General features: G+C 37.5%; 1 protein-coding gene across 2 annotated transcripts; it reads left to right on the top strand.

Moving 5' to 3' along the window:
• The first annotated feature begins 36,285 nt into the window (after window positions 1–36,285).
• Window positions 36,286–64,427, top strand: LOC149782057 (protein mono-ADP-ribosyltransferase PARP12-like). Of its 2 annotated transcripts, none has more exons than XM_089933483.1 (4): window positions 36,286–37,037; window positions 42,385–42,759; window positions 53,860–54,043; window positions 58,723–64,427. In XM_089933483.1, the coding sequence occupies exons 1-4, from the start codon at window positions 36,862–36,864 to the stop codon at window positions 58,915–58,917; spliced, it is 930 nt and encodes a 309-aa protein (XP_089789609.1). In that variant the 5' UTR covers window positions 36,286–36,861; the 3' UTR covers window positions 58,918–64,427. The 2 variants fall into 2 exon arrangements, with proteins under 2 accessions (XP_089789609.1, XP_089789608.1); XM_089933482.1 differs by having other exon boundaries at window positions 36,319–36,946.
• Window positions 64,428–72,089: the final 7,662 nt, after the last annotated feature.

Below are 72,089 nucleotides of genomic sequence, written 5' to 3'. Positions count from 1 at the left end.
TACACACTGACAGCATCTCCGCGTAAGCACTTGACAACTCTAATGATAGTCGCGCGAATGTCTCTGCCAAGACTTACTGTTTATCACGCAGAGAATACACTACATTGATTTCTGATTGGTGGTTATTGTTTAACCTGGACCGTAACAAGCAATAATCACAAATGAGAATTCAATGTAACATATTTCACTGTGCAACAAACCTGTAGCGTAGTTTTCAAATCGACCCAAGGAGTGAAGATACAGTTCAAAGTAGCAACTTTGCGTGAAAGTGGTATTAAATGATGAGTAAAGTACTTCATTATACACGTTGAACACATTTAAATGTATAGTATATGCTGAACATACTTACATAATTAGCATGGAATGGGGGGGGGGGCAGATTAGTTGTATAGTATGCTGCAAAATGATGCTAAACCCACAAAACCCTTCTCGTTAGCCACATTTTGGTATATTTAATCTATGGATCCTTTGTGATTTTATATCAATGGATCTCCTGAATGAACGTAAGCAACATAGTACTAAAACAGTTGACAAATTAATATAAATGTATTTGTTTCGGTGACCTCTTCCTCTCATTCCTCCACTATTTCATTGCCGTCGTTGCTGTATTTAACCAATCTGAAGTCCTCATTTTATCAAGAATACAGGGTATTTATCACTCTAGTTCCTCATTATTTATTGGTAATATAATCATCAAATACTGCTAGATTTTGGTTTTGGTGAAATTACTGCCGTATTTGATACATTTTCACGATTTTCTTGACTCTGTTAATTGATGTAATTGTATATTTAATTTCTAGGAAACTTAAGTTAAACCACTTTGAATAAGAAGTTCAATATCATAGTGATTTCTCTTTTGTAAAAAAAATTCCCAGGGATTCACCCTCTCCGCTCCCTCCGCCCATCCGGACATAGAACACAATTAATGTTACTATATGTTCTCTACATTTGTTTCTCAGTACTGACCTTTCCACTGTGTGAAAATCAATACAAATCATATGTTAATCTAAAATACCTTCAAAGATGACTTCACGGTGAAGTTCTCGTGAAAGGTTGACCTGCTCTTTTGTGAGATGCTGGACTGTCAACAGAGCAACATATCAACAGAACACATATTTCACTTCCGGATCATCGCCAAGGCCTTACTACTGTGTTCCGATTCCATCCCCATCCTCAAAAACGGTCCCTAATGTGGCAATGATGTTTGTTGCATATATGCTTTCGTGTGTGCATCTATATATATATATATATATATATATATATATATATATATATATATATATATATATATATATTGTTTTCTTATTCTTCAACTTATCACATAAAATGGAGTTATATGTTTGTGGGATTCACCCCTCCTATCTCCTTCACACACACACACAAACACACACACACACACAGAGCATGGTAGAGACTATTAGGGACTGTGAACCATCAGGAAGCAGACATAAGATAATACCGCTAAAAGTGGCAAACATGAATAAAATGTAGGTTTAGCAGGTTGAAATCTACCAATGAGAAAATTGACCCTCGCCATTCTTCTCACGTCACTGAAATAACAATAGTTTGTTCTGTCGAAATACCAGTCTAAGATGTTTGGTCTAGTATATTCGCGAGTCATATCGGATGTTCTTTGGGCATTAAATGTTTTGAGCAGACAATACACTAGTAACTTCTGGACTCGTATAATTTGAAGGAAAATGACGAAAGGTTGCTAGTACTACAAGTAGGGTACACTATGATAGTCAAAGCCGGACAAAAGGCGGAGCTAGTGGATGCCTGCAATGAATCCAGCACAGTTTATGCATTCAGTAATAATCGCTTCCGAGAAATATTCAGCTTGAATTCTACTTCTTCTGCCACATCCAATACTGCATCGATGGTGAATGCGATGGAAAATAAAATATTTAGGTGGAAACATTCTGAGCAGCTACATACAAATTCATGTGTATGATGCTTCCATAAACTCAGCAGACCTAACCTAGTCAACTATATAATAACGCCTAGGAATTTCCAGTGGCAGTGCAGTTTGAAAAAATTATCCTGTTTCGGACAAATGGTCTGTTGATTAGAAGGACAGTTGCTCTTGTAATGGTTATTTTGTTAAGAAAATATGCTTCTAAATATTATTTGTTATACCACTGTTTAATATTGCTGTAACTCTCATCTGGGACTATTTTTTTATAAGATGCAAAATGGCCTGATTAATATGAATACATTTCATTCAATATCAGACCCATTCAAGATCTTAATGCACTAAATCCACATTTCAAACCTGGTCAAATTTGGAAGAGATGTGTTGCTTCCAGAGGAGTAATACAGTCAATCAATCAGATGTGTGGAATTTGTTTTCTATTTGAACACAACCGAGATCTTGATAACGTAAGCATACATTCGATGTTTAATCAGAAATATGGCCTACAGAGTGATAACAAATCATAACAAAGTTAGCCAGTCAGGTGCAAGATCACCTCATTGCTATGCATCCTACTCATTGTCGAATTATCAGAGTTTGATGTATCCAAAAATCTCATAACCACCACTAGTATAGTCCAAGTTCCCTTTTAAATCTACTATTGCTGGAATTCTAGTATGATGTTTGTATCTGTTCCAGAACGTTGCTATCTGAAAATTAGAAGCTCCTTTATCATTTAAACAGTCTGATACTATCAAAATAGAGCGTGAAATAATCTGTACAAAGCAAAATACAGATGGCATTTAAACTTAAAATACTTGCATCGGTCAGACCATTATTATCCTGCAGATAAAAACAAACGTTGACACTTTCTTTCTTGCAATATAATTTAATCCATGAACTAACAACATTCTTCTGTGTTTAACAATGCCAGATCTATAGTTATATTTACTTCAATAATTAGAATAATAAAACAAAATAGAGACAAGCAGTCATATAAATAATTATATTGTTATAAAGAATATACAATTTAATTCTACATAGCGCCTTGGTATTGAGGCTATTATGATACAAAGTACCGGTATCTAACTTATGAATCCAATAAGTTTCTTTTATGAGTCTATGCAAGTCACCATGCACGTTATCTATTGGCATGAAAGAAAAATCGAATAGAGAGTGATTATTAAAAAAAAGACGTCATCCGTTTCTTTCAAAACATGTTGTGCCTGAAGAAGCATACATTAAATGCGAAACTAGCTGCACATAATTTTCGGCGTTTGTGTTGGTTTTTAAATTCAAATTCCCACTTATATAAGCAGCTAACACAACAGCAGGTATAGCCTACCTGAAATCCTGATCCTCAAAGTTTTAAGTGTAATATTCAAAAATTGTCAATGCTTTTATGTGAACAAGATTTGTTCACCATAGTAAATTTATATTTGGTTCAAGTAATTCCAAATGTTACCTTGGTTAATGTGATTTGTCCAATTAAATACATTAAACTGATTTGCAGTATATGGATAACATGCAGTACTAGTTAGTCTTGTCAGTGTTGAATCCGTTAGTTAGAACTTTATAAAACAGTGAATTAGTTTTTCTTGTGCCAATAAATTGATCTTCTATTTACTGTTTTCCCACATTCATATTCAATTCTCTATTGATTTTGCACTCTAATCTTTCCATTTCCTCCTTTGTAATACCAGATAATCTTGTTTCTTTCATGGAATATTGTAATCTCTGGTATTTTCTAGTTCAGTTATCTAATTCCCCATAAAAGTTTAATTAATATAGATGAATGTAAAAACAGAATCTTTATAATCCTTCTATCCAGATACTAGTACAGTTGTATTGATATTCACTTCATCCAGATAGTGCAACGTTTCTTCCTGTATCAGCTAATTTGTGCTTAATTTTAAAGTATTTTTTGAGACAAGATGTTTTATGAACGCTTTAAAGTTCATTATGGTAAAAAAAAAATTGTCCAGGAGAAATGCTTTGTTGCTCAAGTATTTATCCTAATAGCTGGTTTGACTTTTTAGGGTATTTTTTAAAGCAAACTTTGTTCAGTGGTCTACATCTTCTATTGATTGCATCAGCATCGACGTTATTCTCATTGCCCTTGATCTTTCTCGGTATCTCAAAGGTCACTTTGTAGTTTCTGACATATTAGTAAGTGAACTTCTTTAATGTAGTGAAAATCATCATTATATTTTTCAGCCTTACCTCTTTTAATTTGTTATCTGATTTCTTATTACCTTGTTAGAATATTGCCTATTCCATAATTTTCTAGTCATATTTTTCACTTGCACCATCTTGTTTGACTTTGATATTTTAGGACGCAGTTTTGGATTAACCCGTCTTCCATTTTTCCCAACCCAGCCGCACTTTGAGTTGCTATTCATCATCATATTGACATATTTGAATCCATTGAACATTTCATATGCTTGCATGTCTATAATGTCTACCTGTCCAATCTGACTTCCTAGTGGTTAGAGCATCCTCTTCGGATGCGGGAGGCTGTGGGTTCAATCCGCGGCCGAGTCATACCAAAGAGTTACAAAAATGGTACTAACTGCTACCTCACTTGGTACTCGGCATTAAGAGGTTAGTGTTAGGACTGGTAGGCCTGGTGTAAGGATAATGTGACTGGGTGGGACATAATACACGTCTTCGACATAATGCCCTAGCATCAGTGTAAACTGCCACATTGCAGACATCATAGTGATAAAAGTGTTAAAGCTACGTTAAAAATCCAAAATCACACACACACACACACACACACACACACAATCTGACTTACTGGTATCTTCTACATTGAAATAATTACCTTAATTGCTTTTGCAATTTGTAGGTAGATTGTTCAGCTAACCAATCCTTTAATTCTCAGTATTTTGTTTTCCTATCATTTCATGTAAATTATTCCCACATTTGATTGATATTTGTATAATGCAAATGTACTTCCAGGATCATAGTAAAGATGTCTTAAATACTGTTCTTTATCTGGTTCTGAAAAGTCCACCGACGTCAGTTATTTAAAGCAGATCAAACAGCCAGAGAATACTTTATGCCTGGCAAATGATCTTTAGGCATGATCAATTATCTTTAGGCATTATCAATAAGGCATCAAATAATCCAGTTATAACATATACCTCATTTTCAGCAATTTACAATATTTGTTTTTCAAATGACGAGTGATTTCAGATATATGTCAGATTTTGACAAGTTTTGATGATCCTATTTGTCTCCATGTTAAGACCACTTAAGACAATCTGTAGATCTGCATCTTTTCTGAAGTATTGCAAAACAAACTTTTCGATGATTGAAATCGACAAATCAAGATTTCCATTCTCTCAGAAGAATGTCATTTAGGAATTCAAGTCACATATTTATCCCATCCTGACTTGTAAACAAGTATATGATATCTGCTGACACTGAGATGGTTGCATTTATGTTGAATTCATAAAACAAAATTCTACCAAGTATCAGAAGTCTTTCGATTTATCACAATATAGCTTTGTGCCTTTATTTATGTTATTTAAAATATTTCCAATTGGGTTTTGTTGTCATAACACTTTTCCCTCAATTCCATGATTTCCATGTGATATTCCATACTGAATCATTGGTGTAAGAGTTGTTATGCCACAAATCCTCAGTACAATACATTATTGTGTATGCTCAAAAATCATATTGTTTTTAATTTCCACGAGGTTTAACTCTGCCATATCGTTTTGGTCTGGGGACTCAAGAGTATTATATGAAGTGTTGTGCTGATATGCCATTAATCTCTACTACTATTGCTCCTTAACAAGTGGTAGAGAAGCAGCATTTACTGTCTATTCAGGTTGTTTCAATCAGTCACCTCTATTGATGTTCAGAAGGCCACAGTGGTCCATACCAAACCCAGCAGGAGCAAAATTATTAGCTGGACATAAATTACACCAAAAAACATAGATCAAAGCCCAGAAGTGTTGGTGTGCAAGAGATTTTTATCCAAGGATCACAGCTAGTGCAAGTTTGATGTCAGTAGGTGAAATAGTATGCAAGTTTTAGCCCAAACAATGGATGGATATATGTGATTGCAGAGATGGACAGGTGTACAAATTAAATTTGAGTTCCTTAAAGAACTGAATCTCTAATGGGCAAGAAGACTTTCAGAATTCAAGATAAGATTTCTTCCTTTTAATTGTTGAGTGTTGAAACCAGCCTAATATTCTTCAATGATAACAATATTTTTAAAATAGCTGCTGTAGTGGACATTTCAGTAGTATGTCCATTTATATATCATAAGAAGTCTTACAACAGTATTAGTATAACAAGCCATTTAGAAGAAGTAGGAATAACAAGATTATGGTACCCATGTTGGAAGTCATATTATTAGCACCAATTTATTTATGGTCAACTAGACATTACAAGAAGTTTTTCAGTGAAAACCCCATGCTATGACCATTCATTCAGGAAAGGTAGTGATAACAAATTTCCAAGATGGCCACACTAATGGCCATATTGGATATCTGAGCAGCACCATTTTATTTTAAAACCATTAGACATATCATTTTGATATGGTCATCTACTCAGGAGGAGGGGCAAGAATACAGTTCAAAAAACGGTTGCTGTGACTGCTATAATAAAACTGTAAGTGGCACTATTTCCACCTAGGACCAATTAAATATTATAAGAGGTTTTCTGACGAAAACCTCAAGTCAGTATGACTACATTTTGATCAAGAGGAATAACAGTAACACAATTTTCATGAAGGCCGCCATAGTGGCCACACTGGATATCAGACTGACCCCATTTTTTATGTATGCCTAACTAGGCAAAATAGGAAGGTTTTTTTGGGGGGTTGGGGGGTAAAGACCCTATGTTGATATGACATACATTTAGGAGGAATAGTGATAATAAGTTTTCAAGATGACTGCCAATGTGGCCATACTGGACATCAGATTGGTACCATTTTCATTTAGGACCAACTAGAAATCATTTTAAGTCTTTTTGTGTAAACTCCATGTTAATCTGACCATGTGGTTATACTGGTTGATCACCATGCATATCGTTGGACGATGACCACAATATGCATGATGTTTTGCAACTATTCTGTAGAAATTGCAACAATAATTGCACTCACAAAATTATGTCATACACTGCATCAAGCTTTAAGTCAAGAAGGGCAACAACTCTTACAAAATTCATTGGAGTACAAGGACTTGACAATATGTGCATATTTAGATCATGACCATCATATGTACCAAATTTCACAGCAACCCTAAACAAAAAAACATAACACCATCTGTAAGACTAGTTGTGCTAATGAGATTGTGTCAAACACTGCATTAAGGTTGTACTCCACAGATTTGACTGGTCTGTACTTCTGAGACAGGTATACGGTGAAATTGTTTGCATTTGCAATATGCACATGGATATCATTTTGGCATACCATTACAATACTTTGAAGTATAATGGCTGAAATTTTGTTACAAGTTGTAGTCACGGAAATGGTGCATGACTTAAGCACACAGATGACTAAAATAACTGCTCCCATGTGCTTGAAAAATCAGCCTGAAGTAGTCCGAAGTACAGTAACTTTAGCAGTTATCAAAATATGGAGAAATCTTTATGCCAGATTAGACAAAGCCAGTTTCTGAAAGTGCAATGAAAAGTTACAAAACATATACAGAGAGTAAAATAACGTTATCAGCTCATTTTTGTTTTACAATTTACCTTTGAAGTCCAGGAAGTGAAAATGACCAAGTGGGGCTGGCAGTTTTTTGAGAGTTGTACATTTGAAGCAAGGTCATGCCATAGAATATATAACCAAAAATTACACTCATCAATCATTACAGCAAAATAAAGGAAATTAAAAACTTAAACACATTAATCCCTGGAGCTTTTGTCATTTTTGCCTAAAAATCGAGTAGGAAACACATTTTGAAAGCTATTTCTGAATAGTCTCGAAAATAGCAAATCCCCGGTCATCTTTCAAAAACATACTGCCTAGTTGTGTTAGAAACATCATTTTTCATTGGCTATTTGACTCGCGCATGACCAGAAGGGTTAATGTTTGCTTTTTAAAAATATTTATATATTTTTTTTTTGCTAAACGGAGCTATTATTTTTGTATGGAGACCACTCTTTATTCCAAATGCCCATCTTATCCTACCTTTTGCAAAGGCTCATCTCTCTGTTTGCAGTTCATACCGGTTTGCTTTAGATCTGAGACCAAAAAGTCTAAAATCTGGACACAAAATGGGATTCCGACCACGGGCGAATATTGCTTTAAAAAAAATTCGGGTCAAAAAGATGAGGTTTTTCTATCTGTATTTTGTAGTGCAGCTAGATATTCCATATTATTTGGTATCACTGTGCATGACCATGACGCTACAGCGCTCGACAGTAGGCTACTACCTCCTGCCCCGTAAAGTCGTAGCTAGGGGTTAATGTGTTAACAATACCAACGATATACAGGTCTTTTTACATAGTCAGGATAACCAGTGAGGAAAATCTGGAGGCAGATAACTGTGAGAAAAACTGCAGTGGAAAGTGATTTGTTGAAATGTGGATCCTCAGGTAATAATCATAATATTTACTAAGTTTCATGGCAATCCATCAATACCCAGGACTATTGGAACCAACAAGATTGTGTAATTCTCATAATTAAGCTACAGGAAAAAAAGACAATAACTCTAACAAAGATTGCAGAAGCAAAGTTCATATGCACATCTTCATGTGATGACCATAATACTGATGTTTAATGGTAATCAATCAACAAGAGAACTAAGTGGGCCTAATATTGCTCACCTCAGCAGTTGTTAGCTTGTAAATGGAAGCACATGTATTTAAACTGAAAACGGGGAAAAGAAACCCATAACTGTATAAGATAAGAATTCTTTATTTCAGACAGATAGTCCTTACAGCTAAATTAAAATATAGATGTAAAGTAAAAACATTGTAAACATAAAAGAACATGATTTTCATACATATAATTATACATATACATCTACAACAATTAACTGCGCCCTGCATTGTTAAGAATGAAATTAAGTGACCCATTTAGAGAGTAATTTGTTCCATAGTATAATTTGTATAGTGGTTAGTCTCTATTATTGTTTGAGTGAATTAATGATTGTTGTTGTTATAGGGTTTAACGCCATTTTTCAGCACAAGATAGGCTATACATGGCAGCCAGTATAACTGGTGGAGGCCGAAACCCTGGAAAACCCTGGGAAGAACCACCAAACCCACGAGAAGCTATTAGCAAGCTTTCTCACATACGTACGTTATCCGAGCCTAAGACTCGAACCCATGCAGACAGAGGTGAGATGGCAGTAATCTGGAACAGCGAGCACTCTAGACCACTTTTCTGGATAACTGAATCATGCATATTTTTATTTTACAATGTCATCATACTGTACATATACATATATTTGCAAGCTGTACATGCACTGTCTATTCAATAATGGTTGAAATAAATTAATGAATGCCTCTACTGACTTGTGTTTATTTCACTTTATTATAACAAAGTCACTCAGTTGAACGTGTACATAAATATAAGTTCAAACAACACATTACACTATATATCTACACACCATGTTAATTTCCTGAAGAAATCTGTGACCTTTGTTTGGTTGGATTGTTTGGGGGATCGATCTGCAGTGATTCTTCATATTGCTCATATATTTTCAAGGGCTTCACCGCTTTGTTAATTACATTATCACTAGTGAATATTGCTGATGTCTGCTCAAAGTAAAATGCAGTCAATTTTATAAGTTGTATTTTACAACTGTTATTGCAGCTAATGAGCCAATAATTGACATTACTTTTTATTCAGAAATTAAGCCCTATACTGTCCATAGCTTGAATCTATCAACTTTATTTGTACAGCCATCAAGAAGCTGTCATTACTACATACAATTGGTAAACAACAATGAGGGTTTATGACACACTTAATGTATTAATCATGGTATGCCAAAAGAGTGGACAATATGATCCCAGAGTATTTAATTATTAACACCCCATCAATGAGTAGCAAGAACACATTTTTATACAACTGCTGGTTACAATACAGTCATTACAACAATGATATCAAATACAACTGGTACCCATGAAAATTTCATACATGTGAAGAAGTTATAGACTGCAAACCACATTCACCCGGATCTACTGTTGCATCATGCCACTTCAAGCATTGGCAAATCAGATCTATGCTGCTTGCTTTACTGATTACTCCAAACACATTGCATAGACCCAGATCTGCCAGCTCATTATGCAATGGTAGATCTGGGTCTATGCAGTTTGAAGTTGGATCAATATATACAGTATTTAACATGTTCACTTTTTCTTTTATATATGGTTCAGAGCACTTTATAACCATCAAGAATGGGAGAAATTGTATGTCCACAGAGAGGTGTCCTTTATATAAAGGACAGTTATTAAGAACATTGTATTGGGAATTGCTAAAAGTGTATTTTATAGACATGTGTCACTTTTTTCAAGAGCAATTCTCACTGTATATTGTAAAGCAAATCTTACCCACTAGTAGGTGCCCTACATGGCTGGGAAAACATGTATTTAAAATTACCGACAAACACAATGGACTTAGAATTGGTCAGATATATATGACAATTTCAGATGTGAAATTATTTCACAAGATTGGTCATTGTGACCTACTTTTGGCCACTGTGAGTATTGCTAATCAAGATCAATACACCTATAATTAAAAAACAAAACAAATTATATACCTTGAAGAGATGATAATGCTAAATGCAAACATCAAGACCAGTCAGTGATTGGGGAGATGCATTATTATTAAAATGTGCTTGGTTCTTCTTTTTCAATGTAGCCCAACCCCCAAAATATATACTAACACTACTACCATTCACACTCCCCCACCTCTCATTTTAATCTGGCTAGCTGCAACAGACCCTTCAAGTGTTATACTGCATTGCACGTTAGTCTACCTACAGCTTACAGTTCTTTTTTTCTGTCCTATTCAGTTTGCTCCATTTAGAAAACATTCAGTTCCATATGGTTCCAGTTTAATGACTTTGTTGGTGACAAATACTCGTAACGTTTTAACCCTGCAGGAAGAGACCTACCCACACTGTGCGGTAGTACCCCTTCCCTCCCTTCCAGCCAACCGATAATGAACAAGGCTGATAACAGATACATGCTCTCCACTAATAAAATAAAATGTACATCTGTACACGTCATACAAGTTTTGCTGGCAAGTGAAAGAGCGACTGCTTTTTAGCTGAATACATTTTTATATAAATAAAATATTTAAAAAATACATATTTCAAATAGAGTATATTTATGAAAAGTAGTAAATATATAAATAACATAAGCAAGTGAAGTCATCAAAAACATTCGAAAATTTCTAATAAACAACAAAAAGAATCTTATTTATATGTTCAGAAGTTAACTGGAGATAGCAGATTTATTTACTATTGAAAATTGTGTAGTCTCACTTAACTAAACTTCACATGCATTTTGAAGAAGAAAAAAAAAAACATCAGCCATGATGAGAACGTACCAGGAAATCAACATTCTTTTAGCAGTGGTACTATGTAGTTTGATTATAAAGTTCATCATATGTAACATGCATTAAAACACATCAGTTACACACACACATACAGATACACAAGAAAACAACAAACATACATAATATAAATTTTTGAGTTGAAGTGACCTTAACCTTTTTGTGCCAAGGTTAACTCATCTGTGAGGTTTGTTGAAGGTATGTTATACAGAGCTCAAATTATTATTCAAAATTAGGTCACCTTGTTGGATTGCAGGGACCTTGGCTTTTGACCTTGTCAGGCCAAAATCAACAGACTTCTTCTTATCATCAAGGGCAACACAGCATTTAAAGGTAGCATGTTTAACTGAACCCTCTTGGTTTTGTGACAAAGTCTTTTACTTTATTTGGTCATTGTGACCTTCACCTTTGACCTTATGACCAAGAATCAATATGCTTCTTCCTATCCAATATGACATACCGTCTGCAAAGTCTGTTGAGGTATGTGAAGCAAAACTAAATTTACTACAAAAAATTATTCTGTTCTGACTGGCCAGCGACCTTGATACTGACCCAAATCAGTAAACATCTTTATATCCTATAAGGCCACCTACATGCAAAGTTTGGTAAAAGTGCAAGAAGCTGAACTCAAGCAACAGCGTGGAGATATAATAGTTAACTGACAGATGCACAGATAGTCATGACTAAACCATAATGTGCTCTGCATATGAAAACTCAACTACTAGCAGTACAGTCAGACTGCAAAAATTAGGTTTTGCCTTAGTGGTGAATATCTTGGTCATAACACATCTGGACATCACCTTACATGACCCTGTCAATAACAGTGTTAAAGAAACTGAGCTAAACAAACAATAAAAAGAAGCCATATCACAGAACCATGAAATATGTATTGTTTATGGGTGGGGAGTAAAACCAATTTCAGTAATGCAATACTTACCCATCGCTTTAGTATAGCTTATGCTTTTTTGTGCCGAAAAACAACTGTTCATTTGATGTGAATGTAACCTCCAACAAAGTGGAAATTGTCAGTATGATGCAATCCAATAATGCACCTGTTAATGGTGATTTAGTAGAAATCACTAGTATTGGTATCACAGGCGTAGTAACAGGGTTGTACTGCTTCGCTAGGTAGGTCTTTTTCTCTTGGGCTGTAATAAAAAAGTCTGATACATTTCTTTAAGACTTTTTAACTCTGCTAAAATGTCTAAGAATACCGTCACTGTTTGACTTTCACTGCCCCCCTTCTCTCCTAGACTATGTTTCTTCTCTGCTGCTTCTTCTTCCTGTAGTTTCCTTCTTGCTTCTTCTTCTTGCTGTTGCTGTTGAAGGAGAAAAGCTCGTTATGCTTCTTTCTGCTGCTGTAAAAATTTCTCCAATTCTTCTTTCTGTCTCCGTTTGAAATCAGACAGAACTAACATGAAAGAAAGAAAGAAAGAACGAAAGAAAGAAAGAAAGAAAGAAAGAAAGAAAGAAAGAAAGAAAAAAACAGCAACGTAGGACACCATTTTTGGTTCTGTTATTTTTGCGGTATTATAGGACAAAGATAATTAAGACAACCATACGTTCTATGTGAGAAATATTCATTGTTTTGATTCATTCATTCGTCATTTTCATAAAAAGGTAGTGTTATAAGTACTGAATAGGGATACTATAGCGTCAATGGGACTTAGCATTAAAAACACCCCCTGGGAACATATAGCGTCAAGGGAAATTTAACATGGAGAAAAATCATAGGAACATATAGCGTCAAGGGAAATTAACATGGAGAAAAATCGTGGGACTGTTGAGCGTCAAGGGGAATTGAACATGGGAATAGGGACTGTATAGCGTCAAAGGAATTTAAACAGGGTGGGACTTTATAGCGTCAAGGGAAATTGAACATGGGATTTTTTTTTTTTTAAATTTTTAAAAAAAAATGGATAGGCAATGGAAAGTCATTCTCTTTTCGAGAAATGTGGGTGGCCCTGAAAAGGGCCTTTGGGTTTATGTTAATATTAGTATTAACATAGATGGCATCTGTCACATCTTCTTCTTCTTCTTAAACTCCTTCTAACTGCAGGTCCATACACAAGTACCCTCTTGAGAAATCCTTGTCTTTCTATGTAAACTCTTCTCATCCATAGACTAGTATCTGTCCTATCAACAACAGTCCACTTGGACCGGACATACATGAGCATGCCCGTCCTAAACATCATTGAAGACACAATGGTGGATGATTCAACTGTGGTCCACATCGTGAGGCGACGATAACAGGTGAATCAATGCAGTGAACTGCGCTTATTTATAGGTAGAGGAAGGATTGAAACGGATTGAGTTCATTCACCAATCCGAACACGCGTTACAAAATTCAGTCAGCCCGCATCCAATCCGAAGAGAGCAGTCTGTGACGTCACGTGGTCTATATAGATTCGCTAGCGCCTGTGTGCAGTCAATCTATGCGACAGTGATTCAACATGACGGAAACTCAGAAAACGATCCATTGGGGTGCACCAGCAGTGGAGACCACCCAAGAGAACCCGGACTTACTTTCAGAAGAGGTGAATTGGGATTTTGTGGATTTTCTTACCTCGCAAGAATTTGTTCCGGAACCTTCGTTACCTTCTTCATTACCGCAAGTGGAGAATTTTAGACAGAGACAGAAAGAAGAATTGGAGAAATTTATACAACGACAAAAGGAAGCGGAACAAGCTTTTCTCCTACAGCAACAGCAGCAAGAAGAAGAGGTAAGAAAAAAAAACAACAACAAGAAGAAGAAGTAGCAGCAAAGAAACAAGAGGGTGAAAATCAAACGGTCACGGTACTGTTGGACATTTTAGCGGAGTTAAGGAGTCTGAAACAAATGTATCAGACTTCTTTATTACGACCGAAGAGAATACGACCTTCCCGAGCTAAACACGTCAACCCTGTGACTAAGCCTACCGTACCACCCTTAGTGATTTCAACCCAATCATCATCATCAACAGTCCAGAAGTAGGCCTTGGCCGTGGCAAAAGCTTAAGGCAGTTAAAGTTGATTGCTTAAACTCACCCCTACACCAAAAAAGGCCCTTTTCAGGGCCACCCACATTTCTCGAAAAGAAATAGCCTTTCAATTTGCCAATAACTAAAAAAAAAACATTTTACCCCTATAGTACGTGTCTGTGTATGAGTGCGTGAGTGTAGCTTCTTATTTAAAATCAAAACTCAAAGACACTTACCTTATATACTTAATTTATTCTTTTATCCATTGTTACAATCCAATTCACAATTCACAACAGAACACTTTAAAAAGTTCATTGACTTCTTCTGTCTCCTTGTTTAGTCTCTCTGTTTTTTAAATTTCTTCACCGTCACACTCTTTTCCTCTTCTTCCTCCTCGCTTTCTTCCCTTCTTCTTTTCTTCTCCTGTTTCTTTTTCTTCACCTGTCTGTTTTCTTCCTCTGAAGAATCTCTCTCTTCTTCCGAAGAATCCCTCTCTTCTTCTGAAGAATCCCTCTTTTCTTCTCACTCCTCTTGTTTCTTTTTTGGGCAATCTGGAGACCAATGCCCTTTTTCTTGACAGTAATAACAGGTATCTTGACTTCTGTCTTTTCTAGCCCTTTTTTTTCTTTTAAGACGGTCTGGACACTCTGAAGACCAATGCCCTTTCTTCTGACAGATATAGCAAGTATCTTCACTTTTATCTCGAAAGGAAGGAGAGTAGTCCGTCGGCTGGTCTGAAGAGAATTTTCTAATGACCCCTCGCAAAGCTCTGATGAAACGTTCGATTTGGCTAGTCTCTTCCATCGTTGTGCTCGGTTAGAGAGTGAAATGAATAGTGAAAGGACAAGACACACACCCTTTTATATACGCTGGTCTGCCATGACTATAAATTAGTCCATGGTGTTTAAACTTGAGTCATTTGACGTTTTGCACTCAAGATGAAACGATCCTATTCATTCGAGAAGAAAGAAGAAGAAAGTAAGAGGCAGAAACGTGATCTATCGCCTCGTACCAGAGCTGAAGTCTTGGCACAAATTCATGCCAGTGATTTTGAAGAGGACATGAGTGAACCAGAATCCGAACCCTCTAAACCAAGTTCGCAACCCTTAGTCAACCCTGAAAAATACTATTCCATTCGAGAGACTGAAAAGCGCTCCTCTAGAAAATTTAGAACCACGGCTTACAAATACACAGTGAAGTTTAAAGATTTCAAGGCTGAAGTACCGTTAGAGAAAGCAGAAGTGTTCATTACTGGGGTGTGGGATTCTTTGCTCACCGCTCAAGCGACAATGTCAACCCAAAGAAGACGATCGCTTGAGACTTTCCATACAACACGACGGTTTGAAATCCCCTGTTTGGATTGAGTTTAGCAAACCTGCAGAATTGACTGCTTCCAAAGTCATGGACAAGATTCAACACGTGCAACAATCTAATGACCAGTTTGACATCACCGATGGAAAAGCCACACTGGACATGACCCACGTCTCTCCTCCTCAAGGGACTGGACGCAAAAAGATGTTATTGGTGAACGAGCTTCGCAGCATTAAGCGTAGCCTCGTCCAAATTCACAATTCTCAAGACCAGATGTGTTTAGCTCGTGCCATCGTGGTGGGACGAACCTATGCCAACAAGAACGACACGGTAGAATGGAAAAGAACCTGGAAAACTATTCAACAATCCGACCGAGCCAAACAACGAAATGAAGCAGAACTTCTGTTACAACAAGCTGGACTGTCCAAAGACACACCCTGTGGCATTCCTGAGATGCAAAAATTGCAAGATGCCCTAGCTCCACGATACACCTTGAAAGTGCACCCTCAAGAAGTGCGCGGACCTCTCTTGTTTCGAGGCCAAGACTCTAAGGACGGAAAATACATTCATGTCTATTATCACGATGACCATTTCGATACCATTACCAGTATCACCGGATTCCTGGGATACGGTTATTACTGTGAGAAATGTGACCATGGTTATAATAATCGAGAGCAACACAAACATTGCGGATTGAAATGCTCAGGATGTTTGGCCTCTCCACCCTGTGTGAGCGAAGGACCAGTGCCTTGTTCAACTTGTCTGCGCACGTTTGTCAGCCCTACCTGTTATCATCAAAATCTGAAGACGCAAGGTTCACAGAAGAAATGTGCTTGTCAACTCCTGAGATTGTGCCCTACGTGTGGACAAGGCATACGTACCAATGCTGCCAAGGCACACGTATGTCGAGGAAAGAAAAAATGTCACATTTGTCACCACATCGTAGACTTGGAACACCAATGCTACGTGCAAAAATACCAACCTCCACCAGAGAAAGAGGACGGTCACAAGAAGAAAGGCAATTCCATCTTTTTTGATTTCGAATGCATGCAAGAGACCGGCATTCACATTCCTAATTTCTGCGTGGCTCATCGAGCGTGCGAGAAGTGCATTCAGGAACCTATATTCAGTCATTGCCCTCACTGCAGCAAGATTCCTGGAGGGCGTGAAAAAATCTTTCGAGGACCGAACACGTTAGCCGATTTTGCCCAATGGGTTTTAGACCCCGTCGACAAGACGTGGAGCAAAGAGGACATCGAACGTTACCGAGATTGTCATCGCCATGCCACAGTGATGGCTCACAATTTCTTCGGATACGATGGACAGTTTCTTCTCAGATACTATACGGAACATGGTACCGAGCGTCCTAAAGTGACTTTGAACGGAGCCAAAATCATTTTCATGCAAGTGGGACAAGTACAGTTTAAAGATTCGATGAGCTATTTGGCCATGCCTTTGAGTCGAATGCCTAAAACGTTTGGAATGACAGAAATGGCCAAAGGTTATTTTCCTCACTTTTTCAATACGGAAGCCAATCACCATGCCGTTCTACCCCATTTACCTGAGGCTCACTATTACGACCCCGACAACATGCGTACCGAACAACGAGAAGATTTCTACGCTTGGTACCAGGCTCATGCCTCTGACCCTTTCGACTTTCAGGAAGAAATGCTAAAGTATTGTCGTTCCGACGTGGACATTTTACGGCGTTGCTGTGGAAAATTTCGAGAACTGTTCATGGGACACGGAGGGGTCGATCCTTTGAAAGAAGCTTGCACCATTGCCAAAGCGTGTTCCTTAGTGTATCGACAACGATTCATGCCTGAAAACACCGTGGCTGTCATCAGCCCTCAAACGACCAACTATGTCAAGCGTCAATACTCGGTCAAAGCCCTACGTTGGTTACATTACTTGTGCGACAAGGAAGACAAATGGATTCAGCATGCCCGCAAAGGAGGGGGTGAAAAGACCATTGGAACGTATTCGGTAGATGGCTGGGACTTAGAAAACCCCAAGATCGTGTACGAGTTTAACGGTTGCTTATTTCACGGATGTCCCGTCTGTTACCCTGATCGTAGCACTAAAAATCAGTTTTTACAACGAACCATGGAAGACTTGTACCAGGACACTTGTCAGCGACGCCTAAAGTTAGAACAGGAAGGATACCAAGTGGTGGAAATGTGGGAACACGAATACGATCACCGTATGAAAACCGATCCCGAGTTTAAACGCCTCGTGGAAAGTTACCAGTTCATGGACCCCCTGAGCCCGAGGGATAGTTTGTACGGAGGAAGGACCAATGCCACCTGTTTGCTGTACCAAGCCGACGAAGAGAGAGGAGAAGAAATCAAATACTTGGACGTGTGTTCGTTGTATCCCTACGTGTGCAAATATTGTCGCTTTCCTGTAGGGCACCCGCAATTGCTGACGGAACACATCGACCTGAAAAACATTCGACAATACGAAGGTCTAATCAAGTGCAAAGTTTTGCCGCCCACGGACTTGTACCATCCCGTGTTACCTCACCATTGCCAAGGCAAACTGATGTTTCCTTTGTGCCGTACTTGTGCCGAAACGTGCAACCAAGTCCAGCCTTGCTATCACACCCAGGAAGAACGGGCCTTGACGGGGACGTGGGTCAGCGTGGAATTGTTCAAAGCTCTGGACATGGGATACCAACTGTTAGAAGTGTACGAAATTTGTCACTTTCCCCAGACACAACAATACCACAAGGGTGACCCCAGTCAGAAAGGCATTTTCGCCGACTACGTGGATGCTTTTTTGAAATTGAAATAAGAAGCCAGCGGCTATCCTTCCTGGTGCCACACTCCCGAAGACCAAATACAATTCAAAGAGAAATACAATGAACAAGAAGGCATCACTTTAGATCACATCGAGAAAAACGAAGGCAGGCGATCGTTTGCCAAAGTGATGTTAAATTGCTTGTGGGGTAAAATGGCACAACGACCGTGTTTACCCAAGACGGAATATTTGACAGAACCTTCCCGCTACTTCCAGATGATTCACGACAAAACCAAATACATGAAACACGTGGACGTCGTTCGCGAGGATTTGATCTTGGTCAATTACGAAGAAGATCTGGACTTTGTACAAGACGACCCTTTTGGAAATGTCATCATTGCGGCTTACGTGACAGCTCATGCTCGCTTAAAATTGTACGAAGCTTTAGAACTGTTAGGGGAACGCGTCCTGTACTTTGACACGGACAGTTGCATCTACGTTCATCACCCGAGTCAACAAAACCCTGACGTCGAAGGAGACCGTTTAGGAGCCTGGACAGACGAGCATCCCGACGACAAGATTCTAAGTTTCGTCAGTGGCGGTCCCAAAAATTACGGCTACGAATACCGGGACCCACAAGGAGAAGTGCACACGACGTGTAAAGTGAAAGGATTGACTCTGAATTATCGTACCAGTTGAGTGGTCAGCTTTGGGGTATTGAAAGAAGCCTTGCAATCGGGAGAGGATGGAAACTTTAAAGTGACCACCTATCAACCCAACAAGATTGTACGTTTACCCACTCACCACATCGTCAGTCGACCCTTGGAAAAAGTCTATCAAATCGTGTACCAGAAGCGAGTTCGACTTCCCAATCATTTCACCTTGCCGTATGGACACGTCGGTATTGGTCTGTATATAAAAAGGAACCCTAGGCAAGATCGATAGTTCATTGGGACTACCAAGACCGAGCGAACAAGATGAATACTTTCAGAGAAACACAAAACAAGTTTAGACAGGTACACTTCAAGTGTGGGACTTCTGAAGTGGAATGCGATTGTGAGCCTTGCGATGGGTACGATGCTGTACGTTGTGACCTTAGCGATGCCGTAAAGCATCATGGGAACTTTAGTGTCACTACCCCTATCATGGAAAGTGATGCTGTGCGTGTCAAACCTGAGGGATGCGAAAGCGATGCCACTCGTCCTCTTGGACATTTTACTGGGTTTCGTTTTAAAGGGGAATGTTCACCTTCACGTCTACCCCCCTACGGATGTCATCCAGCCCTGAGCAAACTCCTGTCCATGTCACTCAACCCTCATCGAAACGAGCCTGTGAAAGACGAATATTCATTTCCTGTGCGTTTGTCGGAATACTGCGAGTTTGAAAATCGTCTTCAATCGTTCAAAGGAAAATGGCCTAAGTATCTGGGAGGACCGACCCCCGAAGAATTAGCCAGAGCCGGATTTTTCTACTTGGGCGAAGGAGATAAAGTCAAGTTTCTTCAATTGCGGTGTGTCACTTCATTACTGGGAACCACAAGATTCGGCCTACGTAGAACATGCTCGATGGTCACCGAATTGTCATTACTTACCCTTAGTGGGACCGAGACATTAAAGTAACTTACCATGTCGTTGACGAAGAAGAAACCAGTTTGGCTAGGAGTCAAATGTTGGACATCACCGAGACCAGTATTTAAACTTCATTTCAAAAACGATATTGAATCATTACCTAAAGAACTGCAAGAGAAGATTTACAAGGAAGTTTGGCAGGGACTTGCCAGAGTGAAATCTCAGTGGGTGACTGTAGAACCTTTGTGCCAAGAAATTCACAAGAGGAAAGTGAAAAAAGTCAACCAGTGTGTTAGATTCCTTTGGGTCAAGTGTGCATTCGTCCTATTGTATTACTCTAGACCGTTTACATCAAAAGAGTTCAGTGACATTCTTGGACGTTACCCTGCATGGCAGTGGTCAGAAATTAATCACTATGTGGATTACTTTTGCTCTAGGAGAAGATTGTCAATTGTACGGACTGACCTATTCATGGATACTTTGCTAGAGAACATTCGTGTTTTGCCTGTGGAGTTGAGAGAACGCATTTACCGAGAACTGATCAAAATACAAGTGAAACGCAAACGCAAAGTTATTGAACCGTTTTTAAATTATGCTCTGTTCCAAAGTATAAGAAGACTGATTATGAGTGAATATTACATCAGGCACAAAGGTAAACGAGGCTATTGGCCACCACCCAAGGATTCCAAAAACAGTGTATATGCTTATGGATACTTTACAAGAGAATATTTTGGGCTTGCCTGTGGAGTTGAGAGAAAGGATTTACCGAGAGCTGGTGAAAATACAAGTCAAACGTAAAGAACAATTGCATCCGTTACGTCACCAGATCTTTAACCACTGGTACCTGAATGGTATAAAAGAACTGATTCGTCAGAAATTGTTTCAGTGGTCAGACCTTGTTAGTGAGTTAGTGAATGAACGAAATGTTCATCATTTTGGTTACTTCGAGATTCACCTAGAGCAACGTATTGAGGAAGACGAGTTAAAGGATTACCAACATATGTTACGTGGAATCTACTTAGTGGAAGAGAAAACTTCTAATCGAAGTTTGAACTGTAGGTTACAGTATTCTAGATTTCCTACTGGAGAACGAAGATGTCTGGGTAGAATGTACGTGTATTGCTTCCGAAAAAAAGAGAGTACAAAAACAGGAATCCATGCCACGGCTTATGTCACAAGTGATTGAACAGATTCCGTGGAAGGAACTCAATGACCATATTCAAACCGTGGATCATTACCATCGATTATTACAAGAACTGTATCCATTCAGTTTGGGTCGACAAGTGGTGTGTGTCTTAGTGACTTGTTTTCTGGGATTTCGTTTACCGGCCGATTCTTTGTGGACTCTTTACGATCAGTACTTACCACCCAATGGCCTTAAATGGTCACGAAAGACTCCTTTTGCTCAAAGCCTTGCGGTTTCATCTGGATACTTCTCGACCTCAACAGGAAAAAAAGATTCGTCAACTTTTAGCTACCGAAGACGTGTATGACGATGTGTGTGTAGCTTGTGACTTACACCCTCATTGGACAGATGTTCGTGACTGGAAAAAATGGGGTTTTGAGGCTTGGACCCAAGAAGTGGCCCAGTATGCACAAGAGTTGTTCAAGGAAAAAAGTTACTTTTCAACCTGTGTTAGTGACAGTGTCAGAAGAACCCGTCACCGAGAACAACCACTCTCTTCAGGACAGGACTGTCATGGACATTCCTGAAAAGTGATTCCGGGAGGACACTTGTGTGACAATACCTCATGTAGAGACTGTAAGAACATTACACACTGTCCCTAGGACATCTTGGTTACCCAAAACATGTTGTACAGAGACTTGGTTATATTCCACTTTGATCGTTTTGATGTGTTTTTTATTCCTGTACATCACTATTTTGGTTTTATGTATTTTTGTCTTTCGTGTTGTTCATATTTGAAACATTCAATAAACGTGTCCTGAAAAAAGTATATAAACTCTCGTCTTGTTTGTTTTCGTGTCACAAGTGACATTTCTCACACTATGGCTACCTCTGCTGTCTCTGCTCCCTCTTCCTCTACTGTCAAAGTCATCGACGAACACTTAGATCGTGCCAGTTGGGAAGCTTTGTATCTTCGCCATCCCTTTAACATGCTCATTGCTGGACCTAGCGGTTCAGGCAAAACCGAATTCGTCAAACGTTTGATCGAACATAAACATCATTTGATCGATCGGCCACCTCAGCGGATCGTGTGGTGTTACAAAGAGTGGCAATCGGCGTACAGCCTCTTGCGAGAAAGTCAAGGCGATTCCATCGTGTTTGTGGAAGGCATTCCTAAAGAAGACGACGGCATCGTCTCTGACTCCCGTCAAACCCATTTGGTCATTTTTGACGACATGTTAGGAGAAGACGAAGAATAAATAAAACTGTGGTTCACGCGCAAAGGGCATCATCGTAATGCCAATGTCGTTTACATCACCCAAAATTTGTTTCAACAAAGTAAAGCCCACCGCACCATCAGTCTCAATGCGCATTACGTGGTCTTGTTTAAAAGCCCTCGAGATAAATCGCAAGTGCAAGTCTTAGCCAAACAGTTAGGAACGCCTTGGCTGACTCAGGCGTACGACGATGCCACTCAAACGCCACACGCCTATTTGAAACCTACGACCCCCGATGATTTGCGATTTCGTACCCACTTGTTTCACCACTGGTGCCAAGACGGAGGGCCTGTCCTGTACACGTCTCTGTCCTCGACTTAATTTCACTCCACAAAAAAATCTATAAAAACCTCAGACCCTTTTCGTCTGTCTCACACACATTTTGGACATGACGTCCCTTCAGTCGCATCTTCCCGTCAAATTGATTCGTGCCTTGTATGGCATCAGTCGAGAAAAAAATCCACAAATACGAGCTCGTGTCTTAGAAGCTAGTCTCAAAGAAGTCTTACGATGGTTCACGGTGACGGCACGTCAATTACTCCAAGGAATCATTCAGATTCCTCATCAAACCAAACGCTTTTTCGATCGAAACAAAGTCGCTTTGGTCCAACTGGCCGATCCCCGCATCGACACTCAAACCAAAAAACAAAACATTTTGAAACCTGGAGGGAGCGGTACTCTAGGAGGGGTCATCATTCGCTCTCTCTTAAGATGGGATCCTAATGCCCCCAAACTTCTCCCTAAGAAAAATGTCAAACGAAGCCCCAAGAAGAAGAAGAAAAAGACCAGGTCCCCAAGAAGAACTTCTCCAGTGGCGGGACCCTCCTCTTACCAGACACCATCCCGGAAAAAGAAAAGAAGCCCCCAGAAAAAGAAACAGAGAAAAAGTCCCCAGAAAAAGAAAAGCCCACAGAAGAAAACTAGTCGCAAGAGAGGCACTTCTTCGGCCAGGACGCAACCTTACACTCGCAAACTACGACCTGCCACGGCGGTGACTGCGTCTCCGACAGCCTCACGTTCATCCACTTCTCCGTTGATGACACCAAGAACTGAAGAGTACTTGGAGACGTTGATCACACCAAGAACGTCTCCGTTGATGACCCCAAAAAGAACTTCCCCAGTGGCAGGACCCTCCAATTTAGTGGCAGTGGCTGCTGTTCACAAAGTACCTTCTCCCAAAATCAAAGTCCAAGAAAGATCGGGCATGTTACAAAGTTTACTGGATTTGTCCAAGCAAGAACTGGCTTGATTTAGTCCGTTACGTACCCCTGCACGACATGTCATGCCTGTCCTTAAATTGATACGACGTAAAGACAATCAGTGGCGACGCGTTCCAGTATAAAAAAGGCCTATGACCAAGTAGGGTATCAGTGTTTTTGGTGCTGAAGACTCAAAGATGTCACCCTCCAGAAAACATCCCTCTTCTAAACAACCCCAAGGAAAGAAAAGAAAAGGACTGCCTCCTCGTTTAGTCAAACATGGGGACATGTTATCTGTCCTGTCCAAAGCTTCTCCACCTCTACGAAAAAAACTCATTCAATCGGCCTCCAAAGAGGTCATCGATACCGTGTGCGAATGCTGTTTGAACGTCTTGAAAGGCACGATCCCTTTGTCCAAACACCAGAAACAATGCTTAGGCAAACATCGTCACGTTCTTCGCCAAATGGTTCAAAAGAAAATTCCCATTCGTCAAAAGAAGAAGATGTTCGTCCAACGTGGAGGCATTTTACCCCTCTTGTTAGGACCCATACTGAAAGGAGTCTTGGGAACCATGTTGGGAGGACTGGTGGGAGCAAGATAAAAAGGCCCTCTGAAGTCCCAAGATCTCAGAATCGACCCCTGACAACCCCATGGAAGGACGAAAACTAGCTTTAGTGCCTTACAAACGATGGATGGAATACTATCGTTGGCAAAAGAACAACGCACCACGCATTTACCTCCCAATCCCAATTTGAGCGAGATGTCCCAGTTACAACACGAATTGCAGTTCTTGTTGGATCGCCAAGATTTGTCCGAAACAGAAAAATCGCAAAAGTACGGTCAACTCTTGCAACGACTGCAACTCTTTCACCAGAAAGCTTTAGACGAAACAGCTCTACCCACTCTGAAAGATTTTAAGACCTTGATGAAAAGTCCAGCACCATCACCAGTACCAGTACCACCACTACCAGTGACCAAGACAGAAAAAGGAGAAGAAGAAGAAGAAGAAGAAGGGTTTCAAACTCCACCAGAAAAAGTACACAAGTTAACAACACCACCTACCTCCAGAATTGGATGGATTAAAAAGATGATGGCCACCCCTTCTTCCTCACAAGAGAAAAAGAAAGTGAAGACAGAAGTGAAGACAGAAGTGAAACAAGAACCGATACCCCCTGTTCACACATCCTCCTCCTCCTCCTCGACACCTATTGCCGGTCGCACACGCAAAGCATTGCAATCCAAGAAAGTACCCCAAGAGAAAAAGAGTAGCATCCTTCAAGAGTGGGTGTCTTATTAACACACCAACAAACACAAAAAATGGAAAAAGTGTTAGCCAGCATTTACTACAATCCCTCTCATCCTGCAGGTTACGCAGGAGTTCAAAAATTGTATCGTGCTGCCAAAACTCGACTGAAAAGTCTCCGTTTACCTCAAGTGCAACGATGGTTACAAGAACAAGCTACCTACACTTTACACAAACCCATTAGACGCAAGTTTGCCAGAAGTCGCACCCGAGTGGAAGGCATCGATCATCAATGGCAAGCCGATTTAGCCGATGTCTCTCATTTGGCCAGCTACAATCGTGGCTACAAATATCTGTTTTGTGTCATCGACGTCTTTTCCAAATTTGCCTGGGTCGTACCCTTGACTTCCAAATCGAGCAGCGAGTTAGTGCGAGCCCTGCAGCGGGTGTTGAAACAAAGCGGTCGTCACCCTCTTCGATGGCAAACGGACAAAGGCACCGAATTTCTGAACCAAGCTTTCCAAAAAGAATTAAAGAAACGTGACATTCATTTTTTTACCACCGAGAATCCCGAAACCAAAGCCAGCATCGTGGAACGTTTTCAACGCACTTTGAAAGAACGCATGTGGAAATATTTTATGCATCACCACACTCTGAAGTACATCGACATCTTACCGCACCTGGTGCAAGCGTACAACCAATCTTACCATCGAAGCATCGGACGTGCCCCGCAAGACGTGACTCAAGACAACGAAGTGCTGGTGTTTGAGCGTCTGTTTGGTACGTTTCCGACGACGAGGGCTGTCCCCAAGAAAAGTGGAGAGTTGGCCGTAGGAGATTGGGTGCGCATTGGCAAAACCAAACGCACTTTCGACAAAGGTTACTTACCTAACTGGACCACCGAATTGTTTCGTGTCACTGGACGAGTGCATGGTCGTCATCCTGCCGTCTATAAATTGGAAGACATGAACGGAGAAGTGCTCAAAGGAACGTTTTATTTGCCCGAGTTACAACGTGTCACCAAAAAAGAAGACGACGTGTACGACATCGAAAGCATTCTCGAATGCAGAACCCGTAAAGTGGGCAAACGACGTGTCAAAGAAGTGAAAGTACGTTGGAAAGGATATCCACCCAGTTTTGATTCTTAGATCGACGCTTCGCAAGTCATCGACTATAAAAAGAAGTGACCATCATGCCCTTTCACACAGACGCAGCTACGTCGACCACTCCTTCACCTAGTTCTTCTGTGCAAGATTTACAAAAACAACCCTTGTGGGTGTGGTGCGGAGAACGTATGCCTAAAACGCAAATCGTCTTTTTCTGCCAAATCTTCGTGGTGTATTGTGTCATCGGGGCAGCCATTGCCAATTTGAGTTTGCAACAAGGAGACAAACAATTGTGGACCATTTTATTGAGCAGTTGCATCGGTTACCTGCTTCCCAATCCCTCCCTGAAATTCTCCTCCAACGGGAACCACGGGAACCTTGTCCAGTGCCAGTGCCAGTCACCACTCCAATAACAACCACAACCAGAACCCCATTTTAGGCGGAGACACGCCTCTGACGTCCAGTAACCCCTCGGACAGCCACAGAACTCTGGAATTATGAGTTACCAAAACCAATTTTACTTAACCTTACCCAGTGACAGTTCCATGGAGGTGTTTCCCCACAACACGTTGTGCTGTTACGCGGCCAAATTACCTCAGGCCATCCCCTTAGATCACGAAGCCCATTGGGAAGTGGCTTTAGTGGAAATCATTCACCCAACCCAAGTCCTCAATGTCCTTGCCAATCAAATTAAATTTGATGTGGAAGTTTATGACGAGCAAGTGCAAGAGTACTTGGATAAGAATGTCAAATATGACAAGAAATCCCGTACACAAAATCAAAAGTCGACTATCTATCACTTGTTCGTTCCCCCAGGCTATTATTTTAGTGGTCAACATTTGGTTAGCACCATAGCCACCAAGTTTAATGTCGTGTTTCTGAGAGCTTTGGAGCATGTCAAAAAAAGTGTCACCCTGGAATACCACAAAACAGCTCGTCGCTTCCTGATGAAATTTCCTGAGGGGGGTAAAATCATGTCTTTCTTATTTTGTCCTGAATTGTTTGACATGTTGGGCGGAGACATGGACATGAGAATGGCCATGCTCAAGAAAAGCGAATTACCAATCGTTTACGACAACGAGTCTTTTAGCAAGTTATTTCGTACCCCGGTAGAACTGAATCAAGGACTGAATTTGATGTTCGTGTATTCCGATGTGGTGGAGTACAACGTGGTGGGACACACCTCCGTGCCGTTACTGCGTGTCATTCCTTTCAAAGTGGATTCTGCCACCAACGCTGACGAGGAAGGTGGAAACACTTATCACGTCCATTTGTACATCCTCACTATTTGCCTGTCAGCAAGTCGTATTTGGACACGGTCAACATTACTATAAAAGGAGATTTGGGACAAAATATTCCATTCACCAAAGGAAAAGTCACGGTGAAACTCCATTTTAGAAAACGGTTCTCTCACGATTCGTAAGTTATGTATCCAGTGTACCGAGGGGTTGCTCGACAGCGATGACACGGTTTAGGAGATATGTTAAAATCGGCCTTTCGTTCGGTGAACCCAGTGTTGAAACCGATGGTGACACGCGGATTGCACGCCTTGAAAGATGCGGCACTGACGCAAGGCAAAGAATTTGTCCAAAATGTCATCATCGACAAACAAAACCCTAAATAAGCCTTCATGAGGGCAGGCAAAAATGTCTTGCTGCAAACGGGCAAAGACCTTTTAGGCCGACGAGACACACCTATAAATGCCCTGCACGCTACCGAGTCAGGCATTCAGTAAGGACAAGGCAGAAAGAGACGACGAAGAAAATACCCTTTCACCAGACTTCACACGTCTAAAGCGAGAAAGGCAAAGAAAAGAAGAACCGTCCGAGACTTAGACGTTTTCGATTATTGAGAAAGAACAAAAAAAACAGAAACAAAATGATGCACCGAGAGTCTTGCGCTTGTTCCAAGTCGGAACTGGATCTGTTTGCCATGCCCCCCACGATGATGACCATGCAAGAATCCCAATGGGTGGAATTTCACCCCGTCTCCTCTTTGACGGATTCCGCTCCCATCGAGTTTGAAATCAAAGGACAGCCCGAAGATTACATCGATCTGAATAGCAGTTACTTGTACTTGAAAGTCAAAGTTCTAGATAAGGAGAATGGTGCAGTAGAAGACACTGAGAATATAGCTCCCGTCAACAATTTCATGCATTCCTTGTTCAGCTCAGTGGACTTGTACTTGAATAACAAACTGGTCAGCAGCAGCATGGATACTTACCCTTATCGTGCCTACCTGGAAAATCTCTTGACGTACGGAATAGATGCCAAGAACACTCATCTCAATGCTTGTGTGCTATGGGAACCTGACGAAGCGACCAAGTTTGACATTATAGATAAAGACAATGACGGCTTTGAGGAAAGACGAAACAAAATCACAGGTGGAAAGAGTTTAGAACTGATGGATCGCTTGCATTTGGACATGTGGTTGCAAGAGAAATATTTGCTGAACGGGGTCAATGTCCGCTTGAGACTGAATCGCAGCAGTGCCGCTTTCCATTTGATGGCTGATACTGCTAAAAGCAAAATCGAGGAGGCCAAACTCTACGTACGACGCGTGGAAGTGTTACCCAAAGTGGGAAACGACATCAGTCAGACGTTGAGCAGAACGACCGCCAAGTATCCGATACGTCGCGTGGAAGTGAAAACCTTCACCATTCCCAAGGGACAGCGATCCATGATCGAAGATCATCTGTTTCAAGGACAGTTACCCAAACGTTTTATCCTTGGTATGGTCGAGAATTCAGCCTTCAACGGAGCCTTCGCTGAAAATCCTTTCAACTTTCGACACTTTGACGTGTCCAAGATCGAAGTCAGTCGCGATGGCAAGACCTTGTGTACCCGACCTTTCGAACCTGACTTTACCAAGATGAATTACTTGAGATCGTACTTGTCCCTGTACGAAGCCACTGGACAATTAGGGACCAACACCAGTCACGGCATTACGTACGAAGATTACGCAGGAGGTTATGCTTTGTGGGCTTTCGATTTCACTCCAGACCAAGGCAGCGACGAGGGACATTTCCACCCTATAAAATCCGGCCAGATTCGTGTGGAACTTCAATTTACTAATGCTCTACCAGACACGGTGAACGTCATCCTGTATGCAGAATTCGATAATACCATAGAAATCAACAGTTTGAGAGAAGTCATTCTAGACTAATAGAAGCTATGGAAGACTGTTATGCCTCTTTACCTAGTGGAGAAACTTTGGAGATGGAATGTGAGGAGACCATGGAAAAAGAAGAAGTTATCATGATGAAGTCAAGATGGCCAGAACAAGAAGCCCATTTAGTCTCCTGTTTTGCCAAACACTTGGTCGAAAAAATGACGGAATTGATCAAGAAAGATTGCTATGGATGTCAAAATGATCATCCCAGTCAAATTCAACACGATAAATGCCTGATGCTGAGTCAAGAAGAAAAATTGGACGAGTATCTGGACGATGCTTGGAGTCTCATCTCGGACGAAGACGTGTTGCACCAGTGGTATAAAGACTTGCGTGAACATTCTTGTCCACCATTAACCACTCAAGAGATCGTTCGTATCGAAGCTCTCCTGAGTCAAAGTGAGGAGACGAAACGAAGAAACGGTTATTTGTCAGACATTTTCAAGCAAAATGTCAGGATCGAATTGATGACTTATTATTACCTGTGAAGAAGAAGAAAAAAACCACACAAAACATTGATACCTGGGAACTTTATTAACTTTTGAACCACAGTTCGTATACGGCTTCTTGGAATCCTGTCGTCTGTGCTAAAGATGAACTCCCTCATCGCAAACCTCAAGACCATCTAGCTTACGTGATCAACACGGACGACAGTCATCTCCCAGGAACCCACTGGGTAGCCGTCTACTTTCCTCAAGAAGGATGTGTGGAATATTTCGATTCGTAGGGATTGCCCCCTTTGGAAGACGATATCATTGTCTTAATGAGAAGAAATGCTCAGACCACCCGATTCAATAATGTGAAATTACAAGGCACAGATTCCTTGGTGTGTGGACAATATTGTGTGTATTTTCTGCATCATCGCAGCCTGGGCTATTCCTTAGAACATTTAGTGACTCATTTTGATCCTCGTTCTTCTTCTAGAAATGATGTGAAAGTAGATCAATGGTTTTGTGACCATTACGCTTATATTTTGTCTCAAGCTAGGAAACGTAGTGTCCATCAATGGTCTAATGACTTCCAACAGTGGAAATCACAATTTCATTCACAACGTTGTCAGCCCTGTTTAAAGTAGAGTGTGAATTGAAAAAAATGTTAGTGATTAGAAAAAAATGTTTGATGTTATAATGTTTTATTATTGTTAAAAAAATGTTAGTTGTTGGTTAGTGTTAAGTGATTTTTGAATAAAAAATGTTGTGTTTTGAAAAAATGCCTTTGTCGTTTGCTTGGCTATAAGAATGTTTGATTCATGCTCTTTGACTACTTACTATCCCTCTCATGTCACTCATTGAACGTATCGGCTCGAAAACCGTGGAGGGATGTTTTCCTTCACGTCCGCGCTTTGACTTTAAGAACCGGGGGGCAGTTTCCAGTCTAACCATCCATTGTCGACTCATCCTCCTACGAAGATGTGCTCCAAACTAGCTAAGCTAAACGAAGCCTACGTGAATTTGCATAGGGTCAGACACAGTCTGATACCGAAGCCAGAAGAGATAGAGAATGTGAGAATGTTAAAAGTCACTGAAGATCTGATAGAAGAGCTCTTCAGAGAAGAAGTAAACAGGGAGAAAGAAGAATGGACAGAGAAGTACAGACTTCAGAGACAGCAGCAACAGCAACAACAACAACAACAACAACAGCATCAGCAGCAGCAACATTAGCAACCTGAACCTGACAGAGGCTTTGTCGATTGTCGTATCGACACCAAAGAGTTCTTCTTCTCTTTCCGAAGAAGCAGACCTATCGCCAGAAAGTCTATCCTCAGAGGACATCGCATTCTTAGAAACTAAAAGATTGCCATAGCAAACAAAAAAAAAAAAAAACAGCCCTTTTCAGGGCTACCCCAATACTCTAGAAAAGAAATAACCATCGATTTGCCAATGTGTGTAGGTAGAGTAGTGTGAATATAAACACTGACTCTTTTGTGATGTGAGTGTAGGTGTTAGTAAGTGCTCACGTACGTTGGTGTGGATAGTAGATTAAGATCATGTTTTTTGGTGTTTGAGGTGTGGGGAGAGTAGATTTGGGGTTTGATTGGATTGCTTTGCGTATGTGAATAGTATATTGAATTGATTAATGAAATTTTTTTTTTAAGAATGGGAATGGGTAGTATAAAAAAGTGAGTGTTTCTTTTAGGTCCGCGCGTTGTGTTGGTCATGATCTAGGTAAGATCAATTTTATGTTTTTAAGGGGATGTTTTCCTTCATGTCCGCGCTTTTAGTATAAATTAAAAGTCACTCGTCAGTCCAGCTAACCTTGTTGATTGATCAACACCAGAATGAACACCAGACTAGCGAAACTGTTGGAACTTCATGTGCATCTGGAATATGCCAGGCGCCTGTTGAACGAACTGGCCGCGGAAGCCATTGTGGAAGAGGGAAGGATGAGAGAGGAGGAGGAGAGAAGAAACAAAGAAGTGGAGGAGAGAAGATACAAAGAAGAGGCGGAGAGAAGATACAAAGAAGAGGAAGAGGAGAGAAGAAACAAAGAAGAGGAGGAAAAGGAGAGAAGAAATTTCAGAATCCCAGAGACAGAAAATTGGGATTCTGAAGCTATTTATCCTGCCTCTGCTCTCTCCCCAAAAAAAGTAAAAAGCAACTGGAGGACAAGATGTGTATGTGGCGCCAGGCCTGGAAGGTGCCATCATTAACCAGGTGTCCATGAAGTTCACAAAAAACCCAGCCCTTTTCAGGGCTACCCAATACTCTAGAAAAGAAATAACCATCAATTTGCCAATGTGTGTAGGTAGAGTAGTGTGAATATAAACACTGACTCTTTTTTCATAGTGTATGTTCGTTCGTTAGTTGGATTATAGTGGTTTTCGTTCTTTTGAACATGTACCACTTTTTTATTCACGCACTGCGTGATTTTTAATTACTCCTGGGGGAAAGAAAAGGAGCCTCATCCCCCAGGCTTTTATGTACTCAAAGAGTACTTTTTAATTTAGCCACTCAGGTGTAGGACTAACTAGTCCTTAACAACCTGACTGAAAGGCTAATAGACATGAGTGGGAATAGTCACACCACACACTCGTGTTTCTTAGTTGGATTGAAATGCCCCAGGTGTCAAACCAAGCAGTATGTGACTCCCGCCACGATTGGTCGGCAGCGATGACGTCACATTAGGACACCCGGTCTTGTGGCATTGACGAAGTGGCCCGCTTTTTTGATATCATCAATTGCCTTTCCCAGTCCGATATTCCGGTAGACAGAGCCTTCCTTTTTTCCACTCTGTTTAGGTGGTGCAGGTTCATCAGCTTCATCGCCGCTGGATGATGATACTTCCAGGGCCGCTGCCAGCGTGGAAGTTTCAAATTCTTCAGTGTCGTCTGTCAACATTGCCTGGATTTGGCTGAGTATGTTAGTAGAAATAGCTGTGGAAGCTTGATTTAAAAGTTCAGCCAGATGTTGTTTAAGAGACAAGGAGACGGTTATGAGTATTTTTTTTTTTTTTTTTTTTTTTATTATTCATGAATTCCTTATTTATTTCGATTCCCTATCTTATTGGTTTGGAATGAAAACTTGTTTTATGGTTGTTTGTATATTATTATGGAGTCCTGTTTTAATTAATTCCTATTTTCCTATTTTAATTTTTTGTGGCCTTAATTGGTTTTTATTATTCGGGCTATGAACGGCTGTGTCAGTTTGTGAACCTACGAGACCTAGCAGGCCGTCATAATTCCCAAACAGTGATTTTGTAATATTCGTCCTTAACTGGTTTTTATTATTCGGGCTATGAACGGCTGTGTCAGTCTGTGAACCCACGAGACCGAGCCGGCCGTCATAATTCCCAAACAGTGATTTGTTATATTTTTAACTGGTCTTTGATTTACTTTCTTAGATTTTTTTGAGTAGATTGGATTCGTGTATAAAACTTATGATATTTTTGAATGTTAGATTAATATTGGGGTTTGTGTTCATCAAGAATTCTGGGTATGTTGTAGGGGATCCAATTTTATGCTGTTTAACTTTAAACTTAGCCCTTTCTTTTTCAAGTGTATGGCATTTGTTAAAAATATGCTCTATGTCTTCTGGGACCCTGCAGTGGTAGCAGTTAGGGTTATGTGGTTGTGGTCCTATGTACTGTCCGAAGCTGTTAGCCAGCTTGGTTTTGCCCGTGAGTATTCTATTTATAAATTTTTGTTCACTGCCTTTTGTTTTGGGTGGTTTCCTATTTCTACATACTTCTTTAATGATGGTTTTTAGTTTCCTGCCTTGAGTGCTTGTGTTCCATAATTCCTGCCATTTATTATCAATGAGGGTTTTAGATATGCTATTGAGTTCGCATATGCTATAATCTAGGTTGATGTGAGTGGTTTCGTTTAGTTTTTGTTTAGCTGTTATATCTGCCATATCGTTACCTGGTATGTTAATATGGGATGGTATCCACATAAATTCTACTTGTAAGTTATTATTGTTCAGTATTTTTAACAATAAATTGGTTTGCCTAAGATAGTTTTCTCTTGATTTGGTGTTGTTATTAAGTATTGAGTTTATGACGCTTAGCGAGTCACTTATTATTACCGCTTGGGGTATTTTGTTCTCTTTGATCCATTTGAGTGCTTCAAGTATGGCCCAGAATTCAGCTGTGTATATAGAGCAGAGGTTAGGTAGTCTTCGTCCTACTTTAATGTTAAGTTCGGGGATTACGTAAGCTGCTGCTGTTCTGGGTGGTTCTGTAATTTTGGACCCATCACTGTAAATCTTAATGTAGTTGCAATATTTTGAGTTGATTTCTTCTGTACAGATTGTGTTTAGTTTGAGTTCCTGTTCGTTTTTATTGCCATATTTCGTAATGAGGGTGTTAACTGTGGGGTTGATATTTATCCATGGTTCTTTGTCATAGTGATTTGCAATTTCTGCTTGGAGTTTGTCTATAGGAAGTTGTTCAACTAACTGATGGACTAATTTCCCTGCTGGTATGTTTTGTGATAATTTAGTTCTAAAAGGTATGTTGCATTTATTTATAGCTAGCCGGGTGGGGTGTGTGTCGGGGTGTGTTGTTAGCCTGGCTGCATATCTGAGGGTGAGTTCTTGTCTTCTAAGGTGGAGCGGCAGTTCTCCAGTTAAGATTTGAAGTTCCACTAGTGATGTGGATGGTAGTGCACCAGTGCAAATAATTAGGGCCTTTCTTTGTATGCTATCTAGTTTTTTGAGGTTATTTTGGGGTGCCGAGTTGTAAATTTGGCATCCGTAATCTAGTTTAGATCTAATTAACGATTTATATAATGCTAGTAAGGTTTCTTGATTGGATCCCCAGGTGGTTCCTTTAAGGGTTGTAAGGAGGTTAAGGTCTTTATTGCACCTTTTGACTAGTTCGTTTATGTGGTGTCCCCAGTTTAGCTTGGAGTCATAATGCATTTATAGTGTATGCGTTTGTGTGTTAGTGTTTGTGTTCGTAAAAGCTCACGTAAGTTTGTGTGAATAGTAGATTATGGGTTAGTTTATTGTTTCTTAGCGTATGTGGAGAGTATAGTTTGGGTTTTATTATATGAAATGAGGAAGTAGGAGGGATGTTTTCCTTCACGTCCGCGCTTTAACTATAAGAACCTACAAAGTTAGTCGTTCGCACCATTCTACAGAATGATCTAGACAAGATGACGCAAGTGACTGATTTATTTAATCAATTGAGGCATATCTATTTCTGGATGATAGATGCAGAATATGCTATAGAAAGGATACAAAAGGAATGGAAGTATGAAGATAAAGAACACTTGGTAACCAGTCAAGTCGAACGTCTAAAGGCCGCCAGACATATAATAGAAGGAATGATAGAAGATGAAGTCAACAAATCAAGAGGATTTATTGACCCACCTTATGTCAGAGTGGGGAGTTTGAAGGAAGCACTGGATTATGTCATCCAAGTCCGGTGCTTCCTAGAACCTTTAGTGTATTGGACGGAGTTGTCATATGTGAAGAGGGGGCTGGACAGGTTGAAGAAAGGAGAAGAAATAATGAAACAAGTGATGACTGAAGAGGTGAAAAAGATAAAAGAAAAATGGAGTCAAGAAAGACAGGATAAGGAAACAATAAAGAAGAAAGAGGCATTTGACAAAGTCAATCAAAATTGGATCAAGATACAAGAGAAGTTCATGGCTATGGGTCACCCAGACTGGTTACTAGAAAAAGAAAAGAGGAAGAACAAAGGAATTTGGAGAAAGATTAGGGGCTGGATGAGGAAATGGAGGAAATAGAAGAAGAAGCAGAAGAAACCCAAAGGCCCTTTTCAGGGCCACCCACATTTCTCGAAAAGAGAATGACTTTCCATTGCCTACCCCCTTTTTTTTTTTAAAAATTAAAAAAAAAAAAATCCCATGTTCAATTTCCCTTGACGCTATACAGTCCCACCCTGTTTAAATTCCTTTGACGCTATACAGTCCCTATTCCCATGTTCAATTCCCCTTGACGCTCAACAGTCCCACGATTTTTCTCCATGTTAATTTCCCTTGACGCTATATGTTCCCACGATTTTTCTCCATGTTAAATTTCCCTTGACGCTATATGTTCCCAGGGGGTGTTTTTAATGCTAAGTCCCATTGACGCTATAGTATCCCTATTCACTACTGTTATATTTATTGTCAACTGACTGCAAGTAACATTTGTAGTATATCCCAAAATTTAAGATATGCCATGTTTATGGCAGCACACGCTACAAGTAATGATGCTAAATTTCCACTAACCTACAGGCAGGATTTTTTTTTTTTTTTAAAAATCACCAAAATTAGTTTACAATAGGCATGGTCATACAGTGCAATAACACCGCGTCATTCTTGGAAAAGTAGTGCCTTTGAAACAAAGGTACTACTTTTCCAAGAATGACGCGCTTTCTTTATAAAAAAAAAAAAAGGTAGATCTAATGTTTGAAACATCTTCCATGACACATTGCAGTGGCAAAATAGGATAATAGCTTCAGTCAACTCAAGATTTTTTTTATTTTTTTTATCAGCGAACGATTTATTTATAAAAGAAAAAAATCGTTCAACAATATTTTAGAGGTGTAAGTTTTGGAGAGAGAGAGAGAGAGACTATGCCCTGTCCAAATGGTTAGTAAGGATTTTTATGATGAATTACTGATTTGAAGAAAGAGAATTTGTGAAATGGAGTGTTTTCATGGTGTGTATCTTTGATAATGATAGAATTTAGGATAAATTAATATGATGCGATAACAGGACCGTCTTCATTACCGCCTGAAGTAGTCTTTTAAGGCTGCGAGTTTAGTTTTAGAACTGTGGGATCAATAATTCGTATACGTTGTTAACGCCTGAGAGCCTTGAAGGCTTTAACAATGTAGGGATCGAGTGGCGAGACACAACCGAAATCCGGGCACTGCTGCATAATTATGACGCTGAGGTGAGATCAAATGTCATTCTTTCAGGTGATCCTCGTGCCGAGTGGGAGGAATTTATTTAAAATTTGAAGAATTGTAAAGTGTCGTATACAAGTTTATACCTTAGCGATTAGGTTTTCAGAGATCATACTCTTTCTCCGAATTATATTGGACACTCTTTTCTTACAATGGAAATTCCGAAAATATGTGTACATTACAATTTTGAAAACGGCTGCCGTAATCAGCAAGATGGAAAACGTTGCCCATTTTTACATATATGTAAGCATTACATCATGGACCACTGCAAATTTGGACAGAACTGTAAGAGAAATCACGACATTGATCATGAGGTGAAACATATTTTGAGTCGGTGCGGTATAAATGTCAGAAGACCTCCCAGAGAAATCATCGCAGAATTACGAGAGGCCTTGTCACAAAATGAAAACGAAAGTAGTAGTGAAACCAGGTAAGTGTTTGACGAAAGGTAGAGAACAACGGTCTCAAGTTCAGTTTTCCCGGGACCCTAGAAAAACAGCCGCAAGTTTTGATTCAGAAAGGTACGGGCGGGGGGGGGGGGGGACCGTGGCATGGCACATGCGATTCAATCATAAAATTTAACGTGATGGTTGTTCTCCTGCTTGCTTCTTGGAACAAGGTCAAAAACTGAAACTAAATGTTGGCAACAAAACCACACAGCGGCAAGTTTTACAGTTATACCCAATCACAAATCGACTGTAATTAGATCTGTCTCTATAGACACGTACTTTATAGTAAGCTTGCACAAATAAGATGATATATATTCTCTAACATTATCAGGAGGTAGTTTTTTTAAAGCTGTTGGTTTAATTCAGGAAACTCAGATGTACCAATATCTGTAGGTAAATGAGAGGTATTGGTATATGAATGTTTGGATACAACAACACAAGTATAGAGGGAGGGATTACCCCCTTTAACAATAGACAGTTCCCGAATTACGTCATCAGCAGCCATATTTGTGGTATGCTGGCAAAGTTACTATTGAGCATATATGGTATTTGAAAGTTGAAATAAATTCATTGAATCTCAAGATACTGTTACAAAAGGAGAACGCGAATCAGGCTTTGTGTTAGTATTTGTATTTGTAATTTATAAGCTGATTTTGCTTCGGTGTACTTCGTTAAAACTGGTCAATTTTGGTGGTCGCATATAAGAGAAACTGCCCGGTTGCCCACCGTCCAGGCAAAATGGGCAGAATATCGCCCGTTAGTGACCTTATCGGTAAGCATCTATTGATGGATAAATAAAAATGATTCATAAGGATTTCAAATTGGTCAATATATTCCCTGAAAGGACGATTGTATTTAAAATTATTATTTGTTGTCAGGGATGTATTTTTAATAGCATGCTCTTATTTATTTTTAAAACTTTATAGCAAGTGTTATCCATGGTCTGTAAACCAGCAAAATATAAAATTCCTTGATTTTTATTTCATTCACTCAGCCTCTCTATAAGAAATTAATAGGTACGGGTATATCATACTTTTTCAGTGATAAACATATGCTTGATGCCCCAAACAACATCCCAGAATGAGTTATAAAAAAAACCCATAAAGCATGTGAATTTTGTAGGAAATCTTTTATTATTTATTATAACTTTTTATTTGTGTTTTTTTCCCTGTTGGAACCCTAAAACTATATGAGGATAATTATATGGATACAAAATTATTCATGTAAACAATACATGTAGATAAATATGTAGATGAAAAAGGGAATCTAGCTATAGTTGGAAGTGCAAAGACAGACATGCATATAGACAGAAATGGAGTAGTAGATAAGGGTTTCAAAGAGCTAGGTTTTTAAAGAGAGAGAGGCCGAAATGATTAGTCTATATACATATATTGTTAACAAGCACTTCACTTTAAATGAATTTCTTTTTAAACAATATATATATATATATATATATATATATATATATATATATATATATATATATCAGGGATCGTCCTGGGCTTCGCCAATGTCGCAAATGCGATTTTTTTTCCTTATTGGCGACAAAAATATCCCATCTGGCGATTTTTTTGGCGACATACTTTTTGGTTATTTAATTTGTACATACAATCATGGATTTGGACTGAATAAATTTAAAGCCAGAACGAAAGGAACCCATAAACTTGACTAAGCAATGCATTGGAATCAATCAGTTACACAAACGGTCCTTTGTTCTTATTGACAACCCTATCTTTACAGTGCATTGTTACATCATAATCTGCTTATGCTGACATCTGGGCTGAGTACTGTATGCTGCGATACAGTCAGTCATGCTACCGCACTATACCTACAACTGACCGACTTCTGAAGACGCGAATAGAACAGATACAATTAATTGTATGGCTAATCCTTCTGTTTTTTTTTATTTTTTATACATATACCAATACAATAGTTTTGCTGAACCTTCATAGAAAACTGATAACCTTTGAAGTACCGACTACTGTGTATAAATACAAAGCAAATGGAAAAAATCTCAATCACAATTAACATCTGTCGCCAGTGCAGCATTTTACTCATTGATCTTTTTCTTTTGCCATCAGTCCCGTGTTACGGCTGCAGAGACTTAAACTCCGCAACAAGAAATAGCAAAAAAAAAACAAAAAAAACAAAACAAAACAAAACAGTTTTGCATAATTAATAATAATTATTTATTTCTCAAAATACAGGAGTGAAAGAATCCCTTAATTGGGTGTGAATTTACGCTTATATATACGGTCCAATATTGCCAGGTGTTGACTGTGTAAGTTTCATTCGTGGGAATGGAGATCCTATTTTTCTTGTCGAGAAAATTTATACAGCATTCAGTGGTCATTCTTGGGATTTAGGAAGCAATTCGCTACAAGCTTTGTGAAGCTAGCCATTGGGGGGGGGGGTGGGGGGGGCGGGGGGGGGGGGCTGCTGAGAGACTACTGGTGTCACCTGTCTGCACTGTGGACTGTGAACGTGGATTCAGTAAGATGAACCTCATAAAAACTGACATCAGAAATAAGCTCTGCATCTCATCTCTCGAGAATTTAATGAGAATCAGCATGTACAGATGTGAAAAATTAGACTCTGAAACTGCATTCAACAAGTGGGCAGCCCTAAAATCGCGACGGATCTTCATGTAACACTTTGTAACATTTTGTTAATGCTTGTTGTAATTAAAGTATTAACTAATCCATCTTTTGTAATTTTCATTGCCTGTTACATTAATAGACTAAATTAACACTTGGAAAAATGTACACTACTTTTTTTGGCGACACTTTTTGAAAATTGGCGACAAAATATTGAGGTTGGCGATTATTTTGGCGACAGCTTTTTGAAAGCCAGGACCATCCCTGTATATATATATATATATATATATATATATATATATATATATATATATATATATATATATATATAATGATGATTAGTATGTATAATGTACTGAGTGCATTAAGTTATGGGCTAAACTAGCTTAATTAGATGCACAAATCAATTTCAGGAAATTTAAGCATTCTTTTTTCTTTATAACCAGGGGTAACCATTGCTAAAGAAAATTCAGTAAATAATAAATAATAACAATCCTGAAGCTGATTTGTGCATCTGACTGAGCCAGTTTGGACTATTAAGTTAAAGTGCTTAGTAATATATATATATATATATATATATATATATATATATATATATATATATATATATATATATATATATGTGTGTGTGATGTTTGAAAAAATTACCTACCTACCCTAATTTTAAAACAAGTGCAATTGGAAACACAAAGTTTAATATATTTGTTTGCCTGACAATACACAATATATCACAAAATCATTGTTTAAGGATACATTCACTTTTATAAATCAGTTTCAGATCTTTAAGTGGCCCAAGCTTTCAAGTCAAATACACATGAAATCCTTAATGCACCCTTTCTAAATGTAATGTGAACCCATGACACGAGTCCCCATTTTCCATCAAGATGCACCCCATTTTTATATTTGGTCAGCCATAGCCAATCTGCGGAAATGTTAAAGCCTAGATTTAAACCAGCAGGCATGAAGCCAATGTGACTGATTAACAGTTAAACTTATCACTCATGTTTGGGGCCCCGAGTGGCCGAGTGGTCTAAAGCGCTCTTCGTTACGGATCACTGCCATCTCGCCTCTGTCTGCGGCGGTTCGAGTCTAAGATTCAGCCAATGTGGGCATGTGAGAAAGCTTGCCAGTAGCTTCTCATGGGTCGGTGGTTCTTTCCGGGGTTTTCCAGGTTCTTCCTCCACCATTAATACTGGCCGCCATGTATAGCCTATTGTGCTGAAAAATGGCGTTAAACCCCACAACAACAACAATCACTCATGTCATTGTAATTATATTGCGAAAAGGACTGCCACTTAAAACGAATATACCAAAAAATCCAAGAAATTGAATATTTCAGTAGAAGCCTCATTTACAATCAGTATCTCCTGAGTGCAAGAATTTTAAGTTCTGCTAATCCCTCATGCACTTAATAACAAATTATGTATTCAGCATTCCTGCTACATTCACATTAACAATGTACATATTTCTAACTTCATTGTATGATTACATTCACTTCCTCAGTACTGAATGTATATATAAATTCCACTTTGATTTGTGATAATCATCAGTACCAAATTGTTGTGTGAATTCGTCTTGACAATGGTTCAGATCTGCTGTGAATCTCAAAGTACATGTACCATACATCATGTACCAAAATTAATTCATGTTTTCTTGCATAAAACCCACATTATATCACATCTTTATTCTTAGGCTCAGCTCTTAAACCATTTAGCACCGTTTACTAATTGATGTATTTATTCTGAATTAATTTTCTTGCCATTATGCTGCTTGGTATATTTTTTCATTCTTTGTTCAATGTGATGGTGATAATTTACATTAATATATACGATGCAGTGCAATGCTTGGTGTTTACTCCTTTTGATTTCTTTGGTCTGAATGAAGATGCTTTTTCACTTGATGCAGAGAAAACTACAGTGTTCCAGAGTGATCATTCTTTGGATTAAGCTGACTGTTCATGACTTTATTGTTCTGGTTAATATTTTGTTTTTAGTAATGTTGTGGGGTAAGAAAAAAAGAAGATAAATTTACATATATAATGTTTAAACTTTACATTATAATTACTGAAAAAGTATGTTTTTTTTAGTGTCATAATATACATGGCTATAAATTAAATCTTGACATGTATTAATATAGTGAGCATGTAGCTTTCAATTTTCTTTCTAACCTTTTGTCAGTAAAGTACTCCAGAATTTATTTTTGGGACTTTAAGTTTCATGATTGAAGAGTCCAGAACTCCTCATCATGAAACTCTACTGAGAGTCCTGACTTTAAGTCTTATATGCTGGAAGATGGAATGCATTTGATGTGCAACAGTATTGCTTTTGTCTCCACCTTATAGTGTCATGCATGGACATTCAGTCCATAGTTTGTCTGCTCTGTGATAAAAACATTGTACTTAGTGTATAGTAATCATCTCCAAGAGATTTATGTTGTTTTGATCCTTCTTTTGTGGTCACTGAGTGGGTTACAAAGGTTAAATGTACAGAAATGTTAATTTTAAAATTAAATTATATAAATATGTATACTAAACTTCATGAATACAGTCACTGCATTAAGACACACACACAGATTCTGTGTTATAACATCATGAGTAACATGTAACATCCATGACATTAAGATACACATACACACACACACATATATATAGAGAGAGGGAGAGAGTTATAGCCCTTGGATCACACAGGGCATGGTGTGGCAAGATCCTTAGTTGAGGGGAAAGGGTATATGTAATTTACAAAATTGGGATTGGCAACAGAAGAATTTTAAGCGTAATTGTTTTGGTGATTATGATACTGATAGTGATGACAAATTTTTTGCAGAGCCATGAAGCCAACTCCAAACCAGGCTGTACAGAAGCCCCTTTATCCAGATCTGGATTCTTTTGTCAGTGAATCAGCTGGGTTTTCTTCAGTGGGTAATGGCGGGGCCTATGGTGGTGCAAGAACAAAGATGTCAATGTTAGAAAAGCAGTTGTCTGTTGACTCTACCCAAGGAATGCAGATCTGCCTGTACAATTTGCAAGGACAGTGTTGCTTCAGAGATTCATGCAAAAATGTGCATAAGAATATGCCATACCAATGGCAGACACGATACAAGTCTGACGGTGTATGGGAAGACCTTGAAGAACAGAATAATTTGGATGTGGAATTAGAGTTCTGTAATCCCAAACAAGATGAATGCGTTTATGTAGACAGGTAATTGTCGGACCATCTGTGTGTCCATGCTTTTATCTATCACTATCTGTGTACTTTTATCTCTTGATCACCATCTGTGTCCTTGCTTCTGTCTATCTATCTATCTATCTATCTATCTATCTATTTATAACAGTGTGTCTTTGCTTTTGTCTGTCCATCACAACTGTGTATCCATGCTTTTATTTATCCATCACCCTCTGTGTCCTTGCTTTTATCTGTCCATCACCATCTGTGTCTTTGCTTGTATTTATCTATAACTGTGTGTCCATGCTTTTATCTGTCCATCACCATCTGTGTCCATGCTTTTATCTGTCCATCACCATCTGTGTCTTTGCTTCTATCTATAACTGTGTGTCCTTGCTTTTATCTGTCCACCATCTGTGTGTCCTTGCTTTTATCTGTCCATCACCATCTGTGTCCTTGCTTCTATCTATCTATAACTGTATGTCCATGCTTCTCTCTGTCCATAGTCATCTATGTGTCCCTGCTTTTATCTGTCCATAACCATCTGTGTGTCCCTGCTTTTATCTGTCCAACACTATCTGTGTCTTTTTATCTGTTTGTCACCATCTGTGTGTCCTTGCTTTATGTGTCCATCACCATCTGTGTGTCCATGCTTTTATCTGTCCATCATCATCTGTGTCTTTGCTTTTATCTGTCCATCACCATCTTTGTGTCCATGCTTTTATCTGTCCATCATCATCTGTGTGTCCCTGCTTTATCTGTCCATCACCATCTGTGTGTCCATGCTTTTATCTATCCATCATCATCTGTGTCTTTGCTTTTATCTGTCCATCACCATCTTTGTGTCCATGCTTTTATCTGTCCATCATCATCTGTGTGTCCCTGCTTTATCTGTCCATCACCATCTGTGTGTCCATGCTTTTATCTATCCATCATCATCTGTGTCTTTGCTTTTATCTGTCCATCACCATCTTTGTGTCCATGCTTTTATCTGTCCATCATCATCTGTGTGTCCCTGCTTTATCTGTCCATCACCATCTGTGTGTCCATGCCTTTATCTATCCATCATCATCTGTGTCTTTGCTTTTATCTGTCCATCACCATATGTGTGTCATTGCTTTTATCTCTCCATCACCATCTGTGTGTCCTTGCTTTACATATGTCCGTGCTTTTAGCTATCCATTACCATCTTTTGTCCTTTATATGTTCATCACCATCTGTGTGTCCATACTTTTTATCTGACCATCACCATCCATGTCTTTGCTTTTATCTATCACCATCTGTGTATCCATGCTTTTATTTTTCCACCACCCATCTGTGCATCTTTGCTTTTGTCTGTCCATCACTAGCTGTGTCCTTGCTTCTATCTATAACTGTGTTCTTGCTTTATCTGTCCATCACCTTCTGCGTGTCCATGCTTTTATCTGTCCATCAATATCTGTGTCCATGCTTTTATCTGAACATGATCATCTGTGTGTCCTTGCTTCATCCATCCATCACCATCTATGTGTCCCTGCTTTTATCTAACACTGTGTAATTCTTTATCAGTTTGTCACCGTCTGTGTGTCCTTGCTTTATGCATCCATCACCATCTGTGTGTCCATGCTTTTATCTATCCATCATCATCTGTGTGTCTTTGCTTTTATCTGTCTATCACCATATGTGTGTCATTGCTTTTATCTCTCCATCACCATCTGTGTGTCCTTGCTTTACATATGTCCGTGCTTTTATCTGTCCATTACCATCTTTTGTCCTTTATCTGTCCATCACCATCTGTGTGTCCATAGTTTTTATCTGACCATCACCATCCATGTCTTTGCTTTCATCTATCACCATCTGTGTATCCATGCTTTTATTTTTCCACCACCCATCTGTGTATCTTTGCTTTTGTCTGTCCATCACTAGCTGTGTCCTTGCTTCTATCTATAACTGTGTTCTTGCTTTATCTGTCCATCACCTTCTGCGTGTCCATGCTTTTATCTGTCCATCAATATCTGTGTCCATGCTTTTATCTGTCCATCAATATCTGTGTCCATGCTTTTATCTGAACATGATCATCTGTGTGTCCTTGCTTCATCCATCCATTACCATCTGTGTGTCCCTGCTTTTATCTAACACTATGTAATTCTTTATCAGTTTGTCACCATCTTTGTGTCCTTGCTTTATGCATCCATCACCATCTATGTGTCCTTGCTTTATGTATCCATCACCATCTTTGTGTCCTTGCTTTATGTATCCATCACCATCTGTGTGTCCTTGCTTTATGTATCCATCACCATCTGTGTCCATGCTTTTATCTAACACTATGTAATTCTTTATCAGTTTGTCACCATCTTTGTGTCCTTGCTTTATGCATCCATCACCATCTATGTGTCCTTGCTTTATGTATCCATCACCATCTTTGTGTCCTTGCTTTATGTATCCATCACCATCTATGTGTCCTTGCTTTATGTATCCATCACCATCTATGTGTCCCTGCTTTTATCTAACACTATGTAATTCTTTATCAGTTTGTCACCATCTATGTGTCCTTGCTTTATGCATCTATCACCATCTTTGTGTCCTTGCTTTATGTATCCATCACCATCTATGTGTCCTTGCTTTATGTATCCATCACCATCTATGTGTCCCTGCTTTTATCTAACACTATGTAATTCTTTATCAGTTTGTCACCATCTTTGTGTCCTTGCTTTATGCATCCATCACCATCTATGTGTCCTTGCTTTATGTATCCATCACCATCTTTGTGTCCTTGCTTTATGTATCCATCACCATCTATGTGTCCTTGCTTTATGTATCCATCACCATCTATGTGTCCCTGCTTTTATCTAACACTATGTAATTCTTTATCAGTTTGTCACCATCTATGTGTCCTTGCTTTATGCATCCATCACCATCTTTGTGTCCTTGCTTTATGCATCCATCACCATCTATGTGTCCCTGCTTTTATCTAACACTATGTAATTCTTTATCAGTTTGTCACCATCTTTGTGTCCTTGCTTTATGCATCCATCACCATCTATGTGTCCTTGCTTTATGCATCTATCACCATCTGTGTGTCCTTGCTTTATGTATCCATCACCATCTGTGTGTCCTTGCTTTATGTATCCATCACCATCTGTGTCCATGCTTTTATCTAACACTATGTAATTCTTTATCAGTTTGTCACCATCTATGTGTCCTTGCTTTATGCATCCATCACCATCTTTGTGTCCTTGCTTTATGCATCCATCACCATCTGTGTGTCCTTGCTTTATGTATCCATCACCATCTATGTGTCCCTGCTTTTATCTAACACTATGTAATTCTTTATCAGTTTGTCACCATCTTTGTGTCCTTGCTTTATGCATCCATCACCATCTATGTGTCCTTGCTTTATGCATCTATCACCATCTGTGTGTCCTTGCTTTATGTATCCATCACCATCTGTGTGTCCTTGCTTTATCTGTCCATCATCATCTGTGTGTCCTTGCTTTATGTATCCATCACCATCTGTGTCCATGCTTTTATCTATCCATCATCATTTGTGTGTCCTTGCTTTATCTGTCCATCTCCATCTGTGTATCCATGCTTTTATCTATCCATCATCATCTGTGTGTCCTTTATTTTATCTGTCCATCAACATCTGTGTGACTTTGATTTTTCTGTCCATCACCATCTGTGTGTCCATGCTTTTCTTTGTCCATCATCATCTGTGTCCTTGCTTTTATCTGTCCATTACCATCTGTGTGTCTTTGCTTTGTGTCCATGCTTTTATCTGTCCATTACCATTTTTTGTCCTTGCTTTATCTGTCTGTTGCCATTTGTGTGTCCATACTTTTTATCCGAAATCATCATCTGTGTCCTTGCTTTTATCTGTCCATCACCAGTGTCTTTGCACCCTTTACCCCATCTACACTGTCTTAGAGTGTGGTCATATTTGGTGTGAGGAATTATCAGGATGGGTAGATGACAGTACTTTTAAATTCTGTATGAATCCAGACCCCCCAGAGAGAGAGAGACTGGGGATCACAGGTCACATTGACTCTTCTTTGAAGCTGATCCTCATCTGCATCAATTACCCGAGGGTGATCATGTCAAATTTTGAATGCATCATTGTGGAAATGGGTAGGACAGGGCATTTTAAAGTAAAAAATAGAAAAGTATAGATTCATCCCTGTGTAATATGATATTGGGATGTGTTGTTTGTTTTCCATGTAACTAATTAAAGCAAGCAGCATGGATCCTGGCTTGGAAATCAAAATATTTTAGAGGTTGAGCTCCATCTTGAGGTTTTATGTCAGCCAATCACAGAAGTCTTTACATTTGTGATGTTGTATTCAAGTGGCTGAAAATAAAAACAATCTTTGGCCCTGTATCTCGGAGTTGTATGATCACTAGGCCTGATCCTCCAGTGTTTATGGGGGCTCTGAGGGGCCGAGTGGTCTAAACCGCTCACCATTACAGATCACTGCCATCTCACTTCTGTCTGCATGGGTTTGAGACTCGGGTTCGGTCAGTGTGGGCATGTGAGAAAGCTTGCCAGTAGCGTCTCATGGGTTGGTGGTTCTTTCCGGGTTTTCCTGGGTTCTTCCTCCACCGTTTATACTGACCGCCATGTATAGCCTATCTTGTGTTGAAAAATGGTGTTAAACCCTACAACAACAACAACCAGTGTTTATGCAGATCAGATAAATGATGTTTACAGTTGAATTCACACAGTTCACAGTGAATCATAAGAAGCATTACCTCTCAATTGTGATAATCCTCATGTATTAGGACGCAACTAAATTTCGTTGTCAATAAACACCTCTAAATCATCAATTAATTCTTGTTTTAATTACAATATACATTGTTACAATAACCACATGGCTATGGAGTGTTATTTACACACTAATTAAATATGCTTTGAGCTTTGGTTATTCCGGCTGAAACCAGATAGAGGGCAAGATTCGACAGAAGAGGTCAAATCAGTGAGGCTGCCAGTAGGGAATTGAGGCTCGCTTTAGGGAAATGAAAATCTGTCAATGTGCTATCGAGGCCATTGTCCATACATCAGATGTTGTTAAGACCAGTGATCATACACATTCCTTGGTATTCGAACTCGCCTATATAGATAACAATAGAGGGGTATATAGTGCAATAGATTTGTAGCAAAATGTTAATTATATCCAAGTCAAAACAGTACAAGCACTTAAAAGATTGTTTACGTACAAATCGATATTTAACAGAGTCCGTGACTTTCAAATTGACAATAGAAAATGACAAGGTTTTTATATTTTATTTGTGTATGACTATAATGAAACAATAAAACTAGTTCATAATTGGTCTGTGGTCTTCACTTTAGCATGTACTCAGATATAAATTTTGTTGGATAAGAAAACATCACGGGGTATCCGAACTCATTTTAAAATGCATGTGGTGTTTTGTTACAGTGACAGACTTAATAAGAAGAACTAATTATAGTTAATTAAGGATTATGTTCTGTGAAGGCCATTGTCCAGTTGTTAATAACACCAGTAGATATTGTAATGACAGTATGAGAGCTTATGCATCAGTCATTGTATTTTCTCAGCAACAATTCATTATTAATTTTTGTAAAAACAAAATGGCTATTCAGTATCTTTTGCAAACCTAAATGTTCTTAGTAGACATGTTATGTCTGATAATTTAAAGAAGTTTTCAAAAAATACAAAAGCATTATTTACAGAACTCAAATGGTTCACAATACATGACAGGACAGATTTTCACTAGGCAGTTTTTTTTATATAAATGTCTACATGGAACTGCACTAGAGTATCTTCAAGACTTATTCAGGCCTTTTTCAACACAATACCAGTTGAGATCAATATCACATGGAAACCTTCTAGCACCAAAACCAAGAACAGAGCAATTTAAAAAGAGCTTCCAATACTCTGGTACAGTTCTGTGAAAAAGCGTCTACTACATGTAAAATCTGCTGAAAATATTAGAGTATTGAAGAAGAGATATCATAACCATGCATGCATTTCTAATAGATAAAGGAATTTAGTATTTTAATACTAAACATGTTAAAATAAACAGTAATTATTGCTATCTTCATATAATGTGCATTGTTATACTCTAATTAAGAGGGCCTCAACTTCAAGGGAGAATAGTCCTTGACTAATGAGTCACCCTCTATAAATAAATCATTATTATTATCATTATTATTATTATTATTATTATTATATGTATGAAAAAATATGATACATTTAAATAATTATTTGTTTGATAACTGGATTGTGTATGAAAAATTAAAGGGTGCAAAAAAATACATGAAACTTTAATATATTGCTTGTTTTATAGTTGAAAGCCAGAATTTGAATTATCATCATGAAATTCTCAACTTTTAATATGTACTACCTGGTAGTCATATATTTTGTCAAATGGTCTTTTGAAACAGCCTTCTTAAAACACTGTAAATAGCAATATTTGACGAAACTTCATTGAATGAAAATGTCATAAATACCTACTGGTGGCAACACTAAATACAACTTAAAAATACATTTTGTAACGTGAAACTTATGTTTTAGTTCATTTAATTTGATTTCAGTGTCATCATTACAAATGTAACATGCCTTCTTGTGGTCAAACATGAAAAAGGTCAGTCTACTGTCTGCAGTTACTTCAATTTGATCAATTGAACACTTCAAAAGTAATATAATTAAAGTAGTTTGCAAATTCAGATCAAAGATTACTGAAATCATGGCATCAAAATTTTACAAATAGAACAATAAAGAAAACTGAGTTTTGAGGTTGATGGCTATGAGATAAATATTCATAGTTTTGAGGGAAAAAAAGAAGTGTTGTTTTGTTGTTAATTGACCACTACAACACAAAGCATTGACATAGTACACAATGTTTTTAGATGTACACATGAGATATATGATGAAACATCTTAGAATAATTTTATTAACGACCTTTCGGAGGTTGGGTATCTTGAAAATAAAGGTGATTTATAAAAAAGTGAACAACTTTGTTAGAAAAAGCTGTATATTGACAATTATTTCCAGCAAAATTTTAAAAAGGTATTCAGCCATTAAAGAGCCCTGTTACCACCTGTTTCCTGGTTGTCTCAATGTCCAGCAGGGATGGCAAAGTTTCATAAATATTTGGAGGTTCCGTTGTAACTCGCACCCCCACTTATAATGCGGTCTATGTTTTTGAACTCCATTGTGTGCAGGTTATCGAGGGAGAGGTGTAGATTGATGTCAGCTAAGATAATGTAAGCTTGATAGAAAGTTTACCTGTTCATAATAATCCCTGCAGCCGGCTTCTTCAAATGGTCACTATCCACAGGTTTGATTCTTACAGTGGTCAGAGAAGACAGTTTTGCCTCATAATAAGGTGCATACTGGGAGCCATTAAAGTAAATCACATTACAGGATTTCTTCATTAATTTGTCCATGGAAGTCAACAAGTGCCATATGGTTAGACTGCCTTATAAAGAAAAACATGATACAGTACTCCCTCATTATAATGCTCTCCATAGAGTAAAGTGCCATATAGTGAGACTGCCTCAGAATGAAATACATAAGTACTTCCTCATTATAATGCTGTCCATGGAAGCCTTAGAGTAAAGTGCCATAAAGTGATGCTGCTTTATAATTAAGTACATGATACAGTATTTCCTCATTTTAAACTGTCCATGGGATTCAGTCATAGAGCATACTGCCTCATAATGAGGTATACAATACAGTACTCATTCATTATAATGCTGTCCTTGAAAGCCATGGTGTACTGCTCAATAGTGAGACCACCTTATAATGAAGTACATGATACATTACTAACTTGTTATAATGCAGTACATGTGAGTCATAGTATATGCCACCTTATTACATGGTACAGGACTATCTCATTATAATGCTGTCCATGGGCACCATAGAGTATACTGCCAGCAGCCTTCTAATGAAGTACAATATGCATGTAATTCAGCAAAAGTGCATGCAAATTCTTTTAAGACAATGTCCAGAAATTATAAGGCATGAAAATTAATTTTGGCTAACAAAATTGATGTCCATAAAGGCTACAATCAGCAATCTTGAAAATTATGTTATCACTGCTGAACGGATGGTCATATCAACATGGGTTTATCACAGAAAGACTTCTTATGATGTCTGTTTGGTCCTAAGTGAAATTGATGACAATCTGACAGTGAATCTGGTTGCTACTGTGGCCATCTTGGAAATTGCCACTGATTGCCACTGTGGCCTTCTTGGAAATTGCCACAGATTGCCACTGTGGCCTTCTTGGAAATTGACACGGATTGCCACTGTGGCCTTCTTGGAAATTGACACGGATTGCCACTGTGGCCTTCTTGGAAATTGCCACAGATTGCCACTGTGGCCTTCTTGGAAATTGACACGGATTGCCACTGTGGCCATCTTGGAAATCTTGCTGTTACTCCTTCTGAATGGATGGTTATATCAACATGGGGTTTTAACTGAAATATATCTTATAACGTCATTCATTGTTAAATGAAAATCATGTCTAATATAGTCATGAAAGCCATCTTGAAAATCTTGTTATTGCTATTCTGCCCAACTCAGGGGTCATGCTACCAGGCCAAGTGGGCAAAAAGTCACCTTCTTCTGTCAGGAAAGTGAAAACAACTTCGCCTTATGATTTTTTTAGAGGTACATTGACTGACCATATATTTTGAGATGCCCCCTCTCCTTAGCCAGGCTAGTTCTACTGTTGTGTTGTAGCGAAATGTATTCATCAAGCCATCAGTAGCTAACATTGGTATCAATCAAGTGGACAAAGAAACTCTTGCACATTCACAGGCATGTGTTTGGATAGCTGATTGACCATTAACCCTTTCCTGAGTGAGTTAGCAACTATAACTACCCGATTTCTGCATGTTATCCTTTGATGATAAAAACATACAAACTTGTGTTTTGAAACTTTAACAGTAGTATGTCAATAGCATTTTGTGTTTTAAGAACAGAATCAGTGATGTGGATATTTTAACTGCTTCTTGTACACTTTTTTTCATCATAAAATTAGTTTGAAACTGTAAATGAACCAATAATGAAAGGGTGGTGGACATCACTGTGCCTGGGAAGTACCAGTTTATTAGATTGTCAATTTTCATAAATCATTAGGCAAAAATATTGAGAAAAACATATAGTTCTTAGAAAGCAAAGATATAGCTTTAGGTTGCAGGTCAGAAACTTATGGGACAATGCTATGTTATGGAATTCGCGAGAAGCACTGCAAGGTCGAATTTGTTTTCCGACTTGGCTCATATTTGTGAAAATACAGAAAAAAGCAGTGAATCAAATACTATTTAACCAATGCCTAAAATTACTACAAGTATGTAGACCATAAAGTTGCAATCCTATCAATGGACTGTTGTAATGAATAAAGTGAGTAGTTACATTTGAAAACCCCTCTTCTGAAAGTAGATACACTCACATGTCTGTGTTGATTCAGTTAGAAACAAGGTTTTAGTTCCTATACCAACTATAAAGGAGCCATGTCTGTAATTTTATGCATTTCAGTGTGTTATATATGAATAGTTACGATAATGTTTTATCTGCCACAAAGAATTTAGGACGAACAGTATGATCTGTTCCAGGTTCTATTTAACAATGTGAGTCTTAATATGACTTCTCATGATAAAATTCTTGGTGTATTCGTAGATAACAATCCTACTTGGTCTAATTCACATTAAACATGTTTCTAAAAGGTTAATTCTTATCTTTGGCTACTGAGGAAAAGACAATTTCCAGGATGCAATGAATAATATAAAGATTTTAACAATACATGAAAGAATATTTCTTAGAAAGGCCAGATTGATGTATAAAGTATCCAGAAAAGCCATTCCTGTCTATCTAAGCAATATCTTTCCCCAAAGAGAAGCTGATGGTATTCCAAATTTAAGGCCCATAAGAAGTAAAAATTACAACATTCCCAGTGACATAAGGCAGGTTCCTAACATTTCTTCTTTTCATAATCAATGTCTTAAATGGATGAATCATTGACAACTGAACAATTTTAGTACAATAAATACTGCCTGCTTTCCTGTAATTTTGCATCATTTTCACAGTTGAATTTTTCAATGCAGGATGATATTTTATATTTTATATATGTTTATGTGTTCACACATGCCTGTGCATATGTTCCAGACTTGATACTTTGATTTTTAAAATCACTTAATTACTTAGTGTCAAGCCAGAATCTTTACATCATGTTGTATATACTGTATATATTGTACATAACAGATAGAAGGCCTCAAGGAAGATTAATTCTGAAACTAATTCAGTGACCTTCTCTAAAAAAAAGTCTTTATTATTATTATTATTGTTATTATTATTATTATTATTATTATCTGGAGACACGTGCATTTGCTCTCATGTACATGTTACAGGGGATGTTTCAGATACATTTATAAATCTTTCAAATACCATTATTGTGAACTTTTAGAAATTAAAAAGAAAATTCATTAATGGTAGTTGAACATAATGTAATCTAGTTACTATGACAGTTAAAATTTGTTGCAATGTATGATAATATTATTTTCATTTATTGCCATATGGCCAAAATAACTTCCTGAAAATAAATTACTGCTTAATTCCAATGTTAAATGCAAATATGAATATGGGAAATAGAGGGCATAATTCAAATAAGAGAACACACGTATATCAGATATATATATATATATATATTGTTTCTTGCTTTGCTTTCACTTCTGTCTGTTGAGCTCTCACTTCTTCCTTTTGTGTCCAAAAGAAGAAGTCTCTTCTTCCTAAAATTCAAGTCTAACTTGTCCCCTGCTGACTTGTGATGTCTTGTTGGTTCTAAATGGGAACGGTGCCAATCTGACATCTACAGCAGCTAATCTGAGAATCTTGTTATTGCTGAAGAATATCAGAGACAGTTTCAACACTCGTCAGTTAAAAGGAAAAAAATGCATATTTTGCCTTAAACACCTGGAAATTCTTTTTAGCTACTATAGTGTCTATCCATTTGAGGGATTCTTCTTCTTCTTTATGTTATTATTATTATTGTTATTGCAGCTGCTGCTGTTGTTATTGCATATTTTATTGTAAAAGATGTTGTTTTATTTTATTTTCATGTTCGGTCATGATTATTTAGTGAGATATAAGTTATGCTTATTTTCTCCCTCAGAGCAGATATTCCTATACGTGTCTTCTTTGAAAAGATGGTGGCAGAAACACGTGATAAGAAAAACTTGGAGGTTAGGCGTCTTTCAACAGTTTCCTCTGAAGGTGCAGAAAACCAGCCTCTAACCACCAGATGGTGCTGGTTTTGGCTAGATCCGAGTGGGAAATGGGTGGAATATGGCTGTAAGGTTGGTTTTCAAGTATACTTACTATTACTATTCTATGGTCTTAAACTCAGTAACAGTAAAGAGTGAAAACCGGCCAGTCTTAAACTCAGTAACAGTAAAGAGTGAAAACCGGCCAGTCTTAAACTCAGTAACAGTAAAGAGTGAAAACCAGTCAGTCTTAAACTCAGTAACAGTAAAGAGTGAAAACCAACAGCTTTGTAAGATTCAACAAATAATTTATTTACCTTGAAAAACAGTGAAAATTTAAAATGAACTTACAGTATTGTGAATTAAATCCCATATAGTCCTAAAAGTTTTATAACAAGTCCAAATACATATAGTTTGAACTGAATTCTAGTGGTATTACAATTAAATTGTGTTGATGTACCTGTAGTGTTTAATAAGCTAATGTGTCAGTGTCCTGTAGCATGACGATGTGCTAACAGTCTTTTGATGTAATGTAATAATATGATCCAGAAATGTTCTTGTCTGAAATCACTATAATTCCAAATTAATGCTCCATTCCAAGAATATTATAGATGAGCACTTTGTATTTCCAGAAAATAATAATTTTGGTAAATAATTTTGCTCAAATCAAATGCTGAAGACAGCAAAGACTGATTCTGCTAAGCTGTTAATGCAAGAATGAGCAATTTATCAAGTAAACAAGATCATATAAAAAGCCAAGACACAAAAATAGAACCAGAATGAGGTCAAAAGCTCATTCTAGAATATTCTAAGTTGTCAACAAAATAAGGTCTGTTACTAAAATTACAAAAACATGGAAAACATCAGGTAGACCAGTTTTATCATGGGTAAATTCCAATGACCACAACTCAGATTAAGATAAACATGTTTACTTCCATTGATAATGATCCTAGTATTTAACCCACAATCATAGAGAAATATTTAGCTGTGTAGTTTGCTGTTTACAAATCAGTGTCCCTAGTGAGCTACAAAATGAACTTGAAGTCCAAAATACAACAATACATAACATAAAATCAATCCATGGAGAAATAAAAAAAACCAATACAGATTAAATATACATAACATTACTTACACATTCTGGCCTTTTCCACAAGCAGTGGTTCCCCTCTTATAAAGCCATCCCATCTGCAGCAGGAAACTGGTCTTAAAAGAGAGGTAACCTTTGTAGAAGGGGAGACACAAATTAGAATAATAATTACATACCATGAAAGGTGCAATTAATTTTAAATATTCAGTATTTTCTTCTATAATTACATGCATATAATGGAATCAAGATGATAAAACATGTTACTATTATTTAAACTAATTATGAATAATCATCAATTATGCTGCAGAACCATTTGAAAATGATGTCGATCAAATCAGGGTACAAACATCTGGCTGTAACTATCATTCTTCATCCATACTGACTTCACACTGCTACATAATGTATAACTGACTTCACACTGCTACATAATGTATAACTGACTTCACACTGCTACATAATGTACAACTGACTTCACACTGCTACATAATGTACAACTGACTTCACACTGCTACATAATGTACAACTGACTTCACACTGCTACATAATGTACAACTGACTTCACACTGCTACATAATGTATAACTGACTATATATTTTAGAATCTTTCTGACATTTCATTTATCAGCAGTGATCAGAAAACTCTCACTTTTTACCGAGTTGAATTATTTTAACATTTTGTTGTAAAATAACATCTGACAGCATTTTGCACATTATGCAAAAAGTTCTTCCTTCATTGGCAACTTTACTAAATTGGTTGCTATTGTTTAAAATGCTTTGTGCTTAAAAAAGGAAGTGAACTTGTCACATGATGGACTGGTTTTAGTTTGGTACCCTTCCAAATACATTTCGTATTCTGTGAGAGAAAGCCCCAGTAGCTAAAATACCATTTTCACTTTATGTTGACTAGATGTCATGCTGACATTTTGCTAAACATTACTGTGATTCACAGGTGTTTGCTTAGTTATCTTGATTATAACAGCTAATACAGTAGAACCTGTCTTCTGCCCAAAAAATTATGGTCTCTCAAGACAGGTAGTCTCTCATAGCAGGTCATAAACACATATATAATCAATACATTTATGCATAAAGAATGTGGTCTCAAAATACAGGTGGTCTTACATAACATTGGTCTTTTAATACAAGTTTTACTGTAATTATCAAAGTGACAAAACCTAAAATCTAAGAAACTCACTGCAGCATGCTGTGATAAATGTCAATTTGTTGTTACCATGGGATTCTTGCCATCTGAAGTGGTTGGCTGCTAGTCAGGGGTTGGGGGTATGGGGTGCATTCCAGAGGGGACAACTATACTGTGGAATTCTTTTTGCTTCAGAAGATTTGTAGCTGAAATTGTATTTTTTTTTAAGTTGCCACACGTGCGTGTAATTGATCAAACTTATTTGTTGCTAATTCTTTTTAAAAGTGCACCATCAGATTTGTTCTGTTTCCATTTTATTTCCCTAAGTCTTCCCGTATACAGTTATGTCACGTGCTTGATGATAACCAGTCCTGCATTTTCAGAAGTTTGCAGATCATGTATTCTGCACTTATTTAAGGACTAATACTGGATGTTTTGCCACTTAACAATGAATCCTGCAGTTTCAGCATTTATAGTTGTTTTAAAGATCCTCAGAATGAAGATAGATGTCAGAATCTTTCTTATTTGCAGTTATTTTGAAATCTGGTGGAATTCTAGAATCTTTTTTGTAACAAACCATAAAAAGCTCCAAGCTGGCAACTTTGGAAGTTATTATTAATATGGGGACTGAAATAATGGTCATGTCTTTAATTCTTGGAAATTCTTTTCAGACAGTAAGAATGTCGTTACCTTGCTGGGACTCTTGTTTATATAATCATATTGAAAATTGCAAAGTAGAAATGACAAGATAGGTGCCTGTCATGAGGTTTTCTGGCTCATAAGACTTCACATTCAGCTGAGTCAATGTACATCTACTTTTGTTACAGAAAAACTTGTTGCCTAGAGATGCAAATTGCAGGGTAAGAAAAAGAGTTTTATCAAGGAAATTTTTAATGCAGTGCTAGTGTTGGCTGCTTGCAAATAATAATAGAGTACCTTGATTAGTAACAAAGCAGCCATCTTGGTTTCAGTTTCATAGACGAGATAGTGAAGTCACATACACTGGTAGAACTGTTGCTTACAAGGACAAATATTTCGAACAATCTAAAGATGTATTTTTCCACAAATCGGAAAAAATCTGAAAGCAAACAAATATATTCAGATAATGGTTACTTCCAGAAATACAGATGTCTCATTCAGGTAACACAAGAAGAGTACAAGTTCTTTGCCATAATGAAAATTCTACCCAGTGGCATCAAATGGTAAATAGCAAATGAGGCACAGGGCCGGTGCAAGGATATTTTGCACCCTTGGCAAACCTCCCAAAATTTTGGTGCCTTAGGCAGCCACCTAGTTTATCAAGCAGGTTAAACCGACCCTGCCGGGGCAATGATGATGGCCCTGCCAATGATTTTTCTTCAGTTTAATTTTATCAGCTGTTTTGGTGTGCCAAGACCTCTGGTGGTATGCTACTGATTTCACCAGCAATGTAATGAACAGTTCATATTAGTGCATACCCTTTAATTTTACATTGTTGATCTGACATTTTAAACAGTAAGTTCAATCCATATTTCTATATCACACACCCAAATTGAAACTAGTTTGGTTTTTCCTCTGATATTGTTATTTTCAGACAAAGTGAATCAAACTTTTTTAAATTCCATTTTGTTTTTGGTTAATACTGTATACATGTAATTAAAAATAATTTAAAAGCACAAAATAATGTGGCATATAGTAAATACAGTGTTTTGCTTTGTGTCAGGGTGAAGAACATGTCTTGCAACACATAAGAATATCATTCACTTTATCAGACAAGTCAATGGCAATTCATAGAATAAAAAGTTGATGCACCCCACCCCCAATTTTTACATGCATGCATTTGTGGTAAGCATGCATTTTGGCTTGTGAGGCCATCATGGGTTGGCTGCTTTATTGCATCTTTGGAAAAGTCGCTTAGCTCCCAATTTTTTGGTATGATATAGCCGTTAATGTTAAAAGTACCATTCAAACAACAAAAACAAATAAACCCCAAATTTGTTCTTTTTTATAAAAGCTGTATCTATGGATGGACATTTTAAACTGGTATATTGAGCAAAAGGGCTGGAATCTCTCTCTCTTTCAAAAGCAAATGAACTATATTCGCTCAATCAGAATTAAGCCCAGTCAGGTCATAATTTATTGGAATAATTAGCTTTGGAATAAAGACGTGATTATGGAATACTTATATCCATGTCATAATTATCGATTTTCAAACAATATAAACTTTAAAAGTCATTGATTTACAGTAAACACTTAATACTTTATTGTTACATACAAACAAGTAGTGTCTAATACAAGATACATGTGTATAATTAAGCTACACTTGTACCCATTAGCGCTCATTTATGAGGATATGAAACTCCTTAGATACTAAAACAGCATTAAAGACCAGTATATTTGTTTTCACACATTCCTATGATTCCGTTAGGTTTGTTACATACAGGTTCAACGGCAGACAACCTATAAAGTTCATTTTATTATACTTTTCAGGATTCAGTCAATTTTATGGAACATCCTGTTTTCCGTAGAACTCTTGTTTGTCATTACATACAAACTTTGCTAATTTCAGGACAGTGCCGGGTACCAGAGCAAAGTGGACAGTGATGTGATTGAGCAGAGGTATCTAGCAAATCCCAAAGGTCAATACCAGTTCGAAACACAGGGCTATAAATACATAATCGACTTTGCAACAATGTCTCAGCAAAATATGGAGACCCAAGGAAAGCGCAAAGTAAAGCGTCGCCCAAAATTTGTTTCAAAATGAGAAGCTGAAAGAAAGATGCAACTATAAGTATCTTATATAATACATACAATGTTTAGTACCCATCATACATTTTTTATGCAGAAACAATAATAGCAACATAATAAATCCTACTGTTTTGTCATCCCTTCCTTTATCTGACCATCACATTTCTGTAAAAATCTGGACATGGTCGAGATAATTTATGACTCGGCATCCTTTGTGTTTTAATTGCTATCCATCCATCAACATTTGACATTTTCAAAACTTCAGACCCAATTTTAATCATTTTAGGCAGTTTACTCAGGATATGTTTTATCAAAGTCAAGTGTTTTATGGGCACCATAGCAACTCTTTGGCTACCATAGTTATCTGATGAAAAATGTATTTTGACATTTTTTTCAATAGTAACTATGAAACTAAATAGTAGGATATGTTTGATAGGACATGTTCTACCAATGTTTTATATTTTGGATGGTTTCCCTAGTAAGTGCTTCCACATAAACCAGGATGCAAGATGTATTTTTACATCTGCAAAGCTACTTGGTATATGCTGATCAAATATGTCTGCAAATGTACTTGACCAGTAGTGTTCAAAGTATGATGAAATTGTCATTAAATATATTTTACTAAAGTTGTATTTTTGATGTCTTTAGCAAATGGGTAGTTTCCAAAGCAAATGGTTGAAAATGTATTTTTCACATCATATTCAAAATTTCAAATCTATTTATTTCAGAAGAAATGTTTCTTAGAACATGATCTATCAGAGTTGTGTTTTTGGTGACTTTCCAGGCAACTCTATGACTTCCATTGCAACCAGGTGTGGAAAAAATGAAATCTCCACCACTCTGCAGCTAATTATGATCAAACTTGGTAGCAAGATATTGTATGTCACATTCTATCAAAGCTGTAGTTTTAGCAGCCACCATAGCAACTGTGTGGCTTCTATTGCAACCAGTTGGAAAATGTGTTTTTTGGGACATTTACAGAACAACTGATCTGAATTTCACAAAACGTTGTGACAGATATGGTTCATTGTGGAGAAGCAAGTTTCTGAGTTTGTAGCTAACTTTAAATTCTTGAATTGGCACTCAGAGATTTCCTCAAGGATGAGTAAAGAGTTAAAGAACAGAATGTGATACTAGTTATATCGCTGAATAATATCAACAAGCTAGATTTTATAAGGCTGCAGCATTTACAAAAGATCTAACATGCTAAATTACAGTCATTCTCTTTAATCCAATGTCCGCCTCTAATCTGTAGTCTTGCATACAAGATGTCAGCTGACAATTTGTGTAGGTCAAGTGGCTGTGTACAGGAAGTGCAAAGCTAAATCCAGCATTGTTCTATTCACTGTTTCTTGCTGCCTTATTACATGTATGACAGGATTCATTGAACTAGACATCCAAGTGCCTAACACAAGACATGTATAGGCCAGCGGCATTTGTCTTATGTTGGGTGATATCTTTACATAAGCCATTTCTCGTGAAATTGAGTGCAGCTTTGATTGACAAATTCTTGCACTGTCCAAAATTGCAGGTAAGGCCTTCTGTGTATTTTAAAATCAAGCTTTATCAGGAGGTTTAAAGATTCTCATTGGTGTACAGGTATAATTTATGCCTGATATAAATTTAGAGGGGCCCTGGGCTTTTGTTTATTTGATTATTTTAGCTCTTACCTTTGTAAGAAATAGTTTTGTAAATAGGAAGCAATTTGCTATAGAAAGAAATTGTTTCAAAATTTAACTAATATACAAGGTTTCAAAGTTTTGACTAAACTGTGGACATTTTCTTCATAATTCATAAGTGTTTTAGCATTATCTTTTTATTAAAATTAAATTATTTTTTGTAGCACATGCCAATAAAAATATGAATTTCATGCTAATAGTCATTTATAATATTTATGCATTATGATATATTGACTTATAAGACATTTTTAAAGATTTAACATCAAAACCTATCTTAAAATTAACTTGAAACTGCAAAAATGTCTAACGAATAAGACAAAAATAGGACATGCCTCCTTTGTGTTTAATGTAAGAAAAGTATATTAGACAACCAGCCTTTGTGTCTAATATATAGGATAAGTTTCACCTCTGTTGTTTGTTTCATCAGGATATGGTTTTAAATTGCTAATGCATATGATATGATGTGCAGATACTATTATTATTTTTTCGCAATAGTTTTTCTGATTGATGTGGGTTTTTTTTGTTTTAAATGGATAAACAAAATCTGTGCTTGTTAACAGCAATTATACTAAAAATGTTTAGATTCATGATTTCAAAAGTTACCAGGAAACATTGAATAAGAAGATAACAGTTACTGCCAGCTGTTGCTGTTTCAAGCACACAAGGCCAAATTTTTTTTGCCACATCAGCAAATTGAGTTCAAAATTTGATATTCATTGAAGTTGTACCACTATGCATAGATTTCATCATATTTGATATATTATTGGTTTATTTTGCAATAAATCCTGTTTAAATAATTGATTTTAATTTGGGAAGGCCCCTTATAATGTGCAGGCACCATTGTTATTTTTTCACAATAGTTTTTCTGATGGTGTGCTTTTTGTGTTTTAAATAGATAAACAAAATTTGTACTTATTAACAGCAATCATACTAAACAAAATTTTGGATTTATGTTTTCAAAAGTGACCTAGAAACATTGAGCAGGAATTGATGTGACTAGAGATGATGCTGCCAGCTGTTGCTGTTTCAAGTATACAAGGCCAAAATGATTCCACCACTTCATACAAATTGAGTTCTAGAGTTGATATTCATTGCAGTTTTACCACTATGTATTAATTTGATCATATTTGATATTTTATTGGCTTACTTTTGCAATAAATCATGTTTAAATAATTGATTTTAATTTGGGAAGGTATCTTATTGCCTTTGAAAACATTACATATTGTTTTTCCATTTTTTTTTCATTGTGATTATATCATTTAGAGTAGTATATCTTAAATCATTATTGCTAAATGTTCCTGTGTATTTTGTTATATATTGTGTCTATTAAGAAATGAGTATACGTGAGATATTACAGATGTGAAAAGGTTTGATGAAATTTATGAACTACATCCTATATGATATTAACATATATTAAAACAACCAATCAACTTAAATAACATTTTTGTGTATACAGATTGATATTTTTAAGTTATGAATAGTGTGAAGTTTGGTCTAAATCTGTTTGATTTTGTACAGGATGTTATCTTTTTAGATTCTGCTATGTGTGTGAAGAATATAATTTTGCATTTGCCTGTACTTTTTTGTAAACCCTTGTGTTTTTACACGTAGTTTCAGTCCATACAAATTTTGATAATGTTTTTGCTATTTTTTATGATTGATATTTTAGCTACTTTCACAAATTATATTTAAGTTTATTGCCTTTATTTATTTGATCACTGGGACATCCTGTATAAGAAAAATGAGATGTAACAGGATTTTTCTCTCTTATCACCAAATTTTACTTAATTCAATGGATTGATGATTACTATAGCGTAGTTCTTGAATCCGTCTGATAATCCATCTATTTGGCATATATACTTTGATGAAATTCTTACTTAGTTTCTCCAATACTGTTGCCAGTTTTATTTTGTATTTGCCTTAATATAACATTCAGATCAATTATTTAATATAACATTCAGATCAATTATTTAATATAACATTCAGATCAATTATGTTACTGTTATCTAAATTTCATGCTTCAGTGATCTATGTAAAATGTTGTTTATGTTTTGTTTTCTCTGTTTACACTAATGCTGCAGATTTATATAATTTGATATATAAATACTTCACTGTTTATGAAAAAATGGGTTGTTGTAACCCATATTTCATGCTTCTTTGACTTGGATACAGCTATTAGCTCTATTGTTTATCAACCAGAACAACTTATGAGGTGGTCTTTCATCCATTGTCTGTTTTCCATCTATTGTCCATCCTTCCCTTAAGACAATTTTGTTGTTGCCACTCCTTCTAAAGTACTTGGAGGATTGCCATGAAACTTTGCACACACATGTATCTAATTGTTACTATTGTTGTTGGTTTAACACCATTTTTCAGCAGAAGATAGGCTATACATGGTGGCCAGTATAAATGGTGGAAGAAGAACCCAGAAAAACTCCAGTAAGAACCACCAAGGGAAGCTACTGACAAACTTTATCATATCCCCACATCGACTGAACCCATGAACCTACACAGACATAAGTGAGATGGCAGTGATCAGTAAAGGGATGCGCTTTAGACCACTTAGCCACCCAGGGCCCCTAACTAATTAGAGTTTAGATTGTCCACTTGGCCACCCAGGGCCCCTAACGGATTAGAGTTTAGGTTGGCAACCCAGGGCCCCTAACTGATTAGAGTTTAGGTTGGCCACTTGGCCACCCAGGGCCCCTAACTGATTAGAGTTTAGGTTGGCCACTTGGCCACCCAGGGCTCCTAACTGATTAGAGTTTAGGTTGGCTACTTGGCCACCCAGGGCCCCTAACTGATTAGAGTTTAGGTTGGTCACTTGGCCTATCAGGGCCCCTAACTGATTAGAGTTTAGGTTGGCCACTTGGCCACCCAGGGCCCCTAACTGATTAGAGTTTAGGTTGGTCACTTGGCCTATCAGGGCCCCTAACTGATTAGAGTTTAGCTTGGCCAGTTGGCCACCCAGGGCCCCAAACTGATTATAGTTTAGGTTGTCATACATGAAAATGATGTCATTCAAATATTTAATATGGCAACCACAATGGTCATCTTTAAAATTTTGTTATCACTACTCCTCCTCATTGGATGGTTATGCCAACATGGGGTATTCAGTAAAAGACTTCTTTTGATGTTTTGTTTGTCCCAAATGAAGATAATGACAATCTGATGTCCAATATGGCCACCATGGCAGCCATTTTGGAAATTGTTTTATCAGTACTTCTCCAGAACAGGTCATATTGACATGGGATTTTCACCATGAGACATTTTATGATGTCTTTTATATTCTAAATGAAAATGATGATGACCTTAAGTCCAATATATCCACTGCAGCAGCCATCTTGAAAATAATGATTGCTTCTTGTTGTGAATGAAATATGATATTAGCATAGAGGTTTGACAAGAAGAATTCTTATAATGACAAGTTGGTCCAATATGGCCACCACAATGGCTGTTTTAAAAATTTGTTATGTGTGCATGCATGTGTGTTTTTTCTTTTTCTGTAGATTATATTTATTATCCCTAGATTAACTGATAACCAGAAATGTTTGAATGTAAGGTGACCTTAAGATGGTTCCCCGACCCAGTGGTCAGCCTGTTACGGGGTTAATAAAAAAAATAAAAAAAGTTGTCGGGGTTAGCCGTCCATTGAAAACACTAACTGCCACATATTCCTGTATATTTGTAAATCACTCTGATAGCCAAAATAAGTTCATGCATATCAGGTACTTGCCTATTTAGAATACATGTAGGATGATGGAATAGATTTTTGTTATAATTCAGTGTATTGTACTGTATTGTAGAAAAGATGTCCAAAAATTTGAATAAAATACATATTGCATCCAAGTTTTTTTTTTTAAATGATACAAATTGACAGCTTGAAAATATTGTTATCTCTATTCATCCTAAATGGCTGGCTATATCATTGTGGGCATGTCCTCCAGTAAAGTTCATATGATACCTAGCTGGTTCTAAATGAAGATGGTGCCAGTCATATATCCAGTATAGCTGACATGATGGCTATCTTGAAAAGTTTGCTGTTGCTACTCGATATCTCCCCAAAATGGATGGTCATGTTGAAATAGGGTTACCAGCAAAAGACTTCTCCTTGGTCCTAAAAAAAAATTTGGCCAACCTGAAAAAGAATATGTCCACAACAGCAGCTAATTTGAAAATCTTGTTGCTGAAGAATATTAGAGATGGTTTCAACACTCAGCAGTTAAAAGGAAGAAATAGTCTGATCTTGAATTTCTGGAATTTCTTTTCAGCCAGCAGAGTGCCAGTTTCTTGAAGGGACTCTTGTTTGCTTGTTTAGCTCAGTCTCTTTGATATTATCATGGGCAGAATCATGTAACACGATGTAACATGAGCAAGTTGCACACCAGTTAGGAACCACTCTGTTTAGAGCATCTGCCTTGGATGCAAGAGGTCGTGGGTTTGAACCCTGGCCAAGTCATACCAAAGACTTATAAAAATGGTACTAGCAGCTGCCTCGCTTGGCGTTCAGCATTAAGAGGTTAGTGTTAGGACTGGTCGGCCTGGCGTCAGGATAATGTGACTGGTTGGGACATCATGCTACATGTCTGTGGCATGATCCTCCAGTGCTAGACATCACTATAAACTACCACACTACAGACATTGTTGTGATATGACCGCAAAATTGTTAAAGCTATGTTAAAAATCTACATCATGCTCACACAAAAAACTTATATTTGCAATAAAGCTGTACTGATAGTGTTTTGATCGAGCCAGTTTTCATATGTCTACCAGACAATATTTATTAACCTTATCATGAGAGTTTATAAATATTTCTAAAAGAATTTAAGAAAATTTTAACAGTAAAGCCATCCAGTCCAGGTACCTTGAAAAGTTTCAATTTCTGTATCGCTTTGAAGGAAGTTCTTCATTTGATATTTCAACTTCTAAATGCTTAGAAATATATTATGACTTAATTTGTCTAGATTTCGTCCTGTTATACTTTTAACTGGCATCATATTCTTGATTTTCACAATAAAGCTTCTAATAAAAACGTTTTTGTTCTTTATTAGTAATTTTATTACCAGTACTTATGTATTAGTTTATTCATTGCTTCATTGATAACAATTCCTCCTTATCAAATCTTACAAATATTTTGTAGGTTTTTCTCATCGATCACAGTACCATCCTCTAAATTGTTATTGCTCTTTCAATCTTTTTGATCATGCAATTCATTAAACTTTGCCATTTTAATATCCAACTGTATCATTATTGATAGTAGTAAAAGCATTCGTTATTTTACTGTCAAGTAAACTAATTTCCAATCCATGCTGTTTGTCTTTCTGATTTGATATTCTCTTGTTTTGTCCAAACTGTATTGTGTTACCTCTTATTATAAGAAGGAATGTGTCCAAAAATAGTTAATCATCAATATTATATTTTAAATCTTCAAATAGAAGTCTTATCAATGCTTACACTATTTATTATTATCTTCTCTTTGTAATAATCTTTGTAATAATAATAATAATAATAATTTCTTTTAAAGTTGATTTGATGATGTTGATGGATACAATATGCATATTATTCAGTGATTTTATGCATAACCCTGGCTTTTTATTTCACAACATTGATTAAATTATATTTTACGTTGAGTGTGGTTGAATACGTCTGACACCAATTTTCATTTTCATTCCAAATGTTATGTTTATTTTTTAGACTGACGTGTGTGCCAAGATCCTGACAGAATTGTCAGAAAATAATGATGTATTTCAAGATCGAAAATGTTTATGAAAAAGCTATGTAGACGTGTTTCATCATTAGTATCAGCCGGATGTTGCTACAGTGTTTAATAAAGATTATAGACCAAATGCTCAGAAAATCGGTGATCAAAGTGGTTTTGTGCATGTTCTGTATGGTGGGGTGGGGAGCATACATTATACCTTATTTTGTTACTAATTCAGTATAATTATCAAATGACTTTGGCTCAAATCAACCAGAATATATCACAATTTGATATAGTTCAAGCATTTACTGAAGCTTATCTTAGATCAGTATGCCACCTGGAAAAATGACGCCAACCAATTATGTCCATTTCATTGAAATGCCAATAAATTCTCCTATCAGCATACAGATCTAAGGTATTTTGACTAGAACATTCTCAAAATGTATCAGATGTTCAAAAAAGAAATGTGGCATATTCCAGCAGATTAGACCCTGCTAAACATAAATTCGCTTCCTGTCTTTATCCTGGGGCAGCTCAGTGGTCCTACGTGCTTAGAGTCTTTGAATTATGCCTTCTTCTTTATAGATCACAAACATCTCACTTCTAGGGATGAAATGATACACTTGTGCCACGTATCGATACAATTCACAATACGCAGCCTGCGATACAATGCATATCAATACGTATATGAACTTGATGGTCTTGGCAACATTGGGAGGTAGGTGGTGCCCATTCATGTATATTGACATTCTGGTCCTATTTCCAATAAGCAGTCTACAGACAGACATATAGTTATCATATATTTATATGCAATTCTCATTGATGAGAAAATAACAATACTTTCAAACAGACTACCTGTTGGTGCAAGTGGTTTTATCCAACATTTTAGGCCATTTAATGTTGGCTCCATTTAACTGTTTTGTACAACATGAATGATTTGAAAACATCTTATTACATGTACCGATATCGTGTCTCAGTTACACATGGAAGACATTTCAAAACAGAAGAAATAGTGCAATTTCCTTGTGCAAAGAAAATCTCATCTAGAACAAATTCGGGCATGAAAATAAGGTTGATTATCAACAGAATCTATCACATTTTACTTCCTGCCGATGCAAAAGACTGTTGCAACCATAGGTATTGTATTTGTTAGTGAAAAAGGAAAACTATTGACTACACCCAGTCCTATTCTACTTTTTTAAAAATTACACAAGTTGATAAACTTGAACAGTTTGAATATTCCCCATATCTCATTCTATGCCAATTTCATTTATTCCATCAGCACCTTCATTCACTGGTTAACTATCTCTGCATAAAAAAGAAATATTTATTTCCCATCTACAAGTTAAAGAGAGATGGTGACAGGATTTTATCTTAGGGGAGACCTCCCTCTTTATTAAAGAAAAAGGAGGGAGAGGAAGAAACAGTCATAGGTCAATATTTATCTAAACTTCAATATATGTCTTTCTTTCTTCCTGCTCCACTTTCTTAGAGCTCTACTGAAAGCACCATCTTTGACAAATGTCACCTCTGGTTGTATAAGGATTAATTTGTTAATTATTTCTGAGCATACTGCTCCATTTCTTTGTGTCAATATTGTTCTGTGTTTCTTTCTGAAGGGGCATATACATAGCTAGCCTTGTCGGCTTGAATATGTTGGGAAACTGATCTTTGTGACTAATATGTACAAGTTTCCAGAGCTCACAGCTATTATATTTTGGATACATATGCTCCAAAATAGGATTTTTCACTAACATAAACTTCCGTTGTTAAATCATTAGTTTACAGACTACCATGCCAAGTTTCTTATCTGTTCCATAATGCTGTAAAAGGGTGTTTAGTCCATCAATGCTTGTGCAGACAGAGGAATTAAAATAAATATCTTTACTTCTTAATTTCATTTCTTGCCCTTATTTTATTCAATGTATGTTGACTCTGATATGGATACATGTATATGGTTTTGCAGCATATGATCCGCAGGGAGAAACAGACCAATTTTAAAAAAAAATGAAAACTGCATTATACTTTTAAATTGTCTGTTTTTAATTAGGCTCAGTATTCTGCCCTTTGTACATTTAATTAAGAAATACCACTGAAAGTGTCATGCCGTCTACACATCTGACTCGATTTAACACCATTTCGAGCTCAAAATCACTCACTGGTATCAATAATCTAATATACTCCATAACTTTAAAATTATTGTCATCATCACCATCATCAGCAAGTATTTGTCGAACGAAATCGTAATGAACCACGCCAGGAAGCAGACAATTTCTGTTTACTACTAGGTAGCCCGTATTTTAAACAAGCATTTGTAAAACTTTCTTCATGAATGGTTTCAAACTACGCCATATTTCTTATTCCTGGGCACGTTGTGCTAATCAAATTTAGTTTCACAACCATTCACGTAGTGCTTGAAGAACCCAGATGTGGAACAGTTGCTATTTAAAAAAAAAAAAAACCCAGATGTCGCGACAAGAACGGTTAAATGAAAATTGTATACTTCGCCAAACATGTTTGGAATGTATAGTATATGCTGAACATACTTCTGGGTTAAAGATAATTAGCATCGATGAGGGTGGTTGCCGATTACGAACCATATAATTTTGTGTTAACTTGTAGATGGTGACTGTTTATTCTCAAATAGTCTTTTTCGTTTTTACTAATTAACATGAGTCTCTGTGACTGCAAATGCAGTTTCAGATGGATTAGAATTTTACAGAATAACAAGGCAACTAATACTAATTATTCATGACTGCTGAAAACTAAAATAACATGCATACGGCAAGTATCGTTTTGTATCGATTCTCCGTCTCTTGTATCGATATGTATATCGTTTCAGCAAAAGTATCGATCATCGATATATCCATGAATCGTTTCATCCCTACTCACTTCTATTCACATGGGCACAACCTACATGGGTATGTGAGAAATCTTGCCTGTAGTCTCCCGTGGTTCCTCTCTGGGTTTTCCCCGTGTTCTTCCTTCAGCTATATTGGCCGCCATGTATAGTTATATAGTATGCTGAAGAATGGTGTTAAGCCCACAAAACCTTTCTTGTTAGCCACATTTTGGTATATTTAATCTATGGATCCTTTATTATTTTATATCAATGAATCTCCTGAATGAAGGTAAGCAACATAGAACAAAAACAGTTGCCAAATTAATATTAATGTGTTTGTTTCAGTGAGCTCTTCCTCTCATTCCTCCACTATTTTATTGCCGTCATTACTGTATTTAACCAGTCTGAAGTCCTTATTTTATCATTTTATCAAGAATACAGCGTATTTATCACTCTAGTTCCTCATTATTTATTGGTTAATCTAATCATCAAATAGTGCTAGATTTTGGTTTTGGAGAAATTACTGCCGTATTTGATACATTTATTTTCACGATTTTCTTGACTCTATTAATTGATGTAATTGTATATTTAATTTCAAGGAAACTTAAGTCTAACCACTTTGAATATGAAGTTCAATATCAAAGTGATTTCTCTGTTTAAAAAAACATCCAAGGGATTCATCCTCTCCACCCATCCCCATCCTCAACAACGGTCCCTAATGTGGCAATGATGTCTGTTGCATATATGATTTCATGTGCGTATATATATATATATATATATATATATATATATATATATATATATATATATATATATATATATATATATAGTTTTCTTATTCTTCAACTTATCACATAAAATAGAGTTGTATGTTTGTGGGATTTACCCCTCCTATCTCCTTCACACACACACACACACACACACACAGCATGGTAGAGACTATTAGGGACTGTGAACCATCAGGAAGCAGACATAATATAATACTGCTAAAAGTGGTAAACATGAATAAAATAGATTTGGCAGGTTGAAGACTACCAATGAGAAAATTGACCCTTGCCATTCTTATCACGTCACTGAAATAGCAATAGTTTGTTCTGTCGAGAAACCAGTCTAAGATGTTTGGTCTAGTATATTCGCGAGTCATATCGGATGTTCTTTGGGCATTAATTGTTTTGAGCAGACAGTACACGAGTAACTATAATTTGAAGGAAAATGACGAAAGGTTGCTAGTACTACAAGTAGGGTACACTGTGATAGGCAATGCCGGACAAAAGTCGGAGCCAGTGGATGCCTGCAATGAATCCAGCACAGTTTATGCATTCAACAATACACCTTTTGCGAGAAATATCCAGCTTGAATTCTACTTCTTCTGCCACATCTAATACTGCATCGGTGGTGAATGCCATGGAAAATAAAATATTTAGGTGGAACAATTCTGAGCAGCTACATACAAATTCATGTGTATGATGCTTCCATAAACTTAGCAGACCTAACCAAGTGAACTATGTAATAACACCTAGGAATTTCCAGTGGCAGTCCAGTTTGAAAAAATATCTCGTTTTGGACAAATGGTCTGTTGATTAGAAGGACAGTTGCTCTTGTAATGGTTATTTTATTAAGAAAATATGGTTCTAAATGTTATTTGTTATAACACGGTTTAATATTGCTGTAACTCTCATCTGGGACTATTTTTTTATAAGATGCAAAACGGCCTGATTAATATGAATATATTTCATTCAATATCAGACCCATTCAAGATCTTAATGCACTAAATCCACCGCTGAAACCTTGTCTGCATTATGGGGAATTATTAAATTCGGAAGAGATGTATTGCTTCCAGAGGAGTAACAAAGTCAGTCAATCAATGTGTGGAATTTGTTTTCTATCGAACACAACCGAGATCTTGATAACGTAAGCATATATTCGATGTTTAATCAGAAATATGGCATACAGAGTGATAACAAATCATAACAAAGTTAGCCAGTCAGGTGCAAGATCACCTCATTACTATGCATCCCACTCATTGTCGAATTATCAGAGAGTTTGATGTATCCAACAATATCATAACCACCACTAGTATAGTCCAAGTCCAAGTTCCCTTTTAAATATACTATTGCTGGAATTCTACCATGATGTTTGCATCTGTGCCGTAACTTTGCTGTCCCTGCAGATAAAAACCGTTGACTCTTTCTTACTTGCGATATAATTTAATCGATGAGCTGACAACATTCGTCTGTATTTAACAATGCTAGATCTGTAGTTATATTTACTTCTATAATGGGGGTCTCGAGTGGTCTAGAGCGCTCACCGTTACGAATCACTGCCATCTCACCTCTGTCTGCGTGGGTTCGAGTCTCCTGTTCGACCAATGTGGGTATGTGGGAAAGCTTGAGCAGCAGAGAGACTGGGCCCACCAACTATTTCGTCCAACAGGACCATCTATCGAAAACTTTTCTGATAGAAGGTCTTATTTCACAAAAATAAACCCTTCTAGCCAGAAACTATGATGACTAAATCCTCTTTTCTGGCTAGAAGGGTTATTTCGACAAAGATAACTCACTATAAAAAATATTTCTCGGGGGGTTACGTCGACGAAAACGTTGAGGGCCCAGTCTCTCTGCTGCTTCATGTAAATATTTTAGGATTTCTAGTTAAAAATTGTATCTAACCCAACTCGGTATCGTGTCCGAGGATCATGTAAATTTATCGTCACAAACCCGTGTGGTTTTCGTTGAGCATGACTAAAGAAATTTCCGAATTTATTGATGTCCATGTCACCGCCGCACCAAGTTCGATGAATATTTTGTAACGTATGTGCGTCAACTCCGTTGAACACCGCGAGAATGTTACAGTTATCTCTGATCACTTTCGGAATTTGTGTATACCGTTGAGTTACATAAATCACATCGGTGTCTTTATGCCTGCCGCGGGAAAATATCCTGGCAGGGTTTGATTGTTTGTCCAAC

This window comes from Sinohyriopsis cumingii, chromosome 15, assembly GCF_028554795.1.
Source record: "Sinohyriopsis cumingii isolate HCF-2022 chromosome 15, ASM2855479v2, whole genome shotgun sequence".
NCBI lineage: Eukaryota > Metazoa > Mollusca > Bivalvia > Unionida > Unionidae > Sinohyriopsis > Sinohyriopsis cumingii.
Note: the sequence above shows the minus strand (reverse complement) of the source record. Positions and strands in the feature narration are given on the sequence as shown.

What these genes read in the sequence shown, in the direction of transcription:
- LOC149782057 (XM_089933482.1), top strand. Translation starts at nt 36,669, where the DNA reads ATGGAAATTCCGAAAATATGTGTACATTACAATTTTGAAAACGGCTGC. An exon ending in GAAAGTAGTAGTGAAACCAG is followed by an intron (nt 36,947 to 42,384) that starts GTAAGTGTTTGA and finishes AATTTTTTGCAG; the next exon opens with AGCCATGAAGCCAACTCCAA. An exon ending in GAATGCGTTTATGTAGACAG is followed by an intron (nt 42,760 to 53,859) that starts GTAATTGTCGGA and finishes TTTCTCCCTCAG; the next exon opens with AGCAGATATTCCTATACGTG.